The sequence below is a fragment of the Papaver somniferum genome, chromosome 11, assembly GCF_003573695.1.
Source record: "Papaver somniferum cultivar HN1 chromosome 11, ASM357369v1, whole genome shotgun sequence".
NCBI lineage: Eukaryota > Viridiplantae > Streptophyta > Magnoliopsida > Ranunculales > Papaveraceae > Papaver > Papaver somniferum.
This window is the reverse complement of record NC_039368.1, coordinates 128,527,898-128,599,986: the sequence shown is the minus strand read 5'-3', so window position 1 is coordinate 128,599,986 and position 72,089 is coordinate 128,527,898. Positions and strand designations below refer to the sequence as shown.

Sequence of the window (72,089 nt, the reverse complement as noted above, 5' to 3'; positions counted from 1 at the left end):
GGTATTTTTCTTTTGAGACTTTCTTTTACTCTGTCTGAGTGTCTTTTTCAACTGTTGTATGAACAATGAAAGAGATGAGTTAAAGTTATTCTCATTTTTTTCAATCACTTTTAGGCAGCGAGATTTCTTATCAGATGTGGTAACAGAGTTTACTACCAAATGATGTTTCTCTCGCTGTTGCATTTCAAGATCAAAAATCTTTAACTTTCCAGCCAGAGTATTTTTGGAAACAGTATCAAGGTTATTTCCCTCAACGATGGCATGCTTCTTAGAATCGTATCTAGATGGCAACGATCTGAAAATTTTCATCACAATGTCCTTTTCAGGAATAGTCTTACCCAATGCAAAAGATGCATTAATAATTTCAGACACTTTGTGATTAAACTCATCAAATGAATCTTCATCTGCCATACGAAGGTATTCCCAGTCGGAATTTAGGTTTTGAAGCCTGGCTTCCTTTTCACTGGTATCTCCTTTGAATACGATTTCTAAGATATCCCACGCATCTTTAGACCTAGCGCAATTTGATACATGGTGCTGAAGATTTGGGTTAATGGCATGTATGATGGCATTCAAACCGTCAGAGTTTTGCTTTGCAGCAAGTATCTCAGCAGCATCGTATTCGCCAATATTCTTTGGAACAGTAGCGTTACCTATTACCACAACGGGAGCATCATAGCCATTTACTACATATACCCATGATTGAAAATTACGTGCTTGAAGAAAAGCTCGCATAGCAATTTTCCACCATAATTAGTTTGAGCCATCGAACACTGGTGGTACGTTAACAAAGATAGATCCTCTGTCCATAGAATCAGATCGCTACAAACACAGAATTTTGAGGTCTTGAACGTGTTTTCCTGCTCCGATACCAATTGAAAAAGTGGGGGTCTAACAACCTCACCCAATATTTCGATTAGAAATCTGTATGGACTAACTCCAATATACTTTCTATAGAATCAACTAGACAGTCAGACTCAATCTAGATAAAAGTATATCAAAGAGTTAATACCTGAATCTCTCGATTTGATCTATACTCAAGCAAATGGTAATCTGCGAGTCTTTATCAAATACTAGAGAGATAAACTTGGATGGTACCAAAGACCAATATCCAAGTGTCAATCAATTTAAATCAACAACCAAAGGTTGGATATTCTAATTGATTGATCTTAACGCACAACCTGTGATATTTCAATTATATAACAAAATATAATGCGGAATAGAAATAAAACAGACACCAGAAATTATGTTAACGAGGAAACCGCAAATGCAGAAAAGCCCCTGGACCTAGCCCAGATTGAACACCACATTATATTAAGCCGCTAAAAACACTAGCCTACTACAAACTAAATTCGGTCTGGACTGTAGTTGAACCCTAATCAATATCACACTGATTCAAGGTACATTTGCGCTCCTTACGTCTCTGATCACAGCAGAATACTACGCACTTGATTCCCTTAGCTGATCTCACCCACAACCAAGAGTTGCTACGACCCAAAGTCGAAGACTTTAATAAACAAATATGTACATACAGAAAATTCTACAATGATAGATAAATCTGTCTCCCACAGATAAACCTAAGATTTTTGTTCCGTTTTTTGATAAAATCAAGGTGAACAGAAACCAATTGATAACCCGGACTTATATTCCCGAAGAACAGCCTAGAATTATCAATCACCTCACAATAATCTAAATCGTATAGTAGCGAAACTAGATATTACAGAATCACAAACGATGAGACGAAGATGTTTGTGATTTCTTTTTATCTTTCCCTACCGGAGATATAATCTCAAGTCAATTATTCAATTGAACTCGTACGATTGAAAATGTAAAGATCAGATCGTTCAACTACAAGAGAAGTAGTTTCATCTGGCTTCACAATCCCAATGAAGTCTTTCAGTCGTTAAGCTACAGGGTCTCGAGAAGAAACCTAAGGTTAAAGGAGAATCAACTCTAGCAAAACCAACTAGTATCAAACAGGATGTGTGGGTATTAGTTTTTCCAGTTGCTAGATGTCTCCTTTATATAGTTTTGAAATCAGGATTTGCAACCCAAGTTACCTTGGTAACAAAGCATTCAATATTCATCGTTAGATGAAAAACCTGATTTATCCAAGCTAATATCTTTCAAGCGTTAGATCGAAACTTAGCTTGTCACACACAAATGAAATGTATTTTATTTAGGTTTGAGTAACCGTACCTAAACGTGTACACTTAGTTGGTTCACAAATACTTAACCAATGGTCATCCATATGAGCACTTTCATATTAACCGTATTCATCTTCTTCACATAACTAGTACAAATGACTCATAAGAACTAGTTGAAGAGTTGTTCAATTGCTTAGGTCTTTATGAATAGACACAATTGAAACAAAATTGGTTCGATTCACTTGAATCAATTCATGAAAAATATAGCCACGGTTTGCAAAGATTGCATTCCTTATTGATTTACTTTTTAAGTTCATGAACTTCCGATTTGAGAAATATAACCAGCTTGGATACGCGTACGGTACGTGTACCATAGCTACCGGATTTGAGTTTACAAACTCAGTAGAAATTTTTCGGTCGAAAACTTTCGTGGGTACGCGTACCTAAGATGATTGGTTTAACAGTTTGCAAACTTACAAACTCAGCAGAAATTTTCGGTTCGAAAACTTCCACTGGTACGCGTACCCAACCTGTCTCCTTCACCAATACCATATGCACACATATGCACACACTTGGTTTCCGGCACATGGATTTATACACTAATGTGCGAACATACTATATATGCTTATATCCATAGTTGGTTACGTAATCTCAACTCTACATTTCAATCATTGAAACATTCTTTTATAATGTTATAACAGTCGTTATTCACAACTATCGTCATCAAAGCTATTTTAAAGATTGAAACGTCATCATGACTTTCGTCATGGGTTAAGATGAAAAGTGGTTAAAGCTAAAGCTTACCAACACATATTTCAAGAAAAAGATAGGCGAGTAAACTCGGCTCGAAATAGCAAATGTGTATCTATGAAAACTATCATATTTATACGACTTTGTCTCAAGAGTAGGAGATAGAGTAGATAAACTTTTGAGTGATAGATAAGTTCAAGTCTCCACATACCTTTTAGTCGGATGAAGTTCCACTGGTTCCTTGAGTAGTTCTTCGTCTTCGTAAGATGATCGCCATGGAGTCTGGAGCTCAACTACACTAAACTGTCCTAAACCGAGACTTAGCTATAAGTAGTCTAGAAATCAAGACATATAGTTTTGACAACTAAACTTGACAAACATGCTTGAGATAGCAACGCATGCAAGTTCGACCGAGCAATGCTCTAACATTTAGATTTTGTTAACCTACGCTTCTCTATAGTCTTAACTTGCAATACTGTACAACTTATTCAGTCGGTGTCATTACCATGCTCATCCCTAACAAACTAAGTGATTCACTAATCATCGAAATGACTTCCTCGCTAACTTCATTGTTATCACGAAATGCTGATCTTGAAGTGACAGTACTGGACAAGGATGTAATTATTTTACTTAGGTTGACAGGTACACCAACTTGTAAAGAGAGGCTTTTTATCGTATTTGATACCTCTTCCTCTCTTATGGTCGGGAAATTTGCATTAGTTTAGCACTTAAGTTATGCATAGAGAAATTCTTATGTATGTCCCTCCAGTAATCACCATAACGAGAGAACGTGAGGTCAATTTAATTATAAAACAATATTTTACCAGCATAAAATTCAGGCATGTATGCAATCGAAAATCAAGTCCTGGTTCTTCATAATTGATTAATGATTTAATGGGGGTTGTAGTAATGAGGTTCAAACTCTCGGACTTGTGAAGGATAATTTTTTTAGACTTAATAAATAATTATACAAAATATTAACAATTTGGGCGAGAGGTAACCAAGACACTAGATTCCACTACTACGCAAAATTATGATAAATATTTCAAAACTCTATTCAATTCTTAAGTCCTCTTTTATCTTTAATTCACTATCAATCATACAAATTATCAAACATTATTTGTAAACCTTAAGCATAGATTATCAAGAGATTAAACCAAGCATAACCTATCAAACTGAATAACAAATAATTAAGACAATCATTCAAACAATTTAAAACTCCGCAAAAGCAGCGATTAGGTGAATTATATAATTAAATGAAATAGTTACCCATTTATGTTGCGTGAATAGCTTCCTCCATTGCATTGGTCACGAGGGAATTAGCTCAGTATAGTATAAATGCTCTCAAAATAATTTATTATGGCTCAAAAATGATTTACAAATGATGAGAAGAAGAGAAAATGGTGTAAACTGTAATCTGCGACGCACAAAAAGCGTCTCAGAATGAACGATAAATGACAAGTGCTGCTACTGTTTAGACGGTGATGCGACCCACGCTTGCGAGTCGTTTCACTGTTGATAAACGACTACTTCTGCTAGTTCGTTCTTCGTGTTCTTCCTCTTCATCAATGGTAGCAGCAGCAGCAGAGAAAAATGGTGATTCTCCCTCTGCAGCCTTCTCTCCTCTCCTCCCAACTCTCGACAGCCTTCTACTCTACCCCAGAAGTCTTTTTATACTCAACAGGTATACGAAATCCTTTGCAATAACTCCCAAAAATCTTCCATTACTCGGACAGTTCATAATATATTTTTTTTCCTTTTTTATTTCGATTACGTATCTGCAGCTGTTAATTTCATGGAAACTCACCTTAATTGTCTTCTACACGGTCCAAAAGTGTGTTAGAGTCCTCCATGCATCATCAGAACACGTTCGAATTCCTCCAAAAATTCTCTCAAACCCGTGACAGACATGAACTGCCCTGTTCCCAACTCGTGAATTTCCTAGACGATTCTAGCCAAATTCGATCGGACCCGACACCCAAAATATCTTCCTTAGGCTTAATCACATCTTCCTGCCAAGTCTCAACCATTTAATCTCCCTATAACACGTTAAAAAATTCGATCAAACTTCTGCCAGTTCTCATGCACGTTTTCCCGCCAAAATTCAATTTTTGAAATGAAGAAGATGGTGTCCCCCTATCCAAACTGGGGGTGCGAATAGCAATTGGGGTGGAAAGAGTAATTTTTCTGGATTCCTCCGGCACATTTCTGGGACGCTTCCGGTGCATTTCGAGGGTGCCTTTAGTACTCTATCCTCGGGTGTAAAACACCACTTTTTGAGCCAATATCGCCGCAAGAGCTTATTTCTCTAAGAATTCCTACAAAGACATAAAAGAACACAATAAATACAAAATTGAGCACTAACAATACATACAATAGAGACATATTAGACACATAAATGCGTCTATCAACACCCCCAAACTTATTATTTGCTAGTCCTCGAGCAAAATTTATTCTTGAAAAACGACCGAGTTAATCTCGGGTGGGTTTATCAGAGGTGTACCCACAAAAACCAATACTCCAGAACCTAGCTATCTACGCAGAACCTTGGAAAGCACTAAAGAACCTCCTTGGTTGGCATACAATTATTAACTCTAAGAGGAAGAACCCTGATGCGAAATTCCAATTGTTGTACACGAGTTTGCACTCAAGCATACTAAAATTCATATAAGTGACAGAGCTCTACTAAGATAGTTTCACGATGGACATCATACTCGGAGTCAGACTAATCACATGAAAAGATTAAGAAGATGGAAAGAAAAATGTAGATGGTTGAAAAGCGAACGGTGTTTCCCATATCTGTCTGAAGGCCTCTGCCAAGATGAACCTAACCTAAATGACTGAGATACCGGTCTGACTAATATTAACACACTGGTATATACAAGGGAACCAGTGATCAATAACTTAAATCTAGATCAACAAACTGGCAAATACAAGGGAACCAGCAGTTGACTACACATAACAATAACCATTTTTTTTTAACGGTATGAATAGATCTTTTTGATCCAAGCGCATGCTTCTTGTCAGCAGATTACACGATAGTTCCCACGGGTCCTGCATTCCACGCTTGCTTAGGCGACGGAAACAGGGAGAACATACGCATATTGCTATCCAAGTGTTAATACTTATTCCGATTGGTCTAACTGGTCTGGTCTTTTCTTTTTTTTTTTGGAAAAGGTAACTCAGTCACTCTATTTCACCCTAGCGAAGGTAACAACTTGAATCGTGTGCCCCACCAAATCACTTGAAATAAAAGAAAACTAAAAATAGAAAGTGAAAAGGACTCGACGAGATATGGCGAAACTATCATGTTAATTCTAACACCTGAGCTCTGTGCTTTTATGAATAGACTCTATAGATGTTTCCATCTAGTCAGATTGGTTATTCAACTCCTAAAACAAAAATGTTTCCATCCACTTAGATTGGTTAGTGCTATCCTTAATAGGCGTAAATTTCTAGGCTCTGGAGTTTATGTATTGCAACTAAAAAGTTTCTCCCATACCCCCAAACTTAAATCTAACACTGTCCTCAATGTTCTAAAGATGAAACTAAAAGCATGAACAAGGAAAAACTGTCACCACTTGAAGCAAAAGAGATAAGGAAGGATATTACCGTGTCGCAAGAATATTGGGTTACCTCCCAAGAAGTGCTAAGTTTAAAGTCTTCAGCCAGACTTAGGAAAGGATTAGTCAACTCGAACCATAAAGTAACAGTCGAAATAACTGTGGGTCTTCAAAACGAAAAAGAGCTGACCAAAGGAAACTACAATAACCCAAGAAAGTGAACAAGAATAACATGCCCTTATCTAGTTTCGTGATTAAGATATTTATATCTAATTGTGGTTCAGGTTCAGGTTCTATGAAAGGGTCTAAATAAAATATTTTCCTCGGATGCATTTCCTCATAGGTTGGATCCAAATTATTAGGTCCTAGAGTCTGGAAAAACTCAAATATGATCTTAGAAGCGCACAATAATAACCTAAATAACTGAGGATCCTCTAAGTCAATAAGATTTGACTTAAAAATTTGACCACAATGAGAGTAGTGGTCATTCTTAAGCAAATGTGTCGATTCTAATTTCCTAAAGCATTTAGGTCTAGTCTCACAACTTAATATTCGACACATTTGGAATATAAACGTTCCCACAGTTGGAAGAAAACTATTTGGTGGGAAAACAAAGTCAATCTGGGGATCATAGCCTGGGAAAACCACATCAACCAGATGATGGGTTTCTAACGACTGAACTTCTTCTTGGACATCATTAGGTTCGGGAAAACGAGTATGAAGGTAATCTTGTAAAATGGTTGAGGCACATATGTCAAGTCCCAAGTGAGGGACCTTTCTAAGAGTTAAAGGTAAGGCGCTAGGAAGGTGATAATCACCCCCAAACTTAGAGTTTTCAGTGTCTCTAGCTAGACTAGTCACAATCTCCCTAATTTCTGGATCATTAGATTCTTGAAAATGGTCAATTGATTCTTCTAAGTTATTATCAGGTGGTGCATCTTTACTCATATTTAAAATCTCTACGAGTTCATGTTCTTCGTCTAAGACTAATGTTTCTAAATCGCTAGACTCTAAAACAATATTCTCAGAATAAACTCGTTCCTCTAGACCATTATCGGCTTCGTAATCCTCGTCTAAAACTGTGGTATCTCTAGTCAAATCCTCGTCCTTTTGAATAGGTGAATAATTATTAAAATTATTTGGATTTGAACTATAAATAACATTATCATTATAAGGCTCAATTGGAGAAACAAATTCCTGATTACTCTGCCTACATATTTCAGATTCTTCATCATCACTATCCTCATCATCATGATACAATTTTTGAAATTCAAGAATTCTCAATCTTTGTTCCAAACTACATGGTCTATGTTTATAATATTTCTCATAGATCGTTAGAGGTGATTCCTCAATAAAAGTTGGAGTATCCATATATCGCTGCCCACGCATATATTCACCAAGAGTCATTTCCGAAGACGTCTCTTGATAACGAGAATTCCTAGACATATATTCTCACAACGTCATCGCAGGTGGCGTCTCCTCAAAAGGATTCATCACCGAAGAAATATAAACTACAGAGGGATTCTATACAATCACAAACAAGGCCGACTCGACTCCACCAAAGCAAACCTAAAGATTTCTAGCAAACAAAAAGCATGATGGCTCCACTTAGATTGTTTCTAGGCCAGCTTCTATCTTTCGAAAGGGAATTCGTTGCAATTTGAGCAAAGACCTCTGGAATCAATCCGAGTCAAAGTAAGTTGAATTGAGGCGAGGGAAGCTCAGTGGAGCTTTGATACCCAAGGCCTCACCGCTATCATAAGGCGGCGCAGTCACGCATTCAACTCACAGAAACCATCATGAACTTTGGAGTGTGCTTAAAGAGCAACCAATATTTTTCGAACGAGTTTCCTATTAAGCTCGTTACCCTATCGTTCTCGTTCTATTCCAAATTTTAAGCTTGGGTTCGCGTTAGGTTTCGTTTTCCTAAGGCGGGCAAGAAGGGAGCGGTGATGAAATCCGAACCCTTATCTTGTATTGGCCAGGCCTTGCCCTTTACTAGGAATTTAAAAACAGTCCAAATTCGTCCTCAATCAATGAATCACCTTAAGGAATACAGTAACTCGCTTACAGGAGATTCGCGAGTGTTTCGATGGACTTACCTCCCGTACCAGACGGGGGATGAACCGTTGTCGTCGACTCGGGCCACGACTCCTATGCCGTGTGCGAACCCGAGGGGCCGAGACGATATAATAATCGTCGTCCTTCCCTGCACACAGTTTATATAATATTGTTTTTTTAATTATATAACCCTTCTAATTATAAAACAATATTAGAAGTCGTGTCCCCCAAAGGATAAATCCGAAGAGTATAGAAGAAGATGATTCACAACTGATTGATGAAAATGTAGCCCCCAAAAGAAAGAGGGTGAACAAGAAATTATTGGTTGAAGAACATCAACAGGTTGAAAGAAGAACAAAGCACAAAAATGAAGAACCAGAAGGAGATTCAGAAGAAGAAGAATCACAACAGAGTGAAAAAGTTGGAGCAACAAAAAGAAAGAGGGAGAACAAGAAGAAGAATGAACAGGAACATGAAGCAAAGGAAAAGAAGGATAAAAAAAATGAACAAGAACCCTACGTAAAGGAAAGAAAAGGGTGGTAATTGAAGAAGAAGACGAAGGAGAGGATAAAGAAGTAGAATCAGATATAGAATCAGAAGAAGATGAAAAGGAACCAGAGGAAGAATAAAAAGTAGTCGCAGATGGCAAACCGGAGCAAGAACTAAAAGGTAAAAAAAAAATACATTGAATTGAGTTGTATGCTGCAATATAATTAAGTTCATTCTATATTAAATATAAAAACAATTGAATGAGTTACTGTATGCAGGTAGGTCAAGGAAAAAAGAAACCAAGTTCAAATCATGTCTGATGTCGTTGGTTGAAATTTGTAAATTTCTATACAGACTGTTTGAAACAGGAGATTCCAAAAATGAGAAAGCACTAAAGGAATGTCCATTCTGGGACTTCATCAGCCCATTATACACAACAGACATAATCGATATAACGACTGATAAGTGGTTAACCAAAATCAACCTTGCAATGCAGCTACTTATTGGAGCATTCGATAAGAATACAAACAAGTTCAAGCTTGGAGAAAAGGAAACTGCTTGTGAGTGCTCACTAGAAGCAAGAGATTTTGCAATAATGTTTAAGATAAGAAGGGTCACCGAGAGTGAAGAGTTGAAGAAGTTGCTGAACAAAAAGAATGATGCTGAAGTCACTACATGGTTAAAGAACAAGTTCAGACCAGGGATAGATGAAGATACAGTGATAAAATAACGAAGGATGAAATTGAGCGCAAACTAAAAGATGCAGCTAACGATGAGTTTGACCCACAACATTTTGTGAGACTTTTTGCTATGTGGATGTGCACGATTTTTTTCTTCACAGATGCTGGTGCAACAGGATTAGCAAAGCAATGGCTTCCTCATATTTTAAACATGGACAAATCACATAGTAAAGTATCCGCTTAAATATATTGGAAAGCAGAAGGGAAAGAATGGAAGTGTTCCTGGCTGCACAACTCTACTGCCGGTAAGAAAGGAAGTTCATTTCATATAATATTTATTTTTGAAGATAGTAAAATGCATATTGTATGTCAAACCAACCTCATTGATTCTATGTATGCAGTATTGGTTCTGCGAACATACAGAGGAAACTACATCACCAAGAGGTCAAATTTTGAAAGCTCAACTCCAAGATTCCTGAGCTGGAGCCAACATGCAATGTGCAAAAAACTAGTAAAATAATTTCAAGAGAAAGTTAAAAAGGGAATAGACATGACTTGGTTTAATCATCAGGTACAATATTCATTTACTCAATTTATATTTCAAAAAGATTTCAGTTTTTATCATGTCAACAAAAGGAAATCGATACCAGTTTAGGGAGTCATATCAACAAAAGGAAGTTGATACCAGTTTAGGGAGTCAACAAATTGAAGTTGATCCATTTGTATGTATACTGATTAGTTTCCTAGTACAGAATACTGATTTTTTGTGTGTAAACATTGAAAGTTGATTACAACAAATGGATTAACTTCCATTGTAGACACAATATAACTGAAATCTACTAGAGAAAAGATTGAATATGCACATTTATTGTACCTATGTATTTAAATTAGGAGTAGGAAAACAAGTGTGATTATAGATGATAAAATTAAAGAAATGATATTGAGTTGCCATCTGAAATGTATTACAGATTTTGTGTATCAACAATGAAAGTTGATCCCCAATGAATGGAATCAACAAGCAAAGTTGGCACAATATCTGAAATGTTTTATAGATTTTGTGTATCAACAACAGAAGTTGATGCAATTGTATGGAGTCAACAAACAAAATTTACACAGTAAATGAAATGTACCCCATTTGGTTTGTGTCAACAACCAAATTTGACATCATATCTGAAATGTAATCCACTTATATATTGTTGCAATTTCATATACGTCGCACCTCACTCGGGGGCTACGCCCCCTCGTGAAAGATATATTAAGGGTAGAATGTGAGAAAAAAAAACTTTGCTCACTGTATTGTTCACCAATTTGCAGATTCATGAAGATTTTTTTGATACGGTTACAGAAGATGAGATGTATCTGATTGACCTATCAGCACCAGCACGAGAGTTGGAAGTAGAGAGGCAGAGGAATGAGGAGCTGGCAGAACAAAACATGTATCTTGAACTTGACAAGCAGGAGATAACATATCAAAGGAGGGGCCAAGCAAAGACATCGATGAGCAACATAATATTCATGAAGAAAATTATTGACAGCAACAAGGAAAAGATTCAGTTGCAGCCTGAGGATGAAGAGAGACTTAAAGATATTGCTAAAGAAGTGAATGATTGGAATGAAAAGCAGAAACATCTCCATAGAGCAAGATCAGAGAGTACTCAACAGGAATTCAATAGAGCAGTCAAGGATTTTTCAAGGACTGAATTAACTCTAGGGGAGAATACAAGTGAAGGACCATCTGGAAAGGAGAATGAAGTTGAGTTGGAAGCTGTTACAAATGAAGAACCATTTGGAAAAGAGAATGAAGCTTACTTGAATATAGAAGAAGAAAAAAAATCAAGTCAACTGACATTGTCACTTTCAGATGCAGGTCAAAGTGATTTGGAAAAATGCTTTAAGAAGGGTTATCAAAGTGGACTAAAGTTCCAGGTGCATCCTTTGGTGCCATATGCTTTGAGGACAAACTGGAAGATGGGATTCGATGCAGGAAGAGAAGAAAAAATAAGACAAGAAGAAGCGAATCTTCAGATCAGTAATGTGATTGCAGAGATTGGTAATTCAGTTCAACAGTTAGAAGAGGAGAATGGAGTGAAAGAAGGAGAAAGTAGTACAAACGTGCAGGAAGCAGAGATGGTGGGAAATTTACTTGTTTATTCAACTCCTCCGATTAAGGCTATACTTCCAGAAAGCTCGGATAATGTCCGTACATGTACTATTTTAACTCATTTGAAGAAGTAATAAATTTAAAAGACATATAAGAATTGTTTGCTAGTGTGTTTATGTTATGCAGAATTTGGATAATCTATTGATTAGTTATGAATTAATTTGTTTGGTTTACTGATTTCTATACGTCCGTAATGAATGAAAATGAGTGAATGTTAGTATTAAGTGTACAACTAATTGATTTATATACATGCATTTTATTTTATTTTTATTAAGTGTCAACAATGAAAGTTGATCCATGAAAGCAATGGATCAACAAATAATGAATGATTGGTCTGTTATCAAGAGAATGATTCCTTTGTGCATACTTTTTTATTTTTGTAAGAGTAAACAGTAGAAGTTGATCCAATAATGTTGGGTAAACAATGGAAGTTGATCCCATAAAAGGACCAACAACAATTGTTGATCCCATAAACAATGAGACAACAATGATAGTTGATATTGTTTATACAAGAGTGTTTCATGTTAATCTTATCAGATTATTTCACTACAGGTGCTACCCCAACTTTCCCAAGCTTCACTGCGATCACTGCCGGAATATTTACTCCTACTCCTCCAGAACAGACGAAAGATGCTCCGACACAAGAAATATAATATACTCCTACACAACAAACAGAAGAGGGTTATTTTGAAACTCCAGATGACGATAATGTATTGGAAAGGCTTAAAGTGATATACAAATTGGATGAAATTGGTGGGACAACTGAAGAGGAAGACATCACACAAGATGATGATTCTGAAGCAACGCAGAGCCAAAGGTTGTCAAGGAAGCCGCCAAATATTGGAAGAGAAGGGAGGTATAACACAAGGTCGTCAAAGAAGACTCCAAATAAATTCACACATGATGATAAAGTGAACAAGAGGAAGAAAGGCGGAAAAGGAAAGAAGAAGAAGAAGGGCGGAGGTGTTGAAGAACCGGAAATAATCAACCTTGATGATTACGTTGATGTGACGCTACCTGAGCCAAAAAAGCTGAAGAAGCCAAAACAACTCAAACTCTGGAAATCCTGCACCAAGGAAGAACAAGAGGTCCTTCGATCATTCTTTGAGAAAGCGACAGAAAGGTATGTTGCATGTTCATTCATAGGCATAAACAAATAAAAGTTGATGCCATGGAACATCTGATAATAATACTTCCATTTGGAAAAAATACAGTGACATAGCATATATCTTTTTTTTCAACATTGAGGTGGAAGAGTTCATATATGGAAAGCATATCCAAGCTCTAATGGATGACCAAAACATTAACAGTGAGATAGTTGATTACTACAGCAACAGGTTGCAAGCAAAGATGCAAGGTCCAAGCAAGCCGAAATACTACGGGAAGAAGCACTTGATTATGTCTACGAATACTTATGTAAGTAACGAAAACTCTTAATCTGTCTTTTTAATAACTTGGTAGATAAACTTTTTTAGGTTTATATGATCGCAGTTGAAATCTTATTTAGGTGAGATGAAAAAATTTAGTGTGCTAGGAATAGTTCAAGTATACTTGTTGTTATCTAATATCAAAAATAAACTAATGTCAAGAATATGACGCAGCAACTGATGATGGGCGCAATAGCTACCAAAAATACCACGAAAGTGGAGGAATGTGCAGCTCAGGTAAGGGAGAATTACCTAGTGAATGGCGATGACAAATTCCTTCTCATACCAATCTGTCTCCAAGACAGGGATAAGAAACCATTCCACTGGGTGCTTCTTGCCTTATTAGGTGGAAGATGGTTTGTTTTCAACACCAAATATCACAACAAAGGATACAACGAACAACACCAGTTATTACAGATTTTGACCACTTCCCTGTACCACACCAAGAAGGCTTGGATTGTGCAATCCATGTATGCTTGTTCATGAAGTGTCTGGTGAAGCATAGAGACTGCTGGGGTTTGGATGGTAAGAGTGCCAAATACCATGAAGATATTAACAAGAAGAGAGTGAAGATGGCTTCCAGGATTTTGGGAGAAATTGATGCATGGAAACCATCTTTTGAAATTACTGACACACCGGAAGAAGATAAGGCAGTACAACAACTTACAGACTCAGTCGAAGAGGTTAAGGAAGAAAACCAACTCACCGACTCGGTAGAAGAAATAATCAATTTACCAGACTCTTCTGAACCATTAGATTAGTGCAACATAATGTTCATTCTCTGACAAAAGAAACATCTTAGCTGTAGTTTCACATATCCTGGTAAGTAAAATGTAGGTCTGATAATTTGAAGTTAGTTTGAAAAGACATGGTAGTTACTATAAAGAAATGTCTGAAGGTCTGTTTATGTTCTTAAACAATTTGGATGATATGCTTAGTACTAGTTTGTTATGAATTAGTATTACTATTAGTTTGCTTTACTGATTCCTATCCATCTATGAAACATTGAATCAATGGTTTTGTTATCAACTGAATAAATGTTGGAAGTAAAGATTGCAGGTGTGCACAGATAATGAAGTTAACTTGTATATATACAGATAAAACCATGAAATTTTTTACTTTTTATTGAGCATCAACAATGCAAGTTGATCCATTTTTGGGATCAACAATGAGAGTTGATCCCAAAAATCAATGGGTCAAAAATAAAATTGATGAATAAGTGATTGGTTTCTTATCAAATGAATGAATGTTGATAGTAAAGATTGCAGGTAGGCACAACTAATGGAGTTAACTTGTATATACAGTAAACCATGCAAAATTTTTCTTTTCAGTAAGCATCAACAAATGGAAGTTGATCCAGTAATGGGGGATAAACATTGGAAGTTGATACCATGATTTGGATCAACAATGATCTGTTGATATTGTTTACATAGTACTTTTTCCTGTAAAAAACCAGAAAGCCTGAAACCTGCAAACTGACATAAGATGACAAGAATAACATTCATAAACAAATAAAACAGAATATATGTCATTAAAAACACAACAAATCCAACAAGAAAAAAAATAGGAAAAAGTATAAAAAGAACTAACATCTAAGTTTATCATCCAATAACTAGCATAAAAAAGGTAAATAAAAAGTTCAGGAATCATTCACTAAAACTTGAGAACAAACATCCTCCTCAAAAAGTTGATCATCATGTAATTAGACTCCTTACGGAACACTGGTGCACGAGGAGCCAAAGGAGCTCTACGACATCTATGACGGTTATGGAAGGCAAGTCTCCCATACTGGCCACACTTCATTGTCTTGCGAACTTTCTCTCGAGAACCTCTGTATCTTGAAGTAGTTGGCCTTCCAGCTGACGCTCGACCACTATTGGGAGACAAGACATAACCTTCCTCATTAATTTTAGGCGGCCTCTCACTGTCGAGAATAGGATAGATAGGACGAGCATAAAGCCTCTGTAGAACTTGGTGGTATAATACAGAATAATGTACTTATAAGGTTCATCTGGCCCAATCTGCAACATAGCTTTCATCGAATGGGTGAAAGGGAAACTATGCTTCTGCCACCAATTGCAAGTGCATGTCTTAGCATCCAAGTCGACCGTGTGATTTCCAGTAAGAGAAATGATCTCAAAAACTTTACCACTTGATCTTCGAAACTTGTAAAAACGGAAGTCAGTAACCCTCTTGTTAAGCCTAGCTTGCATCCGTGGAGTAATCTTTGAATTCCACTTACTAGACTCCACCAACCTCTTGTAGTTCTGCTCCATTACCTTAGAACGAATACAGTCGATAAGCTCAAGTGCTGGAAGCCGCTTTTCATGCTTAATCACACTGTTAAAACTCTCCGCAATGTTAGATGTGTTCTCACCAAACCTTTCTCCTTGAAAAGCATAAGCTTCCCAATTCTGGAATGGAATCTTTATCATCCAATCAATCACCGAATCAAGCTTCAGATTTCTCATACTCTTGGCAGCAACATAAAACTTCTCCTTTGTTAAAGCAGTGTAACACTCTTCAAACAACTTCACAGCAGTTTGCATGCTCTTACCCTTTGGAACCGGAATATTCCCTTTCATGTGGTACAAACAGTAAGAATGGTAAGCCTTTGGGAAGATCACATGGACATGTTTCAAAAGGCCAGCTCCACGGTCTGATATTATGGTCAGTGGACGGTCTTCCCTGATAATACCCTTAAAGTTGGTTAAGAACCATTCCCAACTCTCACAATTTTCGCAAGGTACAATACCAAAAGCAACTGGATAGATCTCTAGAAAAAAAAACCAAAGATTCAAAAACTGAAATCCATGAACAAGTTATTGGGTGAACAACAAAAATTATGGGATCAACAACAAGAATTGTGGTACCAACAACAAGAATTATGGGATTAAGAACAGAAGTTATGTGGTTAACAACTGAAATTATGGAACAACATTAAAAGTTGATACAAAAAAAAGGGATTAACAACTGCAATTATGGGATCAACAATAACAGTTATGGGATCAACAATTGAAATAATGGATCAACAACAAAAATTATGGGATCAACAACAATAATTGTGGGATGAACAAAAGTTATGTGATCCATAGAATTGAAATCCAGGGACATATCAGACTATATTGTGTGATTCAAACAACGAAAGTTGAAACAAATTAATAATTAAAAAACATACCTTGGTTACCAGTTTTCCCGCAAGCAACCATAAGACCTCCCTTAAACTTCTCAGTGAGAAAAGTGCAATCAATATATAACATCGGATGACAGTAATTATTCAAACCAGCAATGGAAGCTTCGAAAGCAACAAAAAACCTTTGGAACTGTTTCGTTACACCATCATACTCAAAGTTGACGACGCTTCCAGGATTATAACGTTCAATTGAGTCTTTATACCAAACAAAGTCTGAATAGGACTTGATGTCATCACCCCAAAAGAGACTCTTTAGTGAACTGTAAACCATGTTATGGCTGAATATACGTGATATCAATACCATATTCCAGATGGAGCTGATATTGGAAATCAGATGTAGTCTTCTTCTTCTTTGATGCTCGAAATTCATCCATTCAGATATCCTTCAGAAAAGACTTCATCATCCTGACTTTTGCTGGATCAGAAGAAGCTAAATCACATGAATGCTCTCCACGAAACTTCTTGCACTGAAACACACCTTTAGTTTTGGCAACGACAGATGCATGAAACCTCCAGCTACAATTTTGACTTTTCTTGTTCATACACTCCACAATGTAACGTTTCTTGTCACTCTTACGTACGTCAAGTTTGAAACCACTATGAAATTCATACTTCTTAACAGTATCACGAAAATCGTTTTTACTTTCAAAAACCTGCCCTACTCCGGTTAAGACGTTGGCCCAAGCATCTGACTTCTTGGGGACCCTTTTGACCAAAGATGAATCATCCGTCAAATCTTCTACAATAGCCACATTGTTGTTTGAAACACAACTTGATGATGACGAAGAAGGAGCAACGGAAGAAGAAGAAGGAATAACAGAATCAACACAAATCTTAAACTGGATGTTAAACTTCAACACATCAATCCCTTTAGAGATGCAGTAGTGAATGAAAAACCTCAACTCCAAATCGTGATTAATCACATGTGAAATTCCATCTACAATGTAGCCAAAAAGTACGAGGTCTTCAGGGACATAAGGCCAGTATTGTTTCACCACACTAATCATCTCGCTGACAGTAGTTGATTCCGAAACAACATGCGATACGGTCAAATTGGATAAAGTGAACTCTGCAACAACCATCTTTGGCATGAAACAATCATAACAGATCAAAAAAAAACTAATAAAACATACAAACAAAAACAAAATTTGAGATCAAAAAACCAATGTTGACACCATAATCAGTCAACAACCAATGTTGATCCAATAGAAAAACATCTATCAACAACCATAATCAGAAAATTATCCAGGTTATTGCATCAACAATGAAAGTTGATCCAACAAATCTGCATCAACAACCAATGTTCATCCAACAAATCTGCATCAACAACCAATGTTGATCCAATAAAACAACTATCAACAACCATAATCAGAAATTTATCCAGGTTATTTGCATCAACAATGAAAGTTGATCCAACAAACCAGCATCAACAACAAATGTTGATACAAATAATCTGGATATTGTACAACTTTTCAGTGTCAACAAATGAAAAATCTATGTCAACAACAAGTATTTTGCTACAAAAAAAATAGCATAAACATCATCATATATGTTACTTCGCATCGCATTAGTATACAATCGTTGCAAATGTGAACCTGCAACATGAAATACTACATGAACATACATGCTCCATGTTAAAAAAATTAACTGCAAACCATAAGAAAAAGCCTAAACCTAACCTAAGCTACAAATTCAAATTACGTCGCATATCACTCGGGGGATGCGCCCCCTCGTGAAAGATATATTCAATGTCGAACGTTTGATATGTAAACTGAGTCTATCTTTTTTGAAGGAAACAAACTTTCATTGATATTAATCCTCATGCAAGATGAGGTGTTGCATAATACAATTAGGTGGTTCATCATGAACCCACCATCTGTTTACATTATTTGAAATTGCACATTGAGCTAAATCATGCACAATAGAATTAGCGTCTCTAGAAACTGCCGTGAAACTAACTTCACTAAAGTTCTTAACGCGATCTCTGATGTAACTTCTAATTGATTACACTAACTTCTAACTTCTAATTATACCAAAACTGATTTATCAACAATCAGTATTCTCAAAATAATTCTTCAACAAGGAGTAATATCCAAATAATTCATCCAAACTTTGAAATAATCCAGAATAATTCAAACCGAGAACTGATTCATGCAAAGTACATTGAAGCTAGAAAAAATTAATTATAAACCTAACTTTGAATCATGAGCAGATCTAAGTAAAACAAACAAAATTCAAAAATCAAAAACCGGAGATTGGAGATTGAAGAATACCTGTTTAAGAGATGAATAACGATCTCGAATTCAAATAATATGTAAATGAACCAATAAATCCAGTAGAATCAAACACATAATCAAACTTCCAAAATCTCGATCTCTGCAACAGAGAAAACAAATAAACTGAAATCAAATATGAAGATTTAGAAACTACAAATCGAACATGCAAATATCATATAAATTTCTACTCATCTTCAATCACGAATCACCATTACCAATTTGTTGCAGAAAAACAGATCGAGAAATTTCTGTTGAATCTGTTGTTGATGAAGAAACTGCTTTCAGATCTGAGATTAAAAGATACGAACGATCAAATTGATGAAAATGGATTCAGTAGAAGAAAAAGAAGCTTTTCTGGAGATTAAAACCCTAGATTTCAGAGAAGATTTTCGTTTTTTTTTTTCTTTTCTGTTTTCAGCTGAAAAACACGGCGTCACTTTCTCTTTCTGTTTTTCTTTCCGTTGATAACTGAATTTTGGCTTTACAATAATAAATATATATGAAGGGTATATTTGTAAGCTTGATGAATCCTTAATGGACCCCTGATGGGCTTTGGATGGAGAGGGGTATATTTATTGCTTCATAAGGATAATTTTGAAGCCCGTGAAAAGAAGGATCATTTATATAATTCCCACAAGTTGAAATTAGATTTTGTATAACGGCTTTCCGTCACCGCGTGACGTGGGGCTCGGATTTTAAAGATTTTAATAGAATTAGCCGCGGGACTGGGGGCTGGTGCAGCTGGCCGGGGGTTCTGCTCAAAGTCTCAAACGAGGTGGGCGAAATTGTGCCGTTGGGGTTCTTTACTTCGACCTTTGTTTTTATTTTCAAATAAAAAAGATTAATGCGAATAAAGTATTGGATATTCCCTCAAAACAATCTCCGACCATTAGATTCTACAAACACAATCTTGACTTAACCATCAAAATCAAACCATCCAACGAATAAAATCAATAACACATAACTTCCCATATTTCATACACACACAATATACATAATCACAATATTCATCACTATTTTACGGTTTTCTCATTTCTCTCTCTCTAGAAAATCAAAAGGGGGCGCTTGAAAATTCTCAAAAACCCTAGTTTTCTCCAAAAAATTCAATTCTAGGGTTTTTATGTATTTGAAGCAGGGTTTATAAATGTCTCAAATTCATAAATGGATGATCATACCAAACCCTTCATTCTCACTTCAATTTCATTCCAAGTGATAGCGTGTTTTTTCACGATTTTTTGCATTTTGTTTGGGTTTTTCTGGTTTAACAAGGAGAAGAAGACGAAGAAGAAGAAGTGCTGTGATTGTAGTAAGAAGATTAGTGAAGAAGAAGAGGGGTATAAAGGGTATTTGAACGGAGGAGGGGAGATGCCAGTTAGGGTTACAGAAGGTGGAGGAGGAGGAGGGAGTGTTTCGATGATGGAACAGTTGGTGCCAGAGATTACAACTCATGCTTTGAGTTATTTGGATTATCCGAGTTTGTGTAGGCTTTCTATGACTAATTCTTCTATGAGAAAAGCTGCTAATGATGATAGTGCTTGGAAAATGCTCTACCACAAGGTACATTTCTGTTCTTTCCCTTGGGTTTTAATTTTTGTTTGATTTGGGGGTTTTGAACTGCATTTTTTGTTCCTTTTAGTGATAATTTTGGTTAGTTATGACATTGAGTTGGTTTGAAGTAGTGATTTTTGTTCATTTTAGTGATAATTTTGATTAGTTATGAATTTGGGTTAGTCGTTGGATGTGGTTATGTCTGAATTGCTGTGTTCGTTTCACTTGTTGAGAAATATGTTTTGCTTTTCTATAATTGGTTAGGTTTTTGGTGTTATCACAAGAATGTCTCCAAATGGGTACTTGCATGTTTGTTGGCTGATAGGGAATACCATGTGTACTTATAGAAAGTATGTTAAGTTTGAGGGAATGGAAGGGGTCGGTGTTTAATTTCTTAATTTCTAGTGGAAGTAGGATAATGAAATGGAAATTGGAAGTAGTGATTTTCGGTTAGTTGTTGATGTGACTATGTCTGAATGAAATCTTCATTTCCTTTGTTGAGAAATATTTTGTTCTAGCTGGCTAGGCTTCTTGTGTTATGTAAAATTTAGTGAATAGCTTACTGTGAAAAGGATACTTAACATGTTTGTTGGCCGTTAGGGAATACCTGGAAACCATGTGTACTTATAGAAAGTATGTTAAGTTTAAGGGAACGTAAGGGGTCTCTTAATTTCTAAGGAAAGTTGGATAACGAAAGTCGGTAAATGGAAATTGGAAGTAGTGATTTTCAGTTAGTACAACAACAAGAACAACCAAGCCTTTAGTCGTGAACAAGTTTGGGAAAAAATGTTTGAATGAAATTTCTATTTCCTTGGTTGTGAAATATGTTTTGTTCTGCTGTAATTGGTTAGGTTTTCGTTGTTAAGTACGAATATCTGAATAGCTTACTGTGAAATGGATGCTTACATGTTCGTTGGCCGTTAGGGAATACCTGGAAACCATGTGTACTTATAGAAAGTATATTGAATGGAAATTGATACACATTCTCACTACTAGGATTGCAGTCTTCTTTCTTTCTTTCTTCAAAAGAAAAGAGAGAGAGAAAGGACTGATGAAGCAATATTCATGAGTAAATAGTAGTTAATGTGACTTCAGGTGTACTTCTGGAAAGTATGTTAGGTTTAAGGTAATGGAAGGGGGGTTCATTATTTGTATTCTTAATTTCTTATGGAAGTAGAATAATGAAAGTCGGTGAATGGAAATTGGGAAATTCCATTCTGTTTTAGGCTTTTAGCTTAATGATGCTATTTTTGGAGATTCGTACTCGTTGCAGCTTGCGGTAGGAGGAGTTTACTTTGGCAAGCTGTTTTCTTGTTGTTTATCTTGTTTCCAGTGCTGCTCTTAACATTAATGTGTTTATTATATTGTGGGTAGACGGTTAAGTTTGTTACATTAAGGCGATATACAATAGTCTAAGAAGGATGTGCTAATTGATACACATTCTCGTTACTACGACTGCAGCCTTCTATCTTTCTTTCTTCAAAAGAATGTAGACAGAAAAAGAACTAATGAGGCATTTTTTATGAGTAAGTAGTAGTTAATGTGAAGTTCACTTCAAATGTTTTTTGGTGCTCATGTAGCTCTGTGTACATTAGTTTAAACATAAAGAGTGGAAAACTTACTTACTAGGATAGGAAAATGAAAGAAGATTAGGTCGTGGTTACAGAGTTTGCAGTGGCATATACGATTGTCATGGGAGATGTTAAAGAGTTTAAACATCTCTGCTACAGCCTCTGGTCGGGGTTGTTTAATTGTGGATCACTATTCCTGCTAAAGATCTTCATATTAGTTCGGTTACTTGAGTTCATTATTCATTTTTTGTTTAGTGCAAAAGTATGATACTCCATGTTTTGGCGTAGCCTGAAAATTTTGAATTAGATATTTAACCATTTTCGGTTGTTGCTAAAGATTTACATTTGATTTTGACCTTGTTTATCAAGGACTTCACAGCGGAACAGGACAGCGTGATGCCAGTAAATGGCTGGAAGGCATACTATGCTGCTACTAGAGCAATAATGAATATCAATGCTGAGTTCTTCAACATTATAAGAGATAGATCGGTTCCAGGGATGGGTGCTTTTTGGCTGAATGCAGATTATGTAAAGTGTATTCATACATCAGGAGAAGTTTTCTCAGGGTATGATACTCCTAGTCTTGTATTATATCATCTTACTATTTCATTGAAAGAGTTTAAGTATTACGGCTTTAGGTATTACCGTTTATGGGATTATTTTGTAGGTTGACAGCTCTGATCCATTTATTGCCCCTATATAAACACTTGGCAATCTTATTTGTCATCATTTAGTTTTTCAATACGTATACAAACTTTATACTTATTTGGCCTTCATTAGAGATGCTTGAACGTTGTCGTTTACTGCACAGTGATATTTGATTCAGTGTTTCCTAGCATGCTGTAGAGTTAGTTTATGACTTTTGTACGACTACATGTACATGGTAATTCAATCAAATGTCACGCAATATATCTGGTCATTGTTGATGAAGCTTGATTGTTGTTGTTTGCTTTTTGTTGTGGAATAATATTAATGTATACTCAGCAAAGTCAACCATGGGTTTCTTCGTTTATTAATTTGAACCAAATGTTGGAGAACTTTATATTGTGTCCTGTATCTGGTTGGAGGTAATCTTTATGTTTTCTTGCATAAACATTTTAAAGCCCTTAGAGATGCTTGAACATTGTTGTTCATTGCGAAGTGATATTGATTTAATGTTTCCTAGCATTCTGTATAGTTAGGTTATGACTTTTATTCGGCCACATGGTAATTCAATCAAATGTCACGTGATATATCTGGTCATTGTTGAAGAAGCTTGATTGTTGTTGTGTGTTGTCTGTTGTTGATGATGTATACTCATCAAAGTCGTACATGGGTTTCTTGCGTATAACTTCAGTTGTCGTTTGTTGAAATAGAACCAAATGATGGAGAAATGCATGTTGTGTCCTGTATCTGGTTGGACGTAATCTTTATGCTTTCTTGCAAAAACTTTTGGAAGTCCTGAGATGTACTCTGTTCATCATTGTTGATCTTGCGGTTTTCTGCTTCAGATATGACGCTGTTATGGAAAGCTGGCAACTTACATTCAACTGGGGCCAAGGGGTTGCCTTCCAGATCAGGGATGTGAAGACGCGGGTATTCACAGACATAGCTTGGGTTACCATGAAAACTTATGTTGACGATCCTAATAGTGGGCCATTCAATGTGACCAATGTTTACGAGTTTCACAAAGGGCAGTGGTACTTGGTTCACCATCACTGCTCTGTGATACTAATTGGCGCAGAGGCTGATCAGCAAAACGTATTTGGATAGGGTTGGTGAAGAATGACAGGAAAACCATACGAGAAGGAAGACACATAATTCATTGTCTGCATCTTTTCTTCTTCTCGTCTCTTTTGAAAAAAAAAAGTGTACCTACTCCTGGGTTTCGTTTTCGGATCTTTGACATATACATAACAATATATAGAAATTTTCTGTACCTGCTCCTGAGTTGTTTTTTTTTTCACCCTGGTGGTATTTGCATCTAATTTGATCTTTGGAGTACTCATCTGCAAAGAAGTTGCATTTAAAGCTAGATGACTCAAGAGGTGCTTATTGAAGAAAATAAATCGATGTGATTCTTGGGATGGATGCGATCCGTGTATCTATTTGCATTATAAATTTGGTGCAGAAGCAGTTGATGGCCGCCATTTTTTTCCAAAGTGGACCCTTTAGGGCAGATTTTTTTTTTTTGAACAAAGAGGCTAATATATTAGACAGAGGATAATCTTATATCATTCTCCAAGCAAGGAATTAACATAGCTGGTGGCTGTAACCACCATTCCCAACAAAGGTTATGTTTCCTAGTAGCTTTTGTCAAGTCATCAACAATTTTATTACACACTCTGTAGACAAACTTACATGACCACACATCATTTAATTACATCTATTTACACATTTTCTCAAAATAGGAAGACTCTGCCAAGGAGTAAGAGAAGAACTATGTTGTAAATAAGAGCTGATATTCAAGTTATCAGTTTAAAAAATAACCTGAGTCCAACCATAAGTAGTAGCCATATCCATAGCTTCCAGTAAAGCCCAAGCTTCAGCTTGATGTACATTGATAGCTCTTTTTACTGCTCCTTTTCCCACCACATATTGTCCTGCATGATTTCTTGTTATAATGCCAATACCAACCAATAAAGAGTGTGGACTGTGGACTGAAGGAAGCATCAATATTAACTTTATAAACATTCATAGGAGGAGGCTGCCAAGTATTATTCACAGCATTTGAAACAGTATTGAATGACGGTTAACAGTGGCAGTATCTAGATGATGCAAAGAAATGTAATAACTTATTTGATGAATGACTGTGTTTGGATTAGGATTTAAGTTACTAAAGATAGCTCTACACCTATTTTTCCAGATGAAGTGCATGATGTAGACAATAATATGAATAGAGTTAGAGTTACTGTATATGTTTATAGGAGAATCTTGTAATTGCCAACTCTGGATCCACAATAAAAGTGTTCAATATTGCATTATAAAAAAGTTATGTTGTGGTAGAAATTTCTTCCAAATAGCTTGGGCAAAAGGACAGTGGAGAAGCATATGATCAACATCTTCAGAAGCTTCAGTGTTACAAAGGACACATTCCTGATCAGAAGAATCCGTATGATGAAACAACCTGGTTTTAACTGGCAGAGCATTGTGAAGTCCTTTCCATAAGAAAATCTGAAACTTATGCGGCATCTTGAGTTTCCAAAATTTAAGCCAAAATTGTTGAGACAAGTTTAGAGACATATCATTTGGAGAATCCTTAGCACATAGCATTTTGTAAGTTGAAGAAGTGGTAAAGATACCCGTTGATGTGAAAGGCAAAATAAGAGAATCCGACTGATCTAGTTTAATGGGAATAGTTAAGATTGAATTTACCTGATCAGGAGTAAACAGTTGGCGCAGAAAGTCAATATTCAATTGTAAGTCATGAAGATGTAATTCATCCCATCCGTGAAGAGAAGTAGACATGGAAGGAATCCAGTTTGAGGTCCAAATGTTAATAATTGAACCATCACCCACTTGCCACTTAGCATTTTCCATTATAATCTGCAGACCTTAACATAAACTTTGCCACAACCAACTGGTATTCTTTGTGTCAGGCGGAGGAGAATGCTGAAGATCAAAATAAGGGAAGTATTTACCTTTTAAAATTCTGGCATACAAAGAAACTTGATTATGAATCAAATTCCAGGCAATCTTGGCTAGAAAAGCTGCATTATAATGAGTCAGATGTTTTAAACCCAAACCTCCTGTCTTTTAGGAACTTTCATCTTATCCCAAGAAATAAAATTAGAAGCATGCCGAGTATTAAAGTTATTCCACCAATACTGTCTCTGAGTCTTATCTATTTGATGAATAGTAAAGTCAGGAATTTTAAAAACTTGCATCTGATACATTCCCATGGAACTAAGAACATTGTTCACCTGAATTGTTCTTCCTGCCTGATTAACTGTTTTACTGTGCCAGCCTTGCAGACGATGAGTCATGTTGTCTACAATACCTTGACAATTTTGCTGGCGAGATCTGTGTAATAAAAGGGGGATGCCCAAGTACTTGTCACCTAAGCCCATAAGATTCATATTGAGGATGCCAGGAATATTTGTTTTTTGAGAATTAGAAGTATGCTTACCGAAAAATATTGTTGATTTATGCATATTTATCACCTGAACTGAAGCTTGACCAAACAATTCAAAGAGATGTTTAAGATGAAGTACATGAGCAGAGCTTGCCTGAAGGAATAATAAACAATCATCTGCGAAAAATAGATGATTAATCACAAGGGAATGTCTATTGATTTTGAGACCTTCAAGAGAACCAGAGTCAACATTAGATTGTAATAGTCGAGAAAAAGCCTCCATGACAAAAAGAAACAAGTAAGGTGACAAAGGGTCACCTTGACGGATGCCTCGAGAAGGAGAGAATGAAGCACTTGGTACACCATTGATAAGAAGATATATATTTGCTGTTGAAACACACTGTTGGATCATATCTATCCAATCAGAATTAAATCCCAACTGTTGAAAAATAGAAAGCAAAAAAGTCCACTCAACCCTGTCGAATGCTTTCGACATATCTAATTTCATGCCAACAATAGCTTTTTTGATTTTCTTCGTCTTCATAGTATGCAGTAACTCATGGGAAATGATGACGTTATCATGAATGTGTCTACCAGAAACATATGCAGTTTGAGTTGGACAGATAATTTTTGACAGAAGAGGTTTTAAACGATTAGCTAAAATTTTTGAGATGATTTTGTAGCTAACGTTACAAAGACTAATTGGTATGTAGTCTGCAGGGATTTTAGGATACTTGACTTTAGGAATGGGGACTTGATAAGTGTTATTAATTGCCTTAAGCATATGTTTATTGGTAAAAAAATGATGGACCATAGAGATTACCTCAGTACTAACCGCATCCCAATATTGTTGATAAAAGGATGCTGGAAATCCGTCATTCCCCGGAGAAGCCCAAGATCTGATACTAAAAACAGCTTCTTTAATCTCTTGAGCATCCGAAAGACGAGAAATATCCAAATTTTCATCTTCAGAAATGCAAGGTTGGAACAGATGTATAATGTCTTGATTAACTGAAGGGTTAGAAGTTGCAGTAATATTTCGAAAATGAGAAAGAAACACATCTTCAATTTCAGCTCGAGAGTCATACCAGATACCAAGAGGGCCTTGAATAGCTTGTATAATTGATCTTCTCTTATTGAAGTTTGACAAAGAGTGAAAGTAAGAAGTATTCCTATCTGCTTCTAAGAACTTGTCACCCGCCTGTTGCATGGAATATTCCTTTTGTATTGAAAGCCAATTCTGAAGAGAACTACTTAACTGTTGAACCTCAGGATCATTAGAAGGAACATTATTATCATAGCACGTCTGAAGTTGAGTCTGAATGTTATGAATTGTTGCTTCAATGTTACCAAAATTCAGCCTTTTTCATTGTTGTAGTTGAGTTCTAGTAAACTTTAACTTGCTTGAAAATTGATAAGAATGAGAACCCAAAAAATTTTGATTCCAACTTTGGGTGATAGTATCGATGCAGTAAGGAAATATTAACTAACATTTGTACAATTTAAAAGGAGAATGATTAACTGAGCTAGGGATGGTGTGTAAAAGGATGGGGCTATGATCAGATGCAATAGGAACTAGATGTTGAAGATAAGCATCATTATAACTATGAATCCACTGAGGATTTACAAGTGCTATGTCTAGTCTAGAAGCAACATGATGAATGCCATATCTGTGATTAGACCAAGTGGTATCTGAACCCATGTAACCCAAATCAATAAGTCCTAACTGTTGGGAAAAATTTCTTATATGACTAGCATGATGAGTATGACTAGCATGACTATGAGTTTCAGAGTTAGACATAGTAAAATTCAAATCCCCAAAAAGAGCCCAAGGAAGATCAACAGAACTATGCATGTCCAAAAGATATTGCCACTGATTATTGTTATCAATTGCATTATGCGCACCATACATAAAAGTAATTAAGAAATCAGAGTTATGATTATAAGTATGGATGATAGCATGAATTGTGTCACTAGTAGTATGCATAATTTCAACATCTACTCCATCTTTCCAGGCTAAAGCAATACCACCATATAGGCCAATAGAAGGATAAAACCAATAATGAGGATATCGAGTATGAGAAAGATAAAATCTCATATTGTTAGGTTGGGCTTTAGTTTCTTACAAAAAGAAGATATCTGGATCATAGTGACTCAAGCAAAATCTCGGATAATCTCTAGTGTGAGGGTTTCCTATAACTTAACATTTCCAAGAATTTTTTTTCATACTTGTAAGATTAAAAAAGCAGTGATGAAAAAGGAGATAAAAGCAAAACTTCGAAAAGACAAAATCAGAAAATAACAAGTAAAGAAAGAGGAAGATAAACACCTGTTTCCACGCATCAGTATGATTTTGAGCAACAATAGCATTAGCAGCAGCAATGTCCCACACATTTTTTTGATCATTATTATCTTGCACAGAGACATTTTCATCAGCTTGAGTAGTAAAAATATTGATCTCCAAATCAGCAGCAGTATCTTGAGGCTCAGAAGATATCACCAAAGTAGGACAGTGTCGATATCTTTTCTTAGTACCACTAGTACTAGCACCATCACTTGACAAAGTTGATACCGGAATTACTGAAGAAGAAGGTTGAGATCGATTGTTGTAAGATGACGAAGCTTCAAAACCATAACCGGTAGCTGAGAAAACCGAAATATGCATCCCATCAAAAGGCCGAGTTTGCTCTTGATCATTAGGTTGACGAAGCCTGCTACGCCTTTGAGAGCCATGTTGGAGAAAAAGTTGAGCTTCCTGTTGAGGGTTTTTTTGGGAGGCAGAATTGGTACATCAAATCCAAAGCCTCTAACAATTTCTTCAATTTTCATCCTTCTATGAGACATGTCAGCACAATCATTTGCTTCATGATTTGGCACCTTACATTCAGAGCATAGACGATATGATTGTTTCTCATAAAAGAACCCAATCCATCTAGTTACACCGGCAACATTAGCGGCAGTAATTCCAGTGATGAGTGGAGTGTCAACATTAATGAGAACTAAAGCCCTATATTTAGAAGAAGTAGGAAGGTTTACTCCGTCAGGATCAACAATTCTAACTTCACCCGCAATGTTACCCATCATACGTAAGATATCAGCATAAGTGAATTCAGGTAACAAGTATTTGCACTCTAACCAGTAAGGTGAAACTGAGAAATCAAGTTGATGATAATCCATAGTTGGGTTCCAATATTTAAGCACTATCAAATGGCCATCAAAATTCCAAGCGACTCCAAAGAGAATATCTTCTTTATCATCGGAAACTTGGAATTTGATAACAAAGATATTAGGTTCTAAATTACGCACCTGAACCATCCATCGATTATGTCTTTTTAGGTGAGGCCAAATGAATTTAGCAGCACGCTCAGCATCTTGCCATGTCATAATACCAGTAGCATATAGTTTACCAGCAAGACTATACCTCCAATCTCTAACTCCAGCTACAATTGCAGTATTAAAATACATCACCACCCTTCTTCTAAGGGGTTCTTCACTTATTGAAACATCTTCCATTTATTGAGTAATATTATTCATAACAGGTCTAGCCATCAGAATGAAGAAGTGAAAAAGATTGTAACAACAGAGTTGGGTATGGAAGAAATAATGGTTGATAATATGCTTTTTATAGAAAAATTATGATGGAGGTGTCAAGAAGAACTCAATATATGTATGACTTTTAAAATTGAGATCAGAAAGAGGTGTCAAGATGTAGTGAAGATAGGTATGGGTGATAAGGTTTAAAAAGTTCAAAAACAGATAAACATTTGAGGATATCAAAGCTTGTGAAGAACCATGGATAACAACGTAGACATACTTCCATAAAGGTGATATAGAATAACTCATTTGATAAACCCAATTCAGATAACTATGAAGTAATGACATAATGATGAACAACACCTGCACCACTGCAATAAAAATCCAACTTTGAAGATGCCAACTTTGAGACTGCCAACTGTGAAGAAATTTCATGATGTGATGGGACATAACTGCTGCACCAATGCGTAACAACAAGGAGGAGAAGATTAACCTGCCACTAAAGGAAAAAGATTGAATTAAAAAGCCAGAGATTTACAGTAGGATAATGAAATTAAGAAATTAGGGCATAAAAAAACAGAAGAAAAAAAAACCCATCAGCAAATCACAATTAATACAAGAGATAGAAGATAAGGGATTAAATCGATCGATTGAAACAAGTAAAACCAAATCAGATCAAAGGAAAAAATTTGAAAATCAAGGTTGACTAAGTTGACTTAGGGTTTGACTTTGGCTTGACCTAATCCTATTTTTTCGCCTTGATATGACTTAAGTTTGATAGATAGTGATTGATCATGATATAAGGATTGAAGAATTCCTAGATTGTAGAAGATGAGATCCCCAATTTTTCTAAGAAGACATCGTGTGATAGAGAGATGTGATCTGCCTAGAGAGAGATGGTAATTGGAAATTGAGCTTAGGTTCTTCCTATGGGGTTTCATAAAAAGTGAGAGGTGAAGGAGTCGAGAGATACCCACTAACTAAACATCTTTAGGGCATGTAGGATCCAAATATCGCACAACGGTAATAGTTTGCGATATTATAGATAGAGACTGTGAAGTTATAGAGAGAGTTTGTGAGAAGTTAGCGAAGATGTAGGATCCAAATATCGCACAACGGTAAGGGTTTGCGATATTATAGATAGAGCCTGCGAAGTTATAGAGAGAGTTTGCGAGAAGGTAGCGAAGCTTGCGAGAATGTAGTTTGGGTGCGAGATAATATGAGTTGTACTCCACTACATATGAGTTGTCATCCACTATGTAAACACCTATATAAAGGGAAAGTCAGAGAGAGAGAAGACAAGTTTAGAATTTGTATTATTGTTTCGTTCTTCTTCCTCTACCAACCTAGAGCTCCAAATACTCATTAATGGAGTCTCCATGTAATCAAGATGTAATTACGAATAATCATAGTAAAACCTAACCCCGTGGATGTAGATCAAATTGATCGAACCACGTAAATCTTGTGTCTTATTTTCTATTTTCATTATCTTTATCTTTATTTTCATATCAAATAAGTTTGGATATAGAAATCATAGTCATGATAATACAAGGGGTGTGTTGCAGGATTTCCTGCAACTACATAATGGCGCTAGAAACAGGGAACGAGTAAAGGATTTATCCTTCCTGTAACTTGTTGATTCAAGAAATTTTCATGAAGATTAGCTATTGTTCATATTTTTCTAGATCTACAAAATTTAGGTTCAAAAATGAAAATTTTATGGAAGAAATCACATTTTCAGGGAGTAAACATCATCAACAATTCAAAGACATGAAAATAGTGAGAGAAAAAATTAGTTGTTGTGATGAAATTTAAGGAGAAAATGGAAGTTTCAGTGGAAGATTTTCATGTTCAGGAGAAGAAGGCAAATGTGAAAGAAGTTAAGGAAGGACGAAGAAAAGATAAGAGGCAGATGCTGCGATTTCTATCACAAACAGAAATTCGCACAGATGGTTTGAGCTGGAGCGAGTAAGCGATAAGTCACGGGTTCGAATTTCGCAGAGACACATATTTTTCATTTTCTTCTCATTTGCATGGGAGAATAAAAGAATAAAATAAAAACATTATGCGTTTATTTCGCAAAGAGATTCTTGAACAGTTGGTCAAGAGAGCAATATGTACGTTCGTGGTTGCAAGTTCGAACTTCCCTGCGAGCATAGTTTTCTTCTTTTTACAGATAGCAAAAAAATGAATAATTTCGCAATATTGTTTCATTAGTTCGCAAACAAGAGGTAGCACAGTTGGTCAAGCTTCGCTAGAGTGAGTTGTAAGACTCGAGTTCGAATCCCTCATCAAGCTTAATTTTTCGCACATTTTTGAAATCCTAAAGGCGAAGAAATGGAATAAAGTACAACATTGTGTGTTTCTTTCGTAAGCAACAAGTAGTGCAGATGGTCAGAGAAGGAGTATGCAAACTAGAGGATATGGGTTCGATTCTCCCTGCGACCAAATAATTTTTGCTTCGCAAATATTCATTTCGCAGAGTTGATATTTGATTACTTCGCACAGTCTTTGATTATTTCGCAAGAGAGGGTTAGCACAGTTGGTCAGGAGGCATGAATGCAAGCAACAGGTTGCGGGATCAATTCTTGCTTCTCGGATGTTTATTTTTATTATGCGAAATTTATACAGAATTGCCTCTTACACAGTTGGAATTTGATTACTTCGCAAGAACTTTTATTATTTCGCAAAAGAGTCTTAGCACGGTTGGTATGGTGCGAGAAAATCCAAGAAGCAGATCAAGGGTTCAAGTCTCACTTCTTTTTGCTGCGCGAAATTCATACATTTCAAGCCATTTATTCACTTCTTTGACAACAACATCGACTCACATGAAAGATAAGTACCACTTCCTTGAACATTTTACTTTATACTAAGAACGAATAAAAATATTTTTGATTTGATTTACAAAAAAGCGATTCAATCGCACGATTACAAAGATTTTAAAGATTTCAAGATTACATAGACTTCAAAATTACAAAGATTGCGAGATTTCAAAATTACAGAAAACTGAGAAAATTTAATTTATATGTTTCTCTAGAATATTTCTTTTACAGAGAATAAAAATATTTTTGATTTGATTTACAAAATGCGAAACAATCGCTGAATTACAAAGATTTCACAATTACAAAGATTTCACAATTACAAAGATTTCAGAATTATAATGTATTGGAATTTCTCTTGAATATTTACTTTGCTTCAAATGATATGATATTATGAGAATGAAAGAATGAATGAAGAATAAAAGAAGAAAGAAACGCGAAAAATTTCGCAAGAGACAATCTAAGATCCATAAAAATTTAAGATTAGAATGGGGGAACCTTTATGTCGTACACCCTAGTTCGTGAATAAAATTTCGCAAGAGGCAAATATAAGACCTAAAGTACGTCATAGAAGGGGGTACCTGTAGCATGACTCAGGGAAAAGGTTACACCGCCCCTGTAACCTGAGTCATGGAGATTTGGGGTCAATAAAGCCCATCCGGGAGAGGCACCTTGGATTCTCAGCTTAAGCATATGACTTAGTTTGAGCGACTAAGGTAATAAGGACTCTCCCAAGGAGTGCAAAATTTGATCAAGGCGCCGAGGTACACATTTGAGTCAAGAGTGCCAGGGGCGTTTGAAGCGTCCTTGCCATTCTTGACAAGTCTTGGCTTATACTGCACTCGGCCCGAAGAAAACCCCACTTAGGGTGCAGTCTCGTAACCATAAGCCCTATAGGTAAAATGGATAAGAGGCTGCGAAAACAACTGGTTGTTGTTAATACCGGATGGGAGGATCTAACCTTGTATGGTAGAAGTACGCCTCCTTGAAGGGGCAACCAGGGGGAGATAAGGGCGGCACCCTCCATTAGGGATTTGATAAGTGTCTTAAGACGCAAATGTCATGAGGCTTTTTACTCGCAAGGGTATTAAGACTTGTCATATTTGTGCAACAATCCTGAAGAGGCAATAATACTAGAGAAAAAGATAAGACGAGATCAATGGGTCATTACATGAAAGTGTGAAGACGTCCTGCGATTTCGTCGCAAGGCGGCAATGTGTCATGGGGATTTATTTTCGCAAGAATATTTAGGCCTGTCATATTGTCGCAACAATCCTGAAGAGGCAATAATACAAAAGAAAAAGTTAAGGCAAGATCAATGGGTTTTTGCATGAAAGTGCAAAGACGTCCTGCGATTTTGTCGCAATGACAAGAGGTGGAAAAATAAGACCTTTAACTAGGAAGGAAAAATAAGACCACATAAGAAAATGTGTAAGCAAGTAAGCTTGCGAGAATGATTATATGTAAGAAAACAAGCTTGCGAATATGTACATGGAAATGAAACTGAGGCAGTGAAAATGCCGCAAACTTGATATTATGATCATACTGTTATGAGATACTAATAGTGCAGGAAAAGGGAAAGATGAAACACAAGTAAGAACTTGTGAGGAACAATAACTACACGAAGAGAAATGCGTACACTAAAGAAAAATCCAGAGAAATGAATAATGGAAGCAATTTAAAGCTACATCAATTTTAGACGGCAAAACGAGCTAAGTAACACAAACATTAACTATGCATTGCAATAGATAAGCATTCTCATCATACAAACATCATACTCGCATCATAAAAGCATTGCATAAGCATTTCATAGCATAAACATCGCATACACATTTCATAACATAATCATCACATAAGCATTATATTCGCACAAGTACTTTACAAAACTGTGCGAAATAATATTCCAGAACTTAGCAATAATATCGAAGAATTTCGCTGAATTATTCAGAATTTCGCAGGATTATTCAGAATTTCGCAGAATGTATCAGAATTTCGCAGGATTATTCAGAGTTTCGCAGAATGTGTCAGAATTTCGTAGGATTATTCAGAGTTTCGTAGGATTATTCAGAATGTGTCAGAATTTCGTAGAATGTGTCAGAATCTTGCAGAACGTGATTATTTCGCAGAATGTGATTATTCCGAACGATATGATCATTTCGCTCAATTATTTCGCACAATTATAAGCAACTTGAAGAGATTATACTATCACATGAGCACAAAACATGAGACAGAGGAAAGATGAGAATGAATAAACAATTCACATATTCAACATTTTCTCAAAGATTCTACCCTCATAGATAAAGAACAGAGGCAACTATGGATTACCAAGAAAACATTTTATGTTCTTTATCTTCTCGGCAAGAATCACAAAAAATGGAGTAATAATTTCGCATCAACAAAGATCAAAGACTACTCCAACAACACGAATCTCTCTCCAACAACTACAACAAGGGATTTTTTCCTGAAGATCGCTCTTCAAGCAATATTCAAGAAAAAAGAGGCAAGATGTAGGATCAAAGTTTCGCGACAACGATACGCTCGCGAAATTTTTAACAACGCATTACAAAAATGTCACAGAGAACTTTGAGAAACGATACAATAGGTGATATTAGCTTAAACATAAGAAAAATATAATAACTTTGCGAATATTAGAAGATCTGCGAAATTAACATTTGTAAGCTTGCGATATCATCGCAAGCCAGATCCGAAATTAGGGGAAATCTTAGCTGTATATGAGCTTTCATCCACTAGGTAGCATCCTATATAAAGAGAAAGGTAGGAGAGAGAAAAGGGACTGGTATGATGATTATCTTCTTATTCTTACCCAAAAATCAGAGAGAGGGAGAGAGCTCCAAATACTCATTAATGGAGTCTCAATGTAATTCATATGTAATTCAATGATCATAGTGAAACCTAATCTCGTGGTTGTATATCAAACTGATCGAACCACGTAAATCTTGTGTCTTATTTTCTATTTTCATTATATTTATCTTTATTTTCATATCAAATAAGTTTAGATCTAGAAATCATAGTCATGATAGTACAAGGGGTGTGTTGTAGGATTTCCTGCAACTACATTTTAGCGCTAGAAACAGGGAGGAGTAAAGGATTTATCCCTCCTGTAGCTTGTTGGTTCAAGAAATTTCCATGAAGATTAGCTATTGTTCATATTTTTCTAGATCTACAAAGTTTAGGTTCAAAAATGGAAATTTTATGGAAGAAATCACACTTTCAGGGAGTAAACATCATCAACAATTCAAAGACATGAAAAGAGAGAGAGAAAAAATTAGTTGTTGTGGTGAAATTTAAGGAAAAAATGGAAGTTTCAGTGGAAGATTTTCATGTTCAGGAAAAGAAGGAAAATGTGAAAGAAGTTAAGGAAGGACGAAGAAAAGATAAGAGGCAGATGCTGCAATTTCTATGACAAACAGAAATTCGCACAGATGGTTCAAGGCTTAGCGAACAATAAATAGGTCACGGGTTCGAATTCGCAGAGACACATATTTTTCATTTTATTCTCATTTGCATGGGAGAATAAAAGAATAAGGAAAAAAGTTATGCGTTAATTTGGCAGAGAGGTTCTTGCACAATTGGTCCAGAGAGCAGTATGTGCGTTCGTGGTCGCAAGTTCGAATTCGCCTGCGAACATAGTTTTCTTCTTTTTTACAGAGAGCGAAGAAATGAATAATTTCGCAATATTGTTTCATTATTTCGCAAACAAGAGGCAGCAAAATTGGTCATCTGCGAAGTTAATGAGTTCATGGTCGTGTGATCAAGTCCCAACACATGCGTATTTTTTCGCACGGATATTTCTTTGATTATTTCGCACAGAAGAGAGTTGATGATAATTTCGCAGAGATATTTCGCAGAGATATTTCGCAAAGAAGAAGCTTGCAAAGTTGGTCAGGAGGCATGAATGCAAGCAGCAGGTCGCAGGATCAATTCTTGCTTCTCGCATGTTTTTTTTTGTTACGCGAAATTTATACATAATTGTCTCTCACACAGTTGGAATTTGATTACTTCGCACGAACTTTGATTATTTCGCAAGAGAGGCTTAGCACAGTTAGTATGGTGTGAGAATATGCAAGTAGAAGGTCGCGGGTTCAATTCTTGCCTTTCGTATATGTTTGTGCTAAGAGACATTTATACTTCATGCAATGTATTTTTCGCGCGAGATTGACAACAACAGCGACTCACATGAAAGATAAGTACCACTTCCTTGAACATTTTACTTTATACTAAGAACGAATAAAAATATTTTAGATTTGATTTACAAAAAGCGATTCAATCGCACGATAACAAAAATTTCAAGATTTCAAAAATTACAAAAATTGTTAAGATTTCAAGATTTCAAAGATTATAAAGATTACTAAGATTTCAAGATTACAAAGACTTCAAAATTACAAAGATTGCGAGATTTCAAAATTACAGAAAACTGAGAAAATTCAATTTATATGTTTTTCTAGAACATTTCTTTTATAGAGAATAAAAAGATTTTTGATTTGATTTACAAAATGCGAAACAATCGAAGAATTATAAAGATTTCACAATTACAAAAATTTCAGAATTATAATGTATTAGAATTTCTCTTGAATATTTACTTTGCAATCAAATGATATGATATTATGAGAATGAAAGAGTGGATGAAAGAAATGACAGAAATGAAAGAATGAATGAAAGAATAAAAGAACAAAGAAACGCGAAAATTTAGCAAGAGACAATCTAAGATCCATAAAAATCTAAGATTAGAATGGGGGAACCTTTATGGCGTAAATCCTAGTTCGCGAATAAAATTTCGCAAGAGGCAAATGTAAGACCTAAAGTACGTCATAGAAGGGGGTACCTGTAGCATGACTCAGGGAAAAGGTTACACCGCCCTTGGAACCTGAGTCATGGAGATTTGGGGTCAATAAAGCCCATCCGGGAGAGGCACCTTAGATTCTCAGCTTAAGCATATGACTTAGGTTGGGCGACTAAGGTAATAAGGACTCTCCAAAGGAGTGCAGAATCTGACCAAGGCGCCGAGGTACACGGTTGAGTCAAGAGTTCCAGGGGCGTTTGAAGCGTACCTTTCCATTCTTGACAAGTCTTGGCTTATACTGAACTCGGCCCGAAGAAAACCCCACTTAGGGTGCAGTCTCGTAACCATAAGCCCTATAGGTAAAAGGGATAAGAGGCTGTGAAAATAACTGGTTGTTGTTAAGACTGGATGGGAGGAGCTAACCTTGTATGGTAGAAGTACGCCTCCTTGAAGGGGAAACCAGGGGGGAGATGGCGGCACCCTCCATTAGGGAGCTGATAAGTGTCTTAAGACGCAAATGTCATGAGGCTTTTTACTCGCAAGGGTATTAAGGCTTGTCATATTTATGCGACAATCCAGAAGAGGCAATAATACTAGAGAAAAAGATAAGACGAGATCAATGGGTCATTACATGAAAATGTGAAGACGTCCTGCGATTTCTTCGCAAGACGGCAATGTCATGGGGCTTTATTTTCGCAAGAATATTTAGGCCTGTCATATTGTCACAACAATCCTGAAGAGGCAATAATACAAAAGAAAAAGTTAAGGCAAGATCAATGGGTTTTTACATGAAAGTGCAAAGACGTCCTGCGATTTTGTCGCAATGACAAGAGGTGGAAAAATAAGACCTTTAACTAGGAAGGCAAAATAAGACCACATAAGAAAATGAGTAAGAAAGTAAGCTTGCGAGAATAATTATATGTAAGTAAACAAGCTTGCGAATATGTACAAGGAAATGAAACTGAGGCAGTGAAAATGCCGCAGACCTGATATTATGATCATACTGTTATGAGATACTAATAATGCAGGAAATAGGGAAGATGAAACACAAGTAAGAATTTGTGAAGAACAATAATTACACGAAGAAGAATGCATACACTAAAGAAAAAGGCAGAGAAATGAAGAATGAAAGCAATTTAAAGCTACATCAATTTTAGACGGCAAAATGAGCTAAGTAACACAAACCTTAACTATACATTGCAATAGATAAGCATTCTCATCATACAAGCATCATACTCGCATCATAAAAGCAATGCATAAGCATTTCATGGCATAAACATCGCATACACATTTCATAACATAATCATCACATAAGCATTATATTCGCACAAGTACTTTACAAAACTGTACGAAATAATATTCCAGAACTTCGCAATAATATCGCAGAATTTCGCTGAATTATTCAGAATTTCGCAGAATTATTCAGAATTTCACAGAATTATTCAGAATTTCGCAGGATTATTCAGAATTTCGCAGAATGTGTCAGAATTTCGCAGGATTATTCAGAATTTCGCAGAATGTGTCAGAATTTCGTAGGATTATTCAGAGTTTCGTAGGATTATTCAGAATGTGTCAGAATTTCGTAGAATGTGTCAGAATCTTGCAGAATGTGATTATTTCGCAGAATGTGATTATTTCGCAGAATGTGATTATTCCGAACGATATGATCATTTCGCTCAATTATTTCGCACAATTATAAGCAACTTGAAGAGATTATACTATCACATGAGCACAAAACATGAGACAGAGGAAAGATGAGAATGAATAAACAATTCACACATTCAACATTTTCTCAAAGATTCTACCCTCATAGATAAAGAACAGAGGCAACTATGGATTACCAAGAAAACATTTTATGTTCTTTATCTTCTCGGCAAGAATCACAAAAAATGGAGTAATAATTTCGCATGAATAGAGGCAATACTTATTATTCTCATTCAAGGACGGATACTTCTTACATTTCGAGAATTGAATATTTCTTATACTTCATCAAGGATACTTCATGCTTCTTATACTTCTTCAAGGATACTTCATACTTCGCATACTTCAAAAGATGATACTTCTTATTTACTTCGCAACATTCCGGAACTTCACAAAAGAATAGAGGCAAGTACTACTTTTCAAATCCAGTATTCTTTCGCTCGTTCCTTCATCAACAAAGATCAAAGACTACTCCAACAACACGTATCTCTCTCCAACGACTACAGTGGATTTTTCATTAAAGATCGCTCTTCAAGCAATATTCAAGGAAAAAAGGCAAGATGTAGGATCCAAATATGACACAACGGTAAGAGTTTGCGATATTTTAGATAGAGCCTGCAAAGTTATAGAGAGATTTTGCGAGAAGGTAGCGAAGCTTGCGAAGCTTGCGAGAATGTAGTTTGGGTGCGAGATAATATGAGCTGTACTCCACTACATATGAGCTGTCATCCACTATGTAAACACCTGTATAAAGGGAAAGTCCGAGAGAGAGAAGACAAGTTTAGAATTTGTATTATTATTGTTTCGTTCTTCTTCCTCTACTAACCTAGAGCTCCAAATACTCATTAATGGAGTCTCCATGTAATCAAGATGTAATTACAAATAATCATAGTAAAACCTAACCCCGTGGATGTAGATCAAATTGATCGAACCACGTAAATCTTGTGTCTTATTTTCTATTTTCATTATTTTATCTTTATTTTCATATCAAATAAGTTTAGATCTAGAAATCATAGTCATGATAATACAAGGGGTGTGTTGTAGGATTTCCTGCAACTACAGGGCAGATTTGTTTTCTATCCACTCTCCCCTTTTGGCCCCTTTCTGTTACAGGCCATTTCACCCGGTGGGGTCTACTTTTTTGTGGAGCAAATTCTTTTTTACTTTTGGGATTGGTTTCTGTTTTGGGGTTGTTTTTGCATTGTTGGGTTATTTTTGTGCTAGGATATATTATGTAGCAAGAAAACTAGGCACATAGTCTATATGATGAGACAACTTAAATGAATTGAGCAACATATTCATGTGAAGTGGTGGATTTTCACCAACCGTGCTACATGAACCGCTAAGTACCAGCTGATTAACAACAAAGATTACGTGACTTTGACATGTCGGAGAGAAGTTTTGCTTTTGTTTACCGAGTCATTAATAAAACTAATTAAAAATAAAAACATTCTTCTTTTTTGATCGGGGAAAAAACCTAAAATCAAATTCAAGTCCCTGCTTTCTTTCCCTGTGAAGTTGAGAAATCTAACGGAAGATAAAAGTTGTATCAAGATGGAAGAAAAATCAAAGTTGAAAACAAATCCATTGAAAAAATATAGATTTCTCACTACTGATTTTCACAGAAGAACAACAATAAGAAGAAATATGTTCATGGAGGTATTAGTCGAGGTGGGGGGTCAAATTTATGAATCCTTCTGGAATTGAAGGAAGAGATCAAAGAACAAAGGGAGGGTGTAAATTGTTATTCCCATCTTCACCGATTGGTGGTTATTATTGACCAGATCTACTTTAAATCAATAGATGAAATGACAAGGTAGAGAATTGAAGTTTTGTTATTATCAATAGCTTGAGTTACAAAACTGGTTTTCCCCGTGACTAAATAGGTAGAGATAAAACAAATCTACACGTAATAACTAACTTTCCTAATTATCAAAATACGCAACCATATATACAATATAACTAATAAATACATATCTCCTAATACTCCCCCTCAAGTTGGAGCATGGAGATCACGAATGCCCAACTTGCGAAGAAGTAGTTCAAACTGAGGACGTCCAAGAGCTTTAGTGAAGATATCCGCAAGCTGAGCAGTTGTCCGAACATGAGAAGTAACAATACCACCAGACTGAATTTTATCGTGCACATAGTGACAATCAATCTCGATATGTTTGGTGCGTTCATGAAAAACAGGATTAACAGCAATATGAAGTGCGGATTGACTATCACAGTAAAGGCGCCTAGGATGAGAGTGGGACACACGTAGAGATTTCAATAATGCCTTTATCCACGTGAGCTCACTACAAGTATGATCCATGGAGCGGTACTTGGCTTCAGCAGAAGAACGAGATATTGTGTGTTGCTTCTTTGTCTTCCAAGATATAGGTGAACCTCCCAGAAAAATAAAGTAACCAGTAAGCGAACGACGAGTAAGGGGACATGAGGCCCAATCAGAGTCACAATAAGCAGTAAGTTGAAGAGAAGTATCCTTGCATAAAACAATCCCTTGACCAGGATGGCCCTTTAGATAACGAAGAACTCGGAGAGCACCTTCCCAATGAGACACCCGAGGAGACTGCATAAATTGAGCCAACACATGCACCGAGTAAAACAATTCAAGACGCGTAATAGTCAAATAAATCAAGCGTCCAATAAGCCGACGATACTGAGATGAATCAGAATACAGGGGTCCATCATCAAGAGCTAAACGATGATGTTGATCAATGGGTGAAGAAGCTGGTTTGGTTCCAAGAAGCCCAGTCTCAGACAAAATATCCAAGGTGTATTTTCGTTGAGATAAAAACAAGCCATCGGTTCCTCGAGACATTTCAATACCAAGAAAATACTTGAGATGGCCAAGATCTTTCATATGAAAGCAACGACTTAAATATGTTTTAAAAGCAGTAACAGCAGCGGAATTGTTCCCAGCAATAATTAAGTCATCCACATAGACAAGTACGTTAATAGAATTCTCACCTCGTCCCAGGGTAAATAAAGATTAATCAACATAATACTGTACAAATCCAAAAGCCTTAAGAGCACCTACAAGCTTAGCAAACCAACTACGAGGATCTTGACGAAGACCATATAGAGATTTATGGAGGAGACACACTTTACCAGGAGAATTAGTCGAATATCCTGGAGGAAGTTGCATATATACTTCCTCATCCAGATCCCCATATAGAAAACCATTATGAACATCCATTTGATGTAACTCCCAATCACGAGCGACTGCGACTGCTAAAAATGTTCTAACTGAAACCATTTTAGCTACGGGAGAAAATGTTTCATGATAATCCACACCTTCCACTTGTCTATTACCAAGGACAACCAAGCGAGCTTTACATCGCTCAACAGTGCCATCAGAATTATATTTAATTTTGTAAACCCATTTACAACCAATAGCCTTCTTCCCTGGGGGAAGATCCGTAACAGATAACGTGCCATTCTTATCAAGAACACTAATTTCCTTAGACATAGCTACACGCCAAATGGGAATACGAACAACTTCAACATAACTTGTAGGTTCTTTAAGAGTAGTAATCGCCGCCAAAAAACGAGTATGATTAGCAGAAAAATTTGCACAAGATACATAATTAGTTATGGGATAAGGCGTACCTGAGGATGTTGACGAGTGAGGAGTGGAGGAACTGGGGTCTATTACTTCAACAGTACTACATACATAATCTTTTAACCGAGTATTAGAAATCCGTGACCGAGCACTACGTCTCACAGTCGCACCAGAGATGTCACTGATAGGTATATGGCTTTCTGTAGCTGGTAATAAAATTGATAAACCTTCTGAAGAAATGCTGTCAGGTAACCGAGTATTACCGGGCGAGTCACGACCTGACACCGTCTGTACACTAACCCCAGATGAATTAATATGTTCAGAAACTTGAATTAATGGACCACATTTTGAAATGTCACATTTCCCCACTTTCTGCGTACAATTTCCACTTTCTGAGACAAAAGTCTCTGAATTTTCAAACAAATCGCTTGTCAAATTTTGTGACTTTCTCACTATTTGTGAATCCCCTCTTTTCACGCCTGTTGAGTTTAGCACGCCTGTCACATTCTGTCTGCCGATAGAAATTGTATCATTGTCCTCTATAACAACAGGTCCTCTACACCTGCTAACACCCGATGACATGTATTGTCACTTCCTGACAAACCTTGCATTCTTGCGGCTGGAGCACCACCAGACACCCCCTGTACAACACCCGGATTAGCAGTACTGTCAGATAACAATAATTCTAACTGTCCTGATGAGATCTCCAACCTTATATCCAAATCATTCTAGCACCCTTCATTATTATCGTCTAGCGAATCAACACGGTAAGAAAATTTGTTTTCAAAAAAAAACTACATCACGAGACATAAAATATTCTTTTGTTTCTAAATAAAATAGTCGCCAATCCTTTATTTTATGAGGATAACCAACAAATATACAACGTCTACTCCGTGGATTAAACTTGTTTCGATCACGGGGGACAACACTTGCATAACACAAACATCCAAATACTCGAATAAGAGAATAAATATGAGTCTTTTTTATGTAAAAGTTCATATGGAGTTTTACCATTAAGCAAGGTAGTAGGCGTCCGATTAATAATGTGAGCCGCACTTAGAATGCATTCACCCCAAAACTGAAGAGGTAAATTTGTTTGAAATCGCAAAGCACGCGCCACATTCAATATATGACGATGTTTGCGTTCTACTCGCCCATTTTGTTGTGGTGTATCCATACATGAAGTTTGAAATTCTATTCCTTGTCCAGAAAAAAATGGAATCAATGGACGAAATTCTGTTCCATTATCACTACGAACCTGCTTAACTTGTTTATCAAATTGCGTATTAGCCATAGCACAAAAATTCTGAAAATTCTGCACCACCTCAGTTTTATGTGTCATCAAATAAACCCAAACACAACGAGAATAATCATCAACAATAGTAAGAAAATAGTGTGCACCACAGGAAGACGAAGTACGATACAGACCCCATATATCACAATGAACTAAACTGAAGATGTCAACAGCTTTATTCTCATTAATAGGAAAAATAACACGAGTTTGTTTAGCTTTAAAACAAGTATCACATGGTTCATTGAGAAACTTCTGACAATCAACTTTATTCATACCAGGAAGTAGAGAAATAATCTTATTAGAAGGATGACCAAGACGCATATGCCATAATTTATAATATTCACCAGTAGTAACTCGATTTGCCATAATCTGTGCTCCACTGTGGAAGATATAGACCCCATCTCGTTCCTCTCCCATACCAATCAACGTCCTCATAGTGCGGTCCTATATCATACACAAATTATCAGTCAAAGTGACAATACATTTCAGATCTTTAATTAAACATGCTAACGAAATCAAGTTACAATGAAGATCAAGAACGTATAAAACACGATATAATCTCATATTGTCTCCAGAACACCGCAGTTCCTTCACATGGAGCAATTGTGTATGTGTCATTCGGAAGTTTTACGGAAGAAAAACTTATTTTATATGTTTTACACAAAAACTCTTTACTTCCTGTCATATGCCTTGAAGCCCCTGTATCAAGTATCCATTTACTAGAAAGATTTTCCTTCGAACCCTTCTTATTCGAAGAATCAAAAATATTCACAATAGCTTCCCATTGTGCATCAGTGAGAGTATGAGCAAGTGGTGCTCGATCTTGTGATGAAAGATAACTTCTAGTTGAATTCACATCAATATTCATAAGTGCCGTATTAACAACAACTTGTCCATCTTGTTCATAATTATCGTTATTCAATTTCTTCGGAGAAATCATCATACCCGTATAATTTGAAATTGAATCAATTTTAGGTTTATTTCGAATCTGGCTCAGATGCCATGAAACGACAAGGTAGAGAATTGAAGTTTTGTTATTATAAAAAGCTTGAGTTACAAAACTGGTTTTCCCCGTGACTAAATAGGTAGAGATAAAACAAATCTAAACGTAATAACTAACTTTCCTAATTAACAAAATACGCAACCATATATACAATATACACAATAAATGCATATCTCCTAATAATAGGTCATCTGAAGAAGATGTTATACTGAGTTGGGTTTGAGAAGTAGATTTCAAGCTGCTAAACAAATCAATGGATCTTCTCAATTTTATCTTCTTTTTCCATCTGGATTTAAATTATTCCCCCTTCCCTAATTAAACAATTAAATTATTTCCATTTTGAAGTGATTCAAGTGAAAAAAAATTGATTTACGGATGATATGATCTTGATAGTTGTTTTCTTTAACTAAACCATCTCTTCTTGCTGCTACTGCATTAAAAAGAAAAAAAGACAGAACGATGATCCCATGGTTTAATGTTTGTTTTTGTTTAATTAAGATAATGATGACATGGTAAAAAAGCTAATTTTTCTCTCCACCACATAGTGCCACGTCGAATTTGCTGTTACTCAGCTGTTACCCAGCTGTTTATAAAGCATTTTCGGATTTTCACGTCGTGGCCGGCATAAATTGTTCCCATGCATGTCGATGCCGGCATCAACGCATCAAGTAAAGCTCTCGATTAGATAAAACAAACTAGATAAAATCCCTTGAGCTAGCTATCTTAAAAGATATCGTGTCTGTTTGATTCTATAAATTTCAATCAGTTATAGAAAAAAATATATATTGCTTTTTTTCACTGTCCGTGAAGATTTGTTTGCGCTAAGATATGTAACAAGACAAGAAAAATAAGCATATAGCTTAGAAGACCATGATATCAGGATTAACGTGGAATTCCATTTGATTTGATTTGATTTGATTCCATCTATAAATCACGATTGCTAAAGGCATAGACACCAATTTGCTAAAGGTGGATAGAAACCAGTTTTGTTAGGGCGGCTACCAATTGAAAGATCTTGAGCGCAGCATGTTCAAGCGAGGTAGTGGAGTTGACGTGGCTTAAACCACGCATCGCATGTGCCGCATGAACTAACTCTCTCGATTAGAGAAAACAAACCAGATAAAATCCTAGAGCTAGCTGTCTAAATAGATCTCATGGCTCTTTAATTCTATATAAATTCAAAGAATGGAAAGGGGAAAAAAGAACCTATAAATAGGCTTGAATATCTCATATGTGTATCCATTCTCATCTACAACAAACCTCTTTTATACGAAAGGAGAAAATTAGCTAGATATGGCTCGCAGCAGCAGCAGCAGCCGGCCGGTAAGTAACGTACTATAAACTATTTACATCATATATAGGCTCTGAAAACCTTTTTTTTTCTTTAATTGGTTAAATGATATGAAAACTTGCAGAACTGGATTTTGTATGCACATTCGAGACCCCTGTAATTGGTAATGATCCTTTTGTTGAATCGAAGGCTCCTACGATCGTAGGTAAATGCTACTATAAAGAACACTGTCAGACATTCTGTTCATATATAGTCGACAAATTTCCTCCAGAAGGAGTTCGCCGCACAAATGGTAACGGTCGGTGCGGCTCTGATAATGCGCTCCTCCTAACAGGACAAGTGTGTGCCTGTTGCTTTTATAACTAGAAGATGAGTCGACCGGAATAAGAATTATTTGTAGCTGTTGCGTGATTAAGGAAGTTGTTGTTGTTGATTCAAAGTAGTTGTTTTGTGGCTGAAAAATTACCATTGTGCGGAGAAATTAATGCATACGTAATTTTATTCGGTCGTGTTTGTTTGTTTTCAATGTAATCTTTTATATTTCCCTGATGATCTTGTTTTGTTTTGTTTCAATATAATTTTTAAGTAAAAATGCACTGCAACCTCTGGCCTTATTTGGATAGACAGAAAAACCATATGAGAAGGAAGACACAGAATTCATTGTTTTCATCTTCTCTCTTTTGAAAAAACTCCTGGGTTTCATTTTCGGGTCTCAGACAAATAGATAACAATATATAGAAATTTTCTGTATCAAAGTTCTTTTCCTGCACCTGTCAGTATATTTGCATCTAAATTAATCTTTGGAGTACTCTTGTACAAAGCTAAATGACTCAGAGATGCCTGCTGCTTAAAGAAAGCAAATGGATGCGGTTCTTGTGATAGATGCAGCAAGCAGCCTATCTTTATACACCTATATTTTGCACTTTGTTCTCGTTTCTACGGGCCATTTTTCTCCAAACTGGATCCGTCTGGCCCCTTTCTGTTACAAGGCCATTTTGAATATACTTTGAGTTTTTATGAGATCTCCATAGCAGAAACTCGATCCAGATTTTATTGTTGTCTAAACCACCTACATCGACTAAATAAAATCCTAGAGCTAGCTGTCTAAAAAGATCTCATGCCTCTTTAAATATATATGAAAAGAAAGAAAAAAAGAACACCTATAAATAGGCTTGAATATCTCGTTTACAACAAAACTCTTTTATACGAAACAAAAAAATTAAATATGAGTTCGAAACTTCCTAGCACCAAATTATTTACAGATCAAAAAAATAAAAATAAAAAAAGATAGATATGGCTTGCAGCGGCAGCATCGCAATTATTCTTATCGGCGTCCTCTTCGATACTATTTCGTGCACGGCCAGTAAGTAACTGCAAACTATTCACATCACTACTCTGAAAACAATTTTCTTTTTTTAATTGGTTAAATGATATGGAAACTTGCAGAACTGGATTTTGTATGCAAATTCCAAAGCATTGACTTGGATCCGGGGGGGATCTTCAATGGATTAATCGGTGAGCCTGAAGAGAAGGCTCCTACTATAGTAAGTAAATGCTACTATGAAGAAGACTATAAGGAACACTGTGCACGTATAGTCAATCGTAATGCTGATATTGAGCGCACAAATGGTGTCGGTCGGTACGGCTTTGATGATGCGTTCCGAGGAGAAAAAGTGCGTGCCTGTTGCCATTATAGCAGGATATATATTGACCGGAACAAGAATTGTTTTGTGCCTGTTGCGTTTGTTTATTTTCAATGTGTAATCTTCTTATTTCCCCGAATGATCTTGTTTGGTTTAATTTGTTTCAGCGTTTGTTACTTTCCATCTTCCGATTGAAATTGGGATAAAAGTTATGATCACCAACAACTGGTTCTATGGTCTAGCGGTTAGGGCATCAGACTCTGAATCTGGTAACAACTCGGTAGAACCTTACTTTTTTTGTTCTTTTTCTAAATTTGTATATGTAAGGTCAATTTGTATTTATATGAAACATGATCAGACATTTAAGCTTACATCCATATTAGGTTTGCATCAACGAAGTCAGCTCCCCGATTGCTTTTCTTGATCGCTTTTTCCCAACCTTACCTAGGCATATCTGATCTAACTGGATATCAGCCATGCTATTTCATAGCATTGTTAGATATAGTGTTTATATATACCATGTTCCGACCAAATAAACTTGTTAATATATTTTCAATTTCCCCCAATATCTCATCCTGTTTTCAAAGTTGGTTCAAATGAAAGTACTTTGTCATTCCACAAAACAAAAACTTCAGTTAGAGAGGGAGAGAGTTATTTTTATCTATAAGCGCTTCCAAGTTACCTTAAAAAGGTGTGATTCTGCTTCATTTTTATCATTTCGCGGAATGCAAATAGTCTTACCATGGAAAATCAAAATCACAGATTACATGTGAAACTTAATTTCAATATGGAGAGACATCAATTTGCTGGGATGAACATCTAGCCAGCTAGGGTAGTGCAAAGCTCACAAGCAAATCTTAGCGCAAAACACCGCACCGGAGATGAGTTGGGCCTTTGGAAGTCGCAATCCAGCCAGCCCCAAACAAGGGAAGAAAGGTTGTTTACTGAAAAATCAAAAAGATGAAATGAGGAACAACAACTACTAAAAAACAATAGTGTAGTGTAATAGACTAAGACTATTTCCAACGAGGAAGAAGGAATTCCCATAAAATCCAACGTAGCATTGAATAAAATCTACATGGTGTTACAACTAAAGAGTTAACCGATCGACTTAATGTTACACAATCGAGTTATAAAATCACGATCGGGGTTCTCTTTATCGAGGAACCTTTCTCTCATATTATAATTCATATATTCAATTTTAGTCTTATTAAATGATTTTTTAGTATTTAATAGTTATAGTTGGTGGACCCACTAGGTTATTAAACGTTTTCTCGGTATTTAATAGTTATATGTGGTGGACCGCCTTATAAATGAATAGCAATGGAAAACAAATCAGTGAAAAGAATGCCGGTTATGATTTAGTTTCTATATATATATATAGGCAAAATGATTACCGATCGGTGGACATTTAATATGGCTTCCCTTATTCCCCTAATCCCCAAGCAAATTACCTGTATAGGGGCAGGGAAAAAGAGTTTTAGGGAATTCCCAATTCCATAGGAGATTCCCCTGATCCCCAAGCAAATTACCTGTATAAGGGGCAGGGAAAAAGAGTTTTAGGGAATTCCCAACTCCATAGGAGATGGCGTTGTCCCAGTTTAAGGGTATAAATTCCTCACTGGAGATGGTCTAACAAGATGTATGAATGATTTTTCATATGAAGTGCCCAGTATTATATAAGGTGACCGACTCTGATAATTTTTTCCCAGCGAAAAGTGCCTCAAAAACTACAAGCCTGTTACATGAAGAGCTAAATAACAACTGCTTGACCGCTAATATTCGCGTGGCAGTGACTTGGCAGGAAAACCTCTTTGATAACACGTCACATTAGTGAAAGGTAATGAAAATAAGAAAAATAAAATCAGTCAACCTTTGGATAATGTGAATGATGCTTCTCTCTGTTTAGTTCATCTTCACGGCAAAATCATGCTTTGAAACAGGGACAGATCCATGAATTAGTGTTCGGTGGGGCTAAACTTATGTGAAAAAAAATTGTTCTGCGAGATACTGTTTGAGACTATTAGTCCCACATTGCTGAAAATTTTCTTATATCTCTGCAGGTCTCCTCTCTAAAAGTGGAATTATTAATAAAATTTCCCTCGACAACAACTTTTCCTTGAAGAAAAAAGTGACTCAATTTAACAGACTCATTGACAACACTATACTTTGGGAGGGATACATTTTTTTCCTCTTTTCTCCGTTTTTTCCCGTTACAAAATGACATCAAGTAAAAAACACACTGTGCAATGCATATTTGAACCCCTCCAAATAGAAAAATACTACCTTTACCGAGGATTTCTCCCGGCTAAGTTTCCAAACTGAGAAAAACGGTGGGACCTGATTCACACTACACAAATCCAAATGCTAGAACAGCAGATCTGGACCATTCATTCCCTTATCAGGATATTTTTCGGGAGGAAAATCGGTAGGTTTAGCACTTCACCTCCAAATATGAAACTGAGAAAAAGTTCAAACCCATACTACATCAATGGAATTTCGTCTCATTTCTTTATGCAATGTCTTATACAAGTTTATAGCTAAAATTATTGTTGTAAGATTAAATCCCTATCTGAATTTGTTTATCTCTTGGAATCAAACGGCTTTTGTTAAGCATAGACAAATTACAGATAATATAGTCATTGCAAAAGAAATTTTCCATTCAATGCATAAATCAAAATCGCAACAAGGGGTCTTTGCTTTAAAACTAGACATGTCGAAGGCGTATGATCGTGTTTCTTGGTCATTCCTTAGCTTCATGCTTCATCAAATGGGTATGCATGATCACTCTCATAATCTGATAATGAACTGCGCCACTACTTCAAGTTTTTATGTCATTGTAAACGATGTTCATTATGGAAACTTCAATAGCGGCAGAGGTCTGTGACAAGGTTGTCCACTATCACCAGCCTTATTCATAATTTTCTCGCAAGGATTATCTTTACTGATGGCAAAATATGAAGAACTGAACCTATACAGCGAATATAAATTCAAACATGGAGGACCTTGTATCAGTCATCTCATGTTTGTCGATGATTTGTTTTTCTTCGGGAAAAATTCAGAGTATAATGGAGATCAATTGAAGACAATCCTAGATACTTATGCTTCTATTTCAGGTCAGATCATTAACTACTCCAAATCTTCAATTCACTTTAATTCTGGCTGCTCTAGTTTTCATAAAAGTAGAACTATACAGAAATTTGGGGTGAAGGAAATGGAAGTAAGTGAGAAATATCTGGGTTCTTATCCTCTGAAATCAGATTATAACATTGAAACTCATAACCCTCTAATCTCCAAGTTTGATTGTAAACTAGCAGGTTATAGATCCTTCTTTGTGAATTCGACAGGGAGAACTGTTTTGTCGAAAAATGTTCTTTCAGCCATTCCAATTTATTCTATGGGTATCAGTAAACTGCTAAAGGGAGTCATCAAGCACATTTCACATATCCAACGCTCTTTTTGGTGGGGACACGATACCCATACTGGGAAATGTCACTTCATCAATTGGGACAAAATGGCAAGAGAAAAATAAGATGGTGGTCTTGGTTTGAGAAACATGGAGCAAGTAAATATTTCTCTAGTTGCAAAGCTAGTTTGGAGATTCTTAACATCTCCAGATACTGCATGGGTGAAAATGTATTCTGCAAAACATCTTCATTCAGTTTCCTTTTGGGACTGCGAGGCAAAACCAGGAGATTCAAAACCCTGTAAAGACATGTTTTCTATCAAAGAAATATTCTTGAACAACTGCTGCTGGTTCATCGGGACAGGTAACTCAATCAAAATCTGGGAAGATCCCTGGATCCCATGGATTCCGGGATTCAGACCAACTAGATTAAACCAGATAAGTATTGAGGTGAAGTTTGTTTCAGACTTGTTCATCCAAGGTCAGAAAGTCTGGGATATTCAGTTATTGTCGCATCTATTTCCGGCAGATCAGGTTGAAATCATTGCTAGTATCTATATCCCACAAGAAGTTTCAATTAAAGATAAATTTGTTTGGCTGAAGACAAAATCTGGTCTTTTCAGTGCCAAATCTTGTTACAAGATTTTGGCTGACAACGTGGCTACCTCTTCTACAATCTCTTCTTTTCCCTGGAAGAAGTTTTGGAAAAACATGAAAGTTATGCCAAAGATCCATACGTTTGTCTGGAAAGTCTTACACAATGGGCTAGCAGTTTATGAAAATCTTTCAAAGTTTAACACTCAAGTTCAAAATGTTTTCGTGTTTTTTAATTCGGAAGCGGAAACGGTGGATCATCTGTTGTTCTCCTGTCAGTTTTCAAGAGTTTTTTTCAAGCAAGTCCTCTGCAGATTAATATTTCAGTAGGAGTTACACAAATGGAGATCATTCAACAATGGTTAGAACAGTTTGATCAAGGAATTATGCTAAATTTGGGAGCATGCATTCTGTGGAACATATGGAAGTCTAGAAACGACAAGGTGTTCAACAACGTGCAACAATATGTACCCATCAGCATTCAAAAATCCCTTCAAGACTTTAAAAGCTTCGATTTACATCATGCCCTAAATTACTGCTCTTCAGTTCAAGTGCAAAGACAGAATACATCTCGGTGTCAAGCTCATCCTCGTTTCCACTTTAAAATCAATGTGGATGTAGCTTTTGTAGATGGAAGAGGCGCGGCTGCAGCTGTAGCACTAGACTCAGCAGGTAGACATTTGGGTAGTGCGGCTTTCTGTTTCAACTCATTCTCCTCAATGGTGGCAGAATAAAAAGCGTATGGTCTTGGGGTCCAACTAGCTACAAGAATTCAAGGCTCCAGAATCATTGTAGAAGGAGATCCTGAAGATATCCCTAAAGAAATATCAGGGAATACGAATGATATCCCGTGGAGTATTCGCTCCACTATTCTTTCCATTCGTGATCGCGTCAAGAATTTTAGTGATATTAGTTTCACTGCGGTTCCTAGAAACGCAAACTCAATTGCACATGATTTAGTTCAATTTGCAATCTCAAACTTTCAAAACAGTTGGTGGTCTTTTGATGATCCACCTCATTGTATTATGCAACGTCTCAATTCTTTTGAGGATTAATTCAATGAAATATCTGTTTCCTTCAAAAAAAAAAATTAAAGTGCCGCAACAAATTCAAAGACATTCTCTTTCCGATCCGAAGTAGCCACATCAGAATTGTTGTTACTTCGCAGTTATTAAGCGGGTCATATAGCATTTTCACAGAAACTGAACCCATCTTCTTTTTTTTTTTTTTTTTTTTGTTAAGTCCAAAATTTTATTACAGCAGAAAATCTAATTACAAGAATTACATGGGGCTCAAAGACCCCCCACCCCCATAAGCCAAAGGAATTATAGAAATAACTACCCTAGGAGTCTAGAAGACACTTAAAAGAAAAATAACAAAGAAAAAAGAAAAAAATAGGAAAAAGGATATACTTATTTCCTAAACATCTCAAATATCATAAACCAAAGAACTAAATTTCTGAAAATCTTCTTATATCTCTGTAGGACTCCTCTCTAAAAGTGGAATTATTAATAAAATTTCCCTCGATAACAACTTTTCCTTGAAGAAAAAAGTGACTCAATTTAACAGCCTCATTGACAACACTATTCTTTGGGAGGAATACATTTTTTTCCTCTTTTCTCCATTTTTTCCCATTACAAAATGACATCAAGTAAAAAACACATTGTGCAATGCATATTTGAACCCCTCCAAATAGAAAAATACTACCTTTACCAAGGATTTCTCCCGGCGAAGTTTCCAAACTGAGAAAAACAGTGGGACCCGATTCACACTACACAAATCCAAATGCTAGAACAGCAGATCTGGACCATTCATTCCCTTATCAGGATATTTTTCGGGAGGAAAATCGGTAGGTTTAGCACCTCACCTCCAAATATGAAACTGAGAAAAAGTTGAGTAAGAAAAAGATAACAAAATAAATGAAAAATGACATGATGACCCAAGATTTTTCTCATGCAACCTACTATTCCATTAGTCCATCACCATAATTAACAATGCATGTTTACAATTGTTCCATCCATGTATTAGTTCAATCGATTCACTCAGTGCTAAGATTGTGTTATGAAAGTATTTCAAGGTTTGCTCAATTCACTTTCTGCCATTGGGAGCTAGATCCTAGTAATAAAGCCATTTCCATCCACCACAAAGATTTATTCCTTGATTCGCCAAGAAGAGAATCATCAAAAGATCAAACCACTCTTAGTATTGATCTCTTGTCATTTTTCTTCTTGGCGAACCAATGGTCATAACGTGGTAGATGCACAGATAGTTTCATTAGTATGATCGGACTTCTAATGATAGTTTAATTAGTATGATTGGACTCCTAATAACCAAAAAGTGACTGTGTATACCTTTAATGGTCATAACGTGGTTCTATGGTCTAGCGGTTAGGACATCGAACTCTGAATTTGGTAACCCTATCGGTATAACCTTACTGTTCATTTTTTTTCCTATTTTTGTCAATTATCTTTCACTTTTAGGGATGGTTTTCTTACTACAAAAGGGATGGATCCGTGATTTTTTGTTGGGTAGGGCTGGAGTGTCATTAATAGGTAGGATGGACGAAGCCTGTGACAATTCCAACCTAGTTTTATGTCACTGACTGAAAGTAATGCATATAATAAGAGAGTGCAACCATGTAGCTGATATTCTAGCTAAACACTCGAGGAAACATAAAGTGAATAACTTGTAATAAAAAAAAAAAGTAAAAAAGAAAGGATTGGTCACCCCATTTGACCTGAGTCAAACATCTTTCAATTTCTAATTCAGCGCTTCTAAACAGACCGTCCTTTTGGACCATGTTAAAACCGCACATACTCAAATTTTTTTCAGTGATCCCAGTGAGCCCCGCGGAGGATAACAAGGATCAGACATTTGGTGAGAGCTTTAGGGGGCGGGTTTTTTTAGACGATTTTTTTTTGCGATTCACATAGAATTTTGTTTCTAGTTAATGTTAATTCAGCTTTTTAGTGTGCATGATTTCCTCATTTAATTTGATTCCTTTTATAATGACTAGTATTTTGCCCGTGCATTGCATGGGGTTTTGGTTGGTGGTCATGTTTGTGACACATCCAACGATCGAAACAATAAAGGAACGTACTAACTGTTATATAATGTGTTCATAAATCAGTATGCTTCGATATTAAAGTTTTTTGTGTTCATAAATCAATATTTTCCGGCAGCAAAGTGCACTTTTAAGGTGTTCTTCGACAGTATGTTTCAGCACTGACCTATAACAATGAGCACCGTATTTTCTGTCTTGTCCCACCTTTAGCACTGACTTATACCAGCAAGAAAATTAGTTAAGGTGGTGATCTTTTATTTTTTATCCTTATAAAATCTAATAGTCTGGGATACTTCCTAAGTCTTCCACCCAAAATCATTTGCTTCGGACATTCCACCAAATAAATTCAAACAATGGACTTAACTTTGAACACAAAGCAATGTCAACTATTTGACGCACAACATAAATTTAGCCGGCACCACTCTAACCTTGGGTAAAACCTACAACGATGAGTACAATTATATTTCCTTGCAGAAGTACCTATTCAACATAATTTGTTGTAATTCAACATAATTTTTTTCCTTGACATGTAAACCCAAAGCTGTTATAAACGGACCTCAATTAAATGCAAGGATATATTACAAATTTAAAATATTTAAAATCCTATAAAAAATCAGTATTGCCTCAAAAATGCAGTGTCTAATTCAGCCTCATGATCCCCATTCATCAACTTACGTTAGGTTTCTTCAACTTCATTGTTGTCTTCGCCCTGCTCTTCATCTTCATTGGTGGAATCTCGTCATCACTCTCGTGGCTTTATAAATTCTAAATACAATAAAGTTTTTCAGTACAAAAGAGAGCTAGATAAGCAAATATATAATGCAAAGAGGGATCCCCACAATCCCACTAATAATTGTTCCTCCTTTCCACCAAACAACAAGTGATACAGGTTCTAAATCCTTTGCACAGAAATCACGATGTATCTAACAAACAAAACCAAATAATAAATTAGTAAGAAGATTAAAAAAAATTGCAGAAACATGGGGAGTCTCCAGCCATAACCTTTGTCGCAATTAAATCATAAGAAACAAAGGTGCATTTTGATTGCACCAACCGTCCTCATTGCCGGTTCTTTCAAGTAATTAAACTATTTCTTTGGCACAAAAATTACAGAACTATTGTATACTTCAGCCACAGACATTGTCACTCTTCATTAGTTGCAGGTTCTGTCAATCCAAGTGGTTTTTATTCATGTGGCAAGCTAAGCTTGTTTCCTTGTTCAAACAATTTATAAAAATGGTTCCATTCAAAACACTGATCCATAAAAGAAGTGCTCATGAACAACCCAATACCTATCAATTGATCCATAAGAGAAGTATACTTAACATATCAATTTATGAATTAAAAAACACAATAATTTAGAAACACAAACTTTACTAACTGTGAACATCCAAGGAAAAATTGAAAGTTGTCATAGGCGAACTTTGGCTGAAAAATCAACTGAATAGAAAAAATGAAAGTTGTGGTAGGTAAAACTTTACTAATCTAAGGAAGTAAAATGCCAGCAAGAATTGGATGCCAGATGGACACAACACTAATGCTTGTTATTCCAATTATAAGGTACATACATATTTGCAGACAAATAATCCTTGGACGTAATAAGAACATAGGGAAGTAAAATGCCAACAAGAAATGGATGTTATCTAGACATAACACTGCTACTGCTTGTCAATGCAATTATAAGGTACATACCACCAGGCAAACAAAACTCGAAGGCACAACACCAGTTAAATACCTCACACTACCTAGAATGAAATAGTATAATTTCCATAAAACTGCATAAAGATCAATCTAAACATTACCTACACCAATATCCATTTTCCCTCTTAAGCTTAATTGATGAGCTCGAACCATCTAGTGGGGGCACTAAGCATTCTTTCCTTCTGAAGATCAGCGGGCAATGACGTTCGAATAAGGATGGAAGACGCCAGATACAAATATTTCCTCCAACAAGAAATAATACAAAAGCATTAGAAATGGTGAGATGTTTTTGGGTTGGTTGTGTATTATTATATTATTCCTATTTATAGCTAAGTTTTAATAGAATTTATTTAGAAAGTAATGTTTTTAGCCTTACCACTGCTATAATATTTCGTTTTAGGATGAAATTGAAAGTACTAAAGACTCCCCAGTTCTATCGCCAAGTCCTCCCCATCAGATTTACTACCACCACCACGCGATGATGTTATTGTGACCTACTTACGATCAACCGGTTCTAGATTATTATTTGGAGTCTAATAATACATCTAAAGCTAGAGAAGAAGATGATGGTAAGGATCTTCCAGGTTACGAATCCCAAGGAGGAGGGGCTTATTGGTAATAAATTGTGCTCTCCTTAGCTTTGCTATCGTAATAGCTTCAGATAGAAAAGCATGTTAGCCATATAAATATATACAATAACAATAAAAGAAAAAGCAACTTAACAAATACAATCTTAATCTACTATTAACATCATTTGTTCAAGGAAAGTTAATTACAAAAATATTTCCGCATGTCGAAGCCACTGCAAGCTCATATCAGCTTCCCACAGTTTCAAAGCTGCAAGGTCATGGCTAGTGCCACAGAATAGGTATCAAATATATATAAACTTAAGCACAACTTGATGAAAAAACACCCTTAATTTAAAAAATAAACAGTGTCAAAAAACTAAAAGTATTACTGACCAAAGTATGTTTAAGATCAGTCCAACAGCATAGTGAGCCATAGCCATATCAGCTTCCCACAGTTTCGAAGCTGCAAGGTCATCGCTAGTGCCCTCTTCTCTTCAACATAAGGAAACCCTAAACACAACAAAAATCCAGTAAAAAAAATAGCAAAAAAAAAAATAGATCAATAAATAATGGGATTAGGGTCCACAAACAAACGACGGGATTCAATATGTGCATCTGCCAATAACAGTTGAACCCGTTAACATGGTCGCGTCTCTGCGTCATTAATTATGTCTAGCAACAGAAGATGCGATTGAGTTATATCCAGCAACAAAAGATGCAATTGAAATCGAAGAAGATAGACTGTGTCTCTGCACTATTTTTTACATTGAGCGATGGAAGATGCAATTAAAATCAAAGGAAGCAGTAAAATGTTGTACGGTTTAGAGATTAGACTTAAGGTAGAGTGGTAATCATCGCCACTGGTGTTTCATGTGTATCGAACATTCCAAGAAAGAATGGAAACACTCGATTCTATTGGTCAGGTAGGAGTGATAGGTTATGTTTTGTATTACCGTAGATTGGTAATCCTCAATTTCTATTGGTAGGGGACCAGAAGCTCTAGAACTCAAGCTTTTGAACTAACTTTTATTCTGGAATCCGTATTTCGGTCTCAAATTATATATACAATTTCCTTTTTTTCCTAGTCATAGTAATTTTAGGGAATATTGAAGACTATATAAGAGCCTACTAGCGTAGATTCTGGGTGGTTGCGAGAGCGCGCATAAAATCGGACTCCAGAAGCCCAAAGTATCCTCCCAGTCCCAGCCCAGCCCCAGGATTAAAAACAAAATATAAAAGCCTTGTAACAGTGTCTTGACCAATAGCGGACCGAGTAGATCTTATTACATCATCAAATCTTACAAAACCCAAACCAAACCCTAGCTGAAACAACAATAAAACATAAAATTGCCTTAAAAAGAGTCCTTTTTGCTCAATCTCTGTCAATTTCATAAACCCTAGTTTGTTACCAAAAATGGAAGAAGAAAACAACAAAGATGAAATCAAGAAGACAGTGATAAAAATACTGAAAACTTCAGACATGAATGTAATGACTGAATCCAAAATCAGAAAATTAGCTGGAGATAAACTTGGGTTTGATTTATCTGGTAAACAGGAGAAGAAATTTATTAGGGAAATTGTTAATGAATTCCTTGTTCAGAAAGAAGATGAAGTTCAAGATAAAGGAAAACAACAGGTAGAAGAAGAAGAGCAAGAAGAAAAGGAGGTAGAAGAAGAAGAAGAAAAGGAGGAAGAAGAAGAAGAGAAGAAAAGGAAAAGGCCAGGGGTTTCTGTTAAAGAATATGAAGATAATGGTGATCTTATTATTTGTCAGGTAAAATCTCTCAAAACCCTTGTTTTTTATTTTGATTTAACGTATCAAAGATAGGTGGCGGTGGGTGGTGGGCGGTGGTGGTTGTGGTGATTGGTGATGGATGGTGGCGAGTGGTGGATTGTGGGGGGTTGGTGGTGGATGGTAGTGGGTGCTGGTGCTTGGTGATGTATTGTGGTGGGGTGGTGGTGGATGGTTGGGGTGGTGGGTGGTGGTGGTTGAGCTATGTTGTAACTTGGAACCATAATTTGGTGTTAATTTAATTGGTGTGTTTTATTTTGGTTGTTTGTTTATGATTGCAGCTATCAAGTCGAAGGAAGGTGACAATTCAAGAGTTTAAAGGGAAGGCATTGGTATCAATAAGGGAATACTATGAAAAAGATGGAAAGGAGCTTCCTTCTACTAAAGGTATCTATATTGGATTCTATAATGTTTTCTGTGTTGTTTTAGAGTTTTCGATTTGGTTCTTGCTTGTATAGATGATTAGGTGGGCACAATAACATAGCTCTTGTTCAATCTTGCATTAGTATGTTCTTTGCTGGACTTTCGGTTAGTGAACCTCTGTGTGTTAGGTGAATATGACTAGTTTATGAGATAAGACTCCGTGTTTAGACTAGTTTATTTGGAAGGTGCAATGGCTTGTATTTCAGTAATGCAATAGGTGGTTCCAGACTTTGTAATTTGTTCAGCACGAGTATAAGATTGGGGATTCTATGCTCGATGCAGCTTCTGTGGACATAACTTACCATGACCGAGATTAAGAGTGTGTACTTTTTAACTGAGTTCTGCGGCTAAATTACTCGACGCATGTATCATTCTGCTTATCCATACAGATAGAGGTACAGGCTTTGGATTTGTCCTGTATCAGTCCCCTGCGAGCAATATGTTTTCATTTCATAGTTCATACAAAGAAAGAGATTAAGGGCTTTAGATTGGTCCTTTATCAGTCGCCTGCAAGCAATATGTTTTCATTTCATAGAGATTACAGGCTTTGGATTCAGTCCTTTATCAGTCCCCTGCATGCATTATGTTTTTGTTTCATAGTTCATATTTTTGGACATAAGCTCAAAAAAGATAGGTTTGTAAACCTGACAATCAAGCAAAAGAAGAGGGGACTAGGGATCTGGATCCTCCCTCTATACGGGTAGGAAGAAGAGTAGTTTTAGTAGGTGGATCCAATGCGTAGAGTCTGACAAGAGTGTCTTGACCACTCATCTTGCCAAACCCACTATAAACCAGGCCTCTGAATCCACTACTGGGTAGGATTGTATTACTTAACCATGTCATTGCTAATTTCCTCTGGTCAGGTGACCCTGATGTTAGGAAGAACCAGCAGCCAAATATAAGGAAATGGTTATGCGAAAGGAATCCCTTATGGGAAAGACCAAATGTTGTAGGTGAATTTATGTCATTTAGTAGATAGATATTTCATTCTTAAAGTAGGTTGTGTCTTTGATTGCATTGACACCTATCCTAGAGACGCCCGTTGGATTTTGGTACCAGTTGATTGCCCATTTTACACAAATCAATTTCTTTTCTTATTTATATTATTGGCTGACAGCATAAACTACGGTCGACTGGTTTAGTATTGTCTTTGAGCATTTTCTTATCTTTCCCGCTGTTGTTCGTTTCTCTTTTGGTGATTGATCAAGGCCTTAATGGGACCTTTAGGGTATCATGACTGACTCTGAACCTTTGTTACTTTCAATGTTGTTGTGTTAAGGAATAAGCTTGACAGCGGAACAATGGTTTACTTTCAGTAAATCTGTCCCTGGGATTGAGCAAGCCATTAAGAAGATGCAGACAAGGTCTCGGTGATTTTGCATTAATAGATGAGGTTGTGTTGGATACTCTATTTTTTGCTGGCCCTTTTTAACTTTTGAACTCAAGGCGGACTTGTTTTGTTTAATCAGTTCCAGTGTCTACCTAAAGAGTCGGACTATAAGTTTCTGTACCTTAAACAGTTAGGACACAGGATTATAATGTTCTTAGGCTCTTTGTTTGTATTTTCTTCGTGATGTAAAAAATCTGTTTATAATGGTTATAATATACAGTTAACGTTCCGAGAACTAATTACTCTGACAACTAATCTGCTGCGCGCAAAGATATGTGCATCTCAACTATAGTTGCCATTACATGGTTGGGTTCAATACAGATTGTATTTCCGCACGGAAAATATTTGCAGACACAAACAGCAAGTGAAGGTGCAGTTTCAGACTTTATCCAGTTGAGACATCAAGAAGGGCATTTCCCCTGTCAGATGTATCTTCTGTGTTTTACCTTGTGTTGTGTTGTGCCTTTCCTTTCCCTGTCAGTGGATCTCCCATGTTTCACCTCGTGTCGTTTGGATTGCACAAGATCATAATTGCAGACCGGAGATAGAGAAAAATATTACTGAAACCAATACAAAGAAAGACTACTGCTATAATAAAGTTACTGCAGTAACTTGAGGTTCTCAATCCAACGATAAGAAAAACAGAAAACCAAGATGGGATTTGGTCGGCCACCCCAAATAAAAAGAAGAAAGAAACGAAGAAAAGAAAAACACACCCTTAAGAGCTACTTTTTTTAGGTCGAACGATGGCTCCTTCGATAACAAGTCCGCTTTTCCAGAACAACGTTTCCTGTTCAGACAGATTAAATTTGACTTGTTTTTCTTGATCACCAGGCTGTTGTTCTGGTGTTTGGAAATCTCCAACGTGAATCTCGATCCACGTTGATTTAGGCATAGTTTCTAAGACCAGTGTCTGGTCTAGTCTTTGTCCATCTGGGAGTACTAGGCAAAGGTTCACGGGTTTGCCCCATCCGTAACTTCGTTCACGAAGCATAACTATAAATACAACCTCATAATTTACTCCAGGAGTGAGTTTTGACATGTCCAGTGTCCCATGCACGTCAAGCCAACATACTTTTATAAGCTCGGGCACTTCAATCTCTGCATTGTTACTGCATGAATTTCAACACATTGAGAAGGTTTTTCAGAGATAGACGGCATATTTCTAGTAGTAGAGTGTATTGAGATCATAGACTTAGTTTGTACCATTTCCTAGACTCGATGCCATTCAGATTGAATATTCCGAGTCTTGGCACCCAAGTTCAATTGATTTCAAATTTCAAGTAACGAAAGTAAATAGCATTGATCTACCTAGTTAACTGAATTTTCTCTCACCTTGCTGCTGATGGCTCTGTTACTGAAAGCCATGTCCAGTAGCGTGTGTCGTCCCCCCATGCGATATAGAAACTCCTTGGAAAAAACATGAAGCACTTGCGACCACGACTATCAATCCAGCGTTTCTGAATATAGATGGGATTTATAGGTTATACATACAAATTAAATTAATACCGGTACCGAAATGAATAATAATTAAAATTTAGTTTGGACTTGCCTCTTTGTTTTGGTTTGAGAATATCCCAGACGTCATACGTGCAAGAAGCTCTAGGTTCATGTCTGCATCCCGTGGAATGTGGTCAAGCAGTGAGGAGGATGATCCAATAACTGAACATCCAATGTCAAATAAGTAGAGAAATAGCTAGACAAGTAATCATTTTCTGAAGTCAATCATGGTGTTGGATACGGTTCCCCAACATCCAGCCAACCACAAGAACAGTCACAGTCACAGAACAATTATGGTTAGCCTAAAGCCGATGAAATTTTGATGAATGTTCTAAAAAAACCATAATAAAGGACTTGTAACCCTAAGCGACGACATATAATAGATTGATCAATACCTTCTGGAACAACACCTGTTGGTATCTTCAGCATCCGAGACTCACTTCCAGCAGTTGATACTGCAAGATTGTGCACAAGATCATTAACTGAACATCCAATGTAAAGTAAGGAGGGAAATAGTTAGCCAAGTAATCATTTTCTGAAGTCAGTCATGGTGGATACAGTTCCCCAACATCCATCCAACCAGAAGAACAGTCACAGAACAATTATGGTTAGCCTAAAGCCGATGAAATTTTGATGAATGTTTGTTGGAAATAATAAACCAAGACTGTGTTTGGAAGTCGAAGCTATCTTGGGATACAAGGTGTTTTGGTTCTAGAAGAGTTCTATGATTAGAGTATTACTTTTTTGTGTTTCTAGAAGTGTCCATTATTTAGAGTTTGATTTTATTAGGAAAGTGCTTTGAGTGGTCGTCAAGTTTGTGAACACTATAAATAGGCTAATGAGCCATGAGAGTGTTTATACACCGAATTTGATTATCAATGTAGTCGTTTGTGTGCTTCCGCGTTTGTGCTCTCCTATCTCTTGTCTCCGTCCAACAATGTTCTAAAAAAACAATTATAAAGGACTTGTAACCCTAAGCGACGACATATAATAGATTGATCAATACCTTCTGGAACAACACCTGTTGGTATCTTCAGCATCCGAGACTCACTTCCAGCAGTTGATACTGCAAGATCGTGCACATGACCATTAACTGAATACCCAATGTAAAGTAAGGAGGGAAATAGTTAGCCAAGTAATCATTTTCTGAAGTCGGTCATGGTGTTCGATAAAGTTTCCCAACATCCAGCCAACCACAAGAACAGTCACAAAACAATTCTGGTTACCCTAAAGCCGATGAAATATTGATGAATCTTTTCAAAAACCAGGTTATATGCAATGAGATAAATTTATCAAAAGAGAGAGACAGAGACGAGAAAAACCTTGTTTGAGGTGTGCAAACTTATGCCTTTTAGGTCTAACAATGGCTCCTTCGATGAAAAGTCCGCTTTTCCAGGTCACCGTATCCTGTCCAGACAGACGAAAATCGACTTGTTTTTCTTGATCACCAGGCTGTTCTGGTGTTTTGAAATCTCCAACGTGAATCTCGATCCACTGTGATTTAGGCATGGTTTCTAAGACCACTTCCTTAACTAGTCTTTGTGCATCTGGGAGTACTAGGCAAAGGTTCACAGGTGCGTCCCATCCGGAACTTCGTTCACGAAGCATAACTATAAATACAACCTCATAATTTACTCCAGGAGTGAGTTTTGACATGTCGAGTTTCCCATGCACGCCAAACCAACATACGTTTATAAGCTCGGACACTTCAATCTCTGCATTGTTACTGCATGAATTTCAACACATTCAGATCATAGACTTGAATATAAGTAGTTTGTACCATTTCCTATTATAAGAAAAATTTGAGATACGTGACTCAATGCGATTCAGATTGAATATTCCGAGTCTTGGCAGAATTGATTCCTAGTTAACTAAATCTTCTCTCACCTTGCTGCTGATGGCTCTGTTATTGAAAGCCATGTCCAGTAACGTGTGTCGTCCCCCCATGCGATATAGAAACTCGTTGGAAAAAACATGAAGCACTTGCGACCACAACTATCAATCCAGCGTTTCTGAATATAGATGGGATTTATATATAGGTTATACATACAAATTAAATTAATACCGGTACCGAAATGAATAATAATTAAAATTTAGTTTGGACTTGCCTCTTTGTTTTGATTTGAGAATATCCCAGACGTCCTACGTGCAAGAAGCTCTAGGTTCATGTCTGCATCCCGTGGAATGTGGTCAAGCAGTGAGGGAGATGATCCAATAACTGAACATCCAATACAAAATAAGGAGGGAAATAGTTAGCAAAGTAATCATTTTCTGAAGTCATTCATGGTGTTGGATACAGTTCCCCAACATCCAGCCAACCACTAGAACAGTCATTCATGGTGTTGCCCACGGGTTGTGCAAGGCTTGGTCAGGGCGGCGTAAAAACTATGTCCAATTTTTCGGGAGTTAACATTGTCTCCTACCCGGTACTTGCTACTGGAAACGGGTTTTGGTCTTTGGATAGAGTTCCCCAACATCCAGCCAACCACTAGAACAGTCACCGGACAATTCTGGTTACCCTAAAGCCGACGAAATATTGATGAATGTTTTCAAAAACCTGGTTATATGCAATGAGATAAATCTATCTCCGGTCAGAGCCGGGCCTGAGGGTGTGCAGGGTGTGCGACCGCACAGGGCCCAGCTCTGCCTGAGGCCTTTTTCCCTATGGATCTATGATGCATACTCACTTTCCCCTCCAAGCCCAGTAAGCCAACGTATCAAAAAAAGAAAAAAATCTTTGCCTCTGTTAAGACTAGGGGTGAGCATTTGGCCCGTAATCCGCGGATTTAACCGGGACCAACCGTTCTTTTGCGGATGGATGTCCGGACCGTTCGTTAATGGGTTGGATGCGGATGGAATTTTTGAAATCCAACGGATAACAGATTGGGCCCGGATGCAACCATGAAAATCCGTTGGACATCCATATCCGTTAAATTAAGGACCTTTATATAGTTCTAGAAAATACTATGAATCATTTAGGAATTTTTAAGATGTTTGCTTGGGGTGTTGTACATGACATTTTTATATTTGTATGCATATATAGGATATGCGGGTTTTATAAGGAGTCATTTGTGTTAGATTTATTTTCTTTACCATAAATTTTAACTAAAACAAATCCATTGGATTATCCGTACCCAATCCGTCCATCTGTGCATCCATTGGATCTGGATTGGATGCGGATGCCAAATTTGAAAACCTAGTGCAATTGATTGGATGCGGACGAGGCGAAAACCGGTCCATACCGGCCCATGCTCACCCCTAGTTAAGACTCGAACGAGTGACATGGGTGAGATAATTAAGTTCCTTAATCCACTAGGCTGACTACTTGTTCTTGTTATACTTTTCAGCTCCAGACCATCAGTACTTTTTGAATCTTTATCATATTATTGCCGCATGCACCTGCCCATGACTATATATTTTGAGTTTGCTTTGGATGTTTTTGTGCATGTAGGTGGACATTAAGAGTTATCATTTGCGTTAACCTTATAAAAGGCCCTGCGAAATTTTTTCGCACAGGGCCCTTCTAGACTCAGGACCGGCTCTGTCTCCGGTAGTAAAATATTAAAACGAGGAAAAGAGAGACGAGAAAAACCTTGTTTGCGGCGTGCAATCTTATGCCCTTCTTCATTGCCAGAACATCTTTCAAGCAACAGTGGACAATTCCAAATGTATATGGTTTTCAGGGACGTTAGGCGTTGCATCTGTTCGTCAGAAGGAAGATACTGCAGCCTGCTGCAATTTAGAAAGTACAAATTCTGGAGGGAAGATAATTCTCGAAACCACTCAGGCAAACTCGATAGACAAGGAAAACCTCTTATAGTGAAACACTGTAAACAAGTGAGGAGTTGAAGTTGGTCCGGCAACTCGGCACTTAGAGTAGGCCACCCGCATATCTTTAATACACGGAGGGAAACGAAGTATTTTTCACCATCAGATCCGCTTGCCGCTGGAAATGGAAAAGATGTTAAGTCTTCTGAAAAGCCACCGATTATGAGTGTCTCAAGTGCCGGGAGGTACTGTATTCCATCTGGCAATGAGTGAAGACTACTGCACTCTTCAATAGCTAAATAGGTCAGAGAATTTAATCCGCTGAAGTCTGCAGGCAATACCGTTAAAGAAGGGCATTTAAAAACTTCTAGCCTACGAAGATGGCTGTAAGAAAGATGATCTAGTTGATGACGATGTTGCTGCTCAAAGCCCACGAACTCATTACACCCAGCGACCAGTAAAGTCTGGAGAACCCCCCAAAGCAGTTTTGGAGATAGAGACTTGAGGTTGGCATCCACTTGCCGCTCAATATGAAAATATAACTTTCTAAGAAATGGAAACTCTGTTGGCGTGGTTGACAGCGTTGAACCATTTTGATTCTCCAAATCTTCAGACCAAGAGAAAGTAGATGCTCGACTACTCCGATCAGAGTTCACCGAATTTGTGTAATGATAAATATAAAGTAGTACCAAAGAAGGGAATGATACTGCTTCTTCATTACTTGGACAGAACTCATTACCGATTCTTTTGACACCTCCAAATCCATCCATAAAAAGATATTTAAGATGCTGTAGTCCTCCAAGTGCAGGAAAGTGTTCACACTCATTACACCGATACAGAGTGATAGATACCAACTTTGGAAGATGTACGGAAGCACTCCTCAACCATGTAGGGATCTCTGAACCACCAAAATGTGAAACTCCCAACTTTTTCAGATTTAGGTGAGGTTGGAGGTCATTAATCACCTCAACATCTTTGATAATTCTATCAGGATCATTACAACCCCGTGAATCCCAACTCAGTTCTAGGTGTCTAATATTTTTCTTCCCCATTAAATTTGCTTGCGTGCCATCTGTTACGTTTCCCAAATCTTCGATACTGAGTTTACCTCCAAGAAGATTTAGATCTTTCAATTCTTCTATACCAGAACCTTTGCCTTCTTCTCCCACGATAAATACAGATAACTTTTTAAGTGCACTCAATCTGCTTACCTTTCTTGGCATTTTAGCACTCAACGTATACTTATTTCTGAATATGAGATATTCCAACCCGATCAGCTTTCTGATGTCTTGGGGAAGCTCTTTCAATCTATTACATCTTTTGACATCAAGATACCGAAGATGCTTTAATTTGCAAATTGATTTAGGCAACTCTTCAATTCCCGTGTGACTTAATTTTAAAACCCTTATGAAACCGAAGGTGCAGACGCGCCTTGCCCAGACATCTTCACCATCATGGAGTCCAGAATAAACAAAAGTGTGTAGTTTTTTGAAGGCTTTATAAATCTCTGACGGAATTGCTGTTGAGACACCAGAATGAAGGACTTGTAACCCTAAGCGACGAAACGTAAAAGATTGATCAATCTTTGGAATATCATCTATTGTTATATTAAGAGACTCACACCCTGTAATTGATACTGAAAGATCGTGGACAAGATCGTGCATTCTGAATGACTTGATGTCCCCCCAAATGTTTCTGCGCTCATCCTGGAAAAAAGAGTTGAGCAACAAAATCTTGAAATATCCGTTACCTACAATTTCCGGAGACTCATTTGCTTGCCAGGGACTAATAAGGAATCCCTCTGCCATCCACATTCTGATAACTTCATTCTTCGAAAACACATGACCCTTTGGAAAAATCGAACAATATGAAAAGCATCGTTTCACATCCGGTGATAAGTGATCATAACTCAACTTCAGTATAGACATGATCTTATCATCTGTTGGAGGGAGATTCCAGATTTTGCTGTTCAAGATAAATAACCAATCTTCTACGTTCTTCTTAGAGTAGAGCAAACCTCCAAGAGTCTTTGCTGCTAGCGGAAGACCTCCACACTTGATCGAAATTTGCCTCCCTATGTTGATTAGATCTTCAGTCTCCTCTGCACCTCCATGTGCAAATGCGGTTTTCTTAATGATAGACCAACAATCATCTTCAACTAAACCTTGTAACGGGTAGGTCTTGTATCGACAACCCGTTAGCGGAGGAATAGGTTCAGTACTTCGCATAGTCATAAGAATTTTAATTCTTAGACTACTCATAGACAAGATATCTTTCAGCAACTTTTTTATGTCGATCCCATGATTTGTCCACACATCATCCAGTACTATCAGGGATTTCCCCACCATGAGTTTTTGCTTCAGGCTAGCTTTAATTTCATCCAAGCTTGATCGGCGGTCAGGTTTGGGCTCCAAGAGGTCCAAAAATATCTCCTCTGGTTTTGTTTTCCCGTACATAGATACCCACTTTTTGACCACGAAAGTATCATCAGAAGTATTAGCATATACGAACTGAGCAAGTGTAGTCTTTCCCATCCCTCCCATACCAGTAATGCGAACAACAGAATAATCATCTTGGTTCAATAGTTTTATAATTTCCAATTTTTCATCTATCCTTCCCACAACAGCAGATGAATCACTAATATGTGAAGATGTTTCTTCTCGAATTTCATTCATAACAGTAATATTAGAACCAGAAGTACTACTACTCCCGAACTGACTGGTAAAATTGAATCTCTCCATATCTTTGGTGATGCGATCCAACTTTTCATTGACATCTTTGACTTTAAGAGCTATCTTATAATCAAACCCAAATGGTTTTAAGGGCAAACAGGGGAAGACCTTACTTACAGTTTTCTTTTTCTGTTCAAGATCTTTAATATGAAGTTCGTCAAAAATGTCCACAGCATCATAGGCCACATCCTGGAGCTCTCCCAACCAAATTTTCACTAGCTTATCATTTCCTCCCTGCCGCTTCTCAGCATCATGCAACACAGCTTCAATTTTTTTTAATGTCTGAGCAAGCTTTCTCAGATCATCTTTGACACCCCAACCCCAAACAAGATTGAACTCATCAGAACAATAAGTTAACAGCTTGGGGATTAGATCTTGGAGTATAGGAGATACGAAAATTGTAGCTAGATCCATTTCTAGATTTTTTTTTTTTTTTTTTTTTGAAAAAATTTCTAGACTCTAGTGATTGAAAGTCTCTCTTTTTCTTTGTTTTTTTTTTTTTTATTTGGTTGGTTAAATCTCTCTCTGAGTATGGTAGTGGCTGTGTGATGTTGGTAGCTTATATAGTTAAGGGGCCAGAGGGTAAGCCGGGAAAGCCCCACTTTGGGGCAACAAGGTTTTATAAGAAGTCTTCTATTTAGGCTTTATTTTTTTCATTATAAATTTTAACCTACACAAATTTATTGGATTATTCGCATCCAATCCGTTCATCCGTGTATCCATTCGATATAAATCCGTTGGATGTTGGATTGGATGCGGATGTCAAATTTAAAATTCATAGTGTATTGGATTGGATGCGGATGAGATGAAAATTGATCCATATCGGCACATACCCACCCCTAACGGGGATGAACATCAAGCCAACTAGGGCGGTGCAAAGCTCACAAGTAATGAAAAGTCAAAAAGGAAGGTTAGTTGGGTCTTCGCAAGTCCCAATCCAACCACCCGCAATGAAGGGAAGAAAGGTTGTTGCAATAGTAATGAAAAGTCAAAAAGGATGAAATGAGCAACGACTACGTTCGTAGACTAAGAAGACGTATGAATGATTTTCCATATGAAATTCTAAGAGCCTAAAAGACACTTAAAAGCAAAATAACAACTCTAACAGAAAAAAGTAAAAATAGGAAAAGGGTTATACTCTTTGTTTTCTTTCTGTTTTGATGTTGCTGCGGTTGAAGATGATGATGAACACGATGAAGACGATGATAGATTTATGTGTTAAAGATGACGATGATTTTAATTTTAATGTTGATGATCTTGATTTTTGACGTTGAAGATCTTGTTTTTGATGTTTGTTGCTCGTGTTAAAGATGAAGATCTGCTATTGTTGAAGACGATGATGTTTTGCTGTTGTTGTTGAAGACGACGAAGATGATGAAGATGATGATGCTGCAGTTTATTCCCTAAATGAACTCTGTTTTTTTAGGTTTTTATATGGAGTTCATTTCTGGAATGAACTCTGTTTTTTTTTAGGTTTTTAATATGGAGCAATGTAGTCGATCTCGGATTCCGGTTTGTCTCGGTCCCGAGCGAGACACTGGTACAACGTTATCTCGGGGAGATTCCGTTTACAAATCTCGGTGTAATTTCGGTTTCAACTTTTATGGATTACTGTATCATGATTCTATCTGTCTTCTAATCAGTTAGAATAGAGGGGGAAATTCATATGCAGCAAATACTGAAGTATTATATGAAACCAGAACTAAAACAATAAAATTGAAGAAATGAACAAACACAGCAGTTAAGAACCTTGCAGACAAACCATCAAACTGTAAGCAATAAAAAGGATTACGACATAGCTTTTGTATCATCCTAAGTTAAGATTGAGAAATGAAGAAAAAAATACAGTCGCAATGAATTCATCGGTTTAAGCAGCAAGTGGTACGAAAGCCAAAATTGTGCCACAGGTCTCAACGAACATGCTTGAAGTAAGCAGCATATTGTTACTTCTAATGTTAACACCAGCAATAACAACTAATTTAAACAAAGCCACGTTACTGTCAGAATAGATCAATGATAAGGCCAGTGAAAAGAATATATATCAAGGAAGTAATCTCTCTTTTGATTATGCTTAGACAAAAAACTGATTAAAAAGGCAAGAAGAGGAAACAGAGGGAGAAATTAAGCTTAGGCACACACACCAACAGGAAAGAAACCCAACTGTGGTAAGAGGAAAACTAAATAGCATCTCACAGTGTGCTAGATTTTAACTGCCTACCCATCTAACAACTTTTCAGTCACTACAAATGGAAAAATATATGCATCGAAGCGACGATTAGCTAAGAAAGATATTTTTTTATCTTAAGGCATTAAACAGAATTTGCTGTAACACAGCAAAGTGATCAGAACCTGAAAGATAACTTACCACCAATGTAACACATGAATCAAGATGAAAGTGCGAAGCTACTAAGCTAGAGACGAAATAAAAACTACCAAGCCAACACACCACAAGAAATATTGCTCAAATATGAACATGCCGATGGTTGATATGAAGTGCTGTACACACTACCAGCAAACACAGCGCAAACAAGTTCATCATAGAACTTTTTCCTCAATTGAGAAATATCCTTTTTCCTCTTGTCACACATAAACAGCTCGCAATACGGAAGACACTAAGTACACAATTAGCTAAAGCAAGAAATAGGAAAAATGAAATACGAGGATGAGCTTCAGACATGAGAACACGAATCACATGGTCAAACAGAAGCATCCATATCAAATTGCCCCCAAGTAGTGGTTGTTTGCTCAGTCATCCTGTTAAGATGGTCATAGACTCATAGCATACAGTACAATGATTTTTCTAAACACAATCAGAAACAAAAATTGGTATCATACTATCATATATTAAGCATCTTGGACTAAATTGGTATCATACTATCATACAATTTCAAAAATTGGTATTCAACAATTCCCAATTTCAGATAAATCCTAATTACATAAACCCTAAATTTAAGAACATCCATCATCTCAACTTCGATTATAATCAATAAAAACATCATGCATCAGTCTATTTTAACAAAAATAAAGAAAGGGTTTGGATTACTTACTTGTTTTCTGATTGAAAACCTAATCTTCTCTGATTGAAAACCTAATCTTCCTGAAACTCTTTCTCAAACCCGACCAAGTCACCAAACTCTCTAGTCTGACTCTTCTATATCCATCTATATCTACTTCTCTCGCTGTAAATCTTGCTCTATCGATCCAACTACCTCTCTTTTTTCTTCTCTCGATCTGTTTCTGGGTTTTTTTCTTTCTCTGCCAAATTGAGAAAGTGATGTTAAGTTGTTAATTCGAAATTTCTCTGTGTGATTTCTCGCCCGGAATTCCGGTTTATGTGTAAAATCTCGGCCGGATTTTCGGTTACATCTCGGGCATTTTCCGTTTCGGCGGAAAGTTGCATTCCGGGTTGCGTTGGTCCGGAAACGGAATTTCCGGCGGAATTCCGGCCGAGATGGCCGAAATTGACTACACTGATATGGAGTTCATTTCTAGAATGAACTCTGGTTTATATATGTGATTTCTTAAAAAATAAGTATAAATTAACAGGAGTTCATTTTGAATAATGAACTGCTA

The 72,089-nt window shown here is 36.7% G+C and overlaps 4 protein-coding genes across 10 annotated transcripts; 2 read left to right on the top strand and 2 right to left on the bottom strand.

Annotated features, from left to right (window-relative positions):
- Positions 1-15,077: 15,077 nt before the first annotated feature.
- On the bottom strand, positions 15,078-16,742 carry LOC113325115. Its single transcript, XM_026573341.1, has 2 exons — positions 16,457-16,742; positions 15,078-16,054 (listed from the first exon to the last, which is right to left on the bottom strand). Exons 1-2 carry the CDS (start codon positions 16,740-16,742, stop codon positions 15,078-15,080), a joined length of 1,263 nt encoding a protein of 420 aa, XP_026429126.1.
- Positions 16,743-19,787: 3,045 nt separating this feature from the next.
- Positions 19,788-23,786, top strand: LOC113320484 (F-box protein SKIP8). The gene is made up of 3 exons (XM_026568391.1): positions 19,788-20,304; positions 22,236-22,432; positions 23,357-23,786. The coding sequence occupies exons 1-3, from the start codon at positions 19,909-19,911 to the stop codon at positions 23,616-23,618; spliced, it is 855 nt and encodes a 284-aa protein (XP_026424176.1). The 5' UTR covers positions 19,788-19,908; the 3' UTR covers positions 23,619-23,786.
- A 34,427-nt stretch (positions 23,787-58,213) lies between these two features.
- On the top strand, positions 58,214-60,748 carry LOC113322031 (RNA polymerase II transcriptional coactivator KELP-like). The gene is made up of 3 exons (XM_026570038.1): positions 58,214-58,685; positions 58,985-59,090; positions 60,406-60,748. Exons 1-3 carry the CDS (start codon positions 58,326-58,328, stop codon positions 60,498-60,500), a joined length of 561 nt encoding a protein of 186 aa, XP_026425823.1. The 5' UTR covers positions 58,214-58,325; the 3' UTR covers positions 60,501-60,748.
- A 25-nt stretch (positions 60,749-60,773) lies between these two features.
- On the bottom strand, positions 60,774-69,024 carry LOC113322030 (putative disease resistance protein RGA3). 7 transcript variants are annotated; one of them, XM_026570032.1, is made up of 9 exons: positions 65,609-69,021; positions 64,125-64,234; positions 63,904-64,028; positions 63,339-63,742; positions 63,023-63,109; positions 62,412-62,471; positions 62,069-62,130; positions 61,852-61,976; positions 60,774-61,628 (listed from the first exon to the last, which is right to left on the bottom strand). In XM_026570032.1, the coding sequence occupies exons 1-9, from the start codon at positions 68,928-68,930 to the stop codon at positions 61,235-61,237; spliced, it is 4,689 nt and encodes a 1,562-aa protein (XP_026425817.1). In that variant the 5' UTR covers positions 68,931-69,021; the 3' UTR covers positions 60,774-61,234. The 7 variants fall into 7 exon arrangements, with proteins under 7 accessions (XP_026425817.1, XP_026425815.1, XP_026425816.1 ...); XM_026570030.1 differs by having other exon boundaries at positions 61,062-61,628; positions 62,069-62,178; XM_026570031.1 differs by having other exon boundaries at positions 61,062-61,628; positions 62,069-62,178; positions 63,023-63,082; positions 65,609-69,020.
- Between the last annotated feature and the right edge of the window lie 3,065 nt (positions 69,025-72,089).

Bases quoted from the DNA above. Each gene is read 5' to 3' on its own strand.
- LOC113320484 (XM_026568391.1), top strand. From the start codon at position 19,909: ATGGATGATCATACCAAACCCTTCATTCTCACTTCAATTTCATTCCAA. The intron at 20,305-22,235 runs GTACATTTCTGT...TTGTTTATCAAG, and splicing joins GGAAAATGCTCTACCACAAG to GACTTCACAGCGGAACAGGA. The intron at 22,433-23,356 runs GTATGATACTCC...TTTCTGCTTCAG, and splicing joins TCAGGAGAAGTTTTCTCAGG to ATATGACGCTGTTATGGAAA.
- LOC113322031 (XM_026570038.1), top strand. From the start codon at position 58,326: ATGGAAGAAGAAAACAACAAAGATGAAATCAAGAAGACAGTGATAAAA. The intron at 58,686-58,984 runs GTAAAATCTCTC...TTATGATTGCAG, and splicing joins GTGATCTTATTATTTGTCAG to CTATCAAGTCGAAGGAAGGT. The intron at 59,091-60,405 runs GTATCTATATTG...TGTTGTGTTAAG, and splicing joins GGAGCTTCCTTCTACTAAAG to GAATAAGCTTGACAGCGGAA.
- LOC113322030 (XM_026570030.1), bottom strand. From the start codon at position 68,930: ATGGATCTAGCTACAATTTTCGTATCTCCTATACTCCAAGATCTAATC. The intron at 64,029-64,124 runs GCAAGTCCAAAC...ATCTATATTCAG, and splicing joins TCTCAAATCAAAACAAAGAG to AAACGCTGGATTGATAGTTG. The intron at 62,179-62,411 runs GTATTGATCAAT...TTGGATGTTCAG, and splicing joins AACAGGTGTTGTTCCAGAAG to TTATTGGATCATCCTCCTCA.
- LOC113325115 (XM_026573341.1), bottom strand. From the start codon at position 16,742: ATGGTTTACAGTTCACTAAAGAGTCTCTTTTGGGGTGATGACATCAAG. The intron at 16,055-16,456 runs GTATGTTTTTTA...TTTTTTTTCTAG, and splicing joins CGGGAAAACTGGTAACCAAG to AGATCTATCCAGTTGCTTTT.